At 40.8% G+C, this 56934-nt stretch overlaps 2 protein-coding genes across 2 annotated transcripts; both read right to left on the bottom strand.

Moving 5' to 3' along the window:
* Positions 1 to 3364: 3364 nt before the first annotated feature.
* On the bottom strand, positions 3365 to 38719 carry DDX58 (DExD/H-box helicase 58). Its single transcript, XM_029201818.1, is given in 20 exon segments — positions 3365 to 5526; positions 7103 to 7244; positions 18432 to 18583; positions 20281 to 20451; positions 23256 to 23346; positions 25888 to 26036; positions 26779 to 26917; positions 27853 to 27908; positions 27911 to 28006; positions 30106 to 30155; positions 30157 to 30223; positions 31659 to 31709; positions 31712 to 31817; positions 34099 to 34207; positions 34209 to 34352; positions 34930 to 34997; positions 34999 to 35086; positions 35847 to 35927; positions 37374 to 37539; positions 38578 to 38719. Coding segments are annotated over 20 exon segments (2376 nt in total). The 5' UTR covers positions 38687 to 38719; the 3' UTR covers positions 3365 to 5185.
* On the bottom strand, positions 13273 to 16767 carry LOC114883792 (phosphatidylinositide phosphatase SAC1-like). Its single transcript, XM_029201815.1, is given in 3 exon segments — positions 13273 to 15107; positions 15110 to 16047; positions 16049 to 16767. Coding segments are annotated over 3 exon segments (1758 nt in total). The 3' UTR covers positions 13273 to 15006.
* Positions 38720 to 56934: the final 18215 nt, after the last annotated feature.

The raw sequence follows: 56934 nt of genomic DNA, 5'->3' as shown, positions 1-56934 counted from the left end.
ACATCAAAAATTTATTTTCTCACAGTTCTGGCGTCTAGAAGTCCAAGATTGAGGTTCCAGCAAATTCATTTTCTGGTGAGAACTCTCTCTCTTCCTGGCTTACAGCCAGCTACCTTCTCACTGTGTCCTCACATGGCCTTCCCTTAGTGCGTATGCACGGAGAGAAAGCACGAATGAATGAGCTCTCTGGTGTCTTCGTCTTACAAGGGCCCTACTCTTGTGACCTTTTTAAACCTTAATTACTTCCCTAGAGGTTCCATCTCCAGAGTCACAGTGTCTGGGAGGGCTTCGACATATGAATTTTGGGGGACAACATTCAGTCCATAACAGGGCACCTTAACAGCTTACAAATTAATCTTCTTGTAATGAATTTTAAGTCTCAACTTTAGCACTCAGGGTTTGTGTGCTGGTCAGTAGAACACCTAGGATCAAATCCTGTCTCCACCTCTTCCCAGATGACAGACAAGGCAGGTTATTGAGCGTCCTTGCCTCTGACGTCCTGGGATCTAGCTTCTGTTCATGAATAAAAATTACAAACAGAACCCTGTTGCACAAGAAAAGGCTGTGACCTTCAAATTAAGAGCAGTCCTAGGATAAAAACACTAAGAAGGGCTGAGAAAACAGACGTCCACCCCTCAGCCCTCCGTGGCGGAGCGTGGGAGCAGCCTGGTTCCCCACAATCAGTGCTTATGAGGAAACAGATTCCTGCAGCTATGACTTCTGGAATGGGGTCCCTTCACTTCTGGACTCCCCTCCTCTACCTCCAAACACACTATCTTGTTCATTGATAAAATGTCTCAGCCAGTGTCCCATCCTTGCTCTCCACAAGGCTTAACAAATAGACCCCTTTTACCTGGTTTCTCAAGAAGGCACTGGGCTGCTTACTCTCCAGATTAGAAGTGTGCTGCTCTATGCTAGACCCAGCCCCTCCTTCCTCTCTATGGGGTTCCCATCTCCTTTGTTCTTAGTTTTCTAAATCCATTCCTGCCTGATCCTTCCTAGGGAAACAAGCGCTCCTTGGTGTGCACAGTGAGTTCACTGACCAACTTTTTTAATGCAGCAAATAAGCACATGTGTCTTTGGCTATGGGACAGCCTTCGTGTAAGTGGAGAATAATCTAGGAGAAGGATATATTAGTCATGACTCTTAGTTGTAGTGTTAGAAGCACAATTCAAACTGCCTAAAGCAAAAAAAAAAAAATCGGCTCAAAGAACTTGAAGAACACGGGTGGCCATGGCGGCAGGTTTGATTGGATCTATGACTCAAAACAGGTTCCTTCCCTATCGTTTCCCCTCTCGCCCTTCATCTGTGACAGCCTCTTTCTGGGGCGGGCCGTGTGCGGGGGGATATGGCCACTGGCAGCTCTGGGGTCACAGTTAATAATTTGTGGTTGTAGAGATCTGTCTCCCAGTATTCCCTAGGCTAAACATACTGGAAGTTTGCTAGTCACCTAAATGAAGAACCTTATTTTTGGCACAGTTGGCCTTTCAGGGTTGAGTTAGGACAGTGTGGCGCACCCTGCAGGTTATGAGGAGCAACGGAGAGCTGCTTCTGAAAAACAGGAGCCAAGGTTCCACTGGCTACCTTCTTTGGAAGTTGTTAAATGTCATGACCACAAACAGAATTTAACATCCAAGTAGTTTTTGTTCACCCAGACAGCCTAATCATTGTGCACAAAGATTATAGAATTACAGCTCATTATTTTTAACAGGTTTAATAATTTGCATCCCCAAAACTGAGATCTACTTTTTAAATACAGATTTGTTGAGTGGAATTTAGTTTTATTACATAATATAATAAAACAGAGTTACTGGTATGATCCTGAAATTAATACTCCAGTTTGGTTCTGGTTGTCTAGTCAGCATCAGGGCTGAGTATCTGCTACTGTGCTTCTACAGGATGTTAACAACGTCCCATGAATAAAAGGGGTCCAGGGTCGGGGTATCTGGGAACCACTGGGTTAAACGGGCCTTATTACCACAGAATTGACATAAGGACACACAATGGCAGTGTGTACTGGAAATCACTCATTTGAGGGGAGAGGGGGCAGCAGACAATACAGAATCCTATCTGCCCACAGAACTGCTTTCTTCAGAGCATCTCACAGCACTTGGGTTTCAAACGACACACTTGAGGAAACACTGACCTGATGGCTTGTTTTTAAATTCAAATAATAATGTCAGTTTTAAGGGTGGGAATCAGTTTACTGGCCTTGTGACACAATCAGGCATTTGACTGAAGGTGACTTTTCATTTCAGGTGAAAATATCACAAGGTGAGCACTGGTGGGGACCACAGAGTTAACAATATCGAGTGGTTGTTATCAGATTATATCAGAACCACCTGAGGAACTTCAAAACTTACACGTGGCTAGACACACCCTGGCAGGATGTTCTAAGGGGGCTGGGCATGTGCCATGAAAAAGACTCCCCAGTTGGTTCTGAAATGCAGCCTTTGACCTAGAAATCCAACGACCAGCATTTGGACAACAGTTAAGAGTGCGCAATTCTTAAAACCCTACCTACTGGTTTCTTTCATTCAATAAATATTAACCAAATGCCTACTCTGTTCCATGCTCTATGCCTGCAATGGCTTGACTCCAGGCTAAAGTCAAACAAGGAAATTATTTTTCTTGTTTCAGCTTTAGACTGCATTCTTCTGTTGGCTGTACTATTCACCTTCATCCAAATTGAATTATTTAGATACTTGCAAGAACTTTTCTCAAATAGATTTCCAGTGGATGTTGTATACATCCTATTGGAGTCCTTAAATAGCAGCATCCAAAAAGGGCACTCACATATACAAAGAGATACTTGTTAGATTGGGATTTATAAGAAATATATATTTGGTCTTTGTCCCTAGTTTCTGGCACAGAGCTCCTAAAACCCTTGGAATTTCGTGATAAGAGCAACAAAGGTGTCTCTTGTTATGTTAACGAGCGACTCTTGGACCACCCCTAAGGATGGGGGCTGGTTACCGGAAAAACAACCACGTGATTAGAGGGTTAGACCTTTCAGTCCCATCCCCTGACCTCAGGGGAGGGGAGAGGGGCTGGAGGTTGAATAAATTACCAATGGCCAATGATTTAATCAATCATGCTTACGTAATGAAACCTCCATTAAACCCAAAGGACAAGGTTCAAAGAGCTTCCAGGTTTGTGAACACGTAGAGATTCAGAGAAGACACAGAAACTCTGAGCCCCTTCCCCAAACCTTACCCTATGCATCTCTTTCATCTGGCTGCTCCTGAGTTACTTCCTTTTATAATAAACCGATGATCTAGTAAGTAAAAGGTTTCTCTGAGTTCTGTGAGCCTCTCTAGCAAATTAAGCCCACAGAGGAGGTTGCTGTAACCTCTCATCTGTATTCAATTGGTCAGAGGCACAGGTAATAACAATTTGGCTTCTGAAGTAGGGAAGAGGTGGGGCAGTTTTGTAGGACTGAGCTCTTAACTTGTAGGGATCTGACGCCATCTCCAGGCAGATACTGGCAGAATTGAGTTGAATGGTAGGACACCCCATTGGTGAATTGGTTGGTGGTGTGGGAACAAAGCCCATATTAAAACTGGTGACCAGAACGTTAATACTCTAATAAAATATAAATGGAAAATGAATAAAAATTAGCAAGCAAGTTGGCTTAAATAACCCATTTTATTGTGTCTTACTAAGAATACTATTAATAACCATTATCAAACAACTACTATATATATCAAATACTTTGTGTTATTTCAGTTAAAAACTCTCTACTAACTCTTACAGATATGTATTATCCTTGTTTCACAGATGAAGAAAATTAAGCCTAGGAGAAGTTATGTAACTGGCAAGTTCTCTGACTCTCATCAGATCAAAAGGAGGAAGAGGTGGCTGCAGCAGGTCACCCCACTGATCTCCAGGACTGATCTGGGGGTCTGGGTGGCCTCCTGGACACCAATAAGCCTTCAGATATAAGTGCTATCTGAAAAGAGTTATGCGACCCCTTATGCTGAGCATATTAACATTTTATGATGTTTGGAGGTTTGTTAAAGCCATTGATGGTCCTAGTGAATTACAAACAACTAATCTGAATCTGTTTTAAGAAGATGCTTAAATTACTATAGAGGCTATCCTGAGCGGAACATAAAATACCTTGGCCTGGATGGAGACAGTAAAACTCAGGTAGTTGTCTCCATGTCTGGAAAACCCCAAACTAAGCTCTGGAGCATCAGCCTTGTTAAATGACACAGGAATGCCATTTGGATATGTATTCTAAGTTTTTAAATAGAAAGGACAGCCAAATTAAACTGCCTCTTCAGTATCATCCAAGGGACCTACCTGAGAACAGAGTCCGAATGTTGACCATCAACTATTACTGGAAAATGGCTTGAAATGACCATTCGAAGGGAACAATGGCACAGGTTAAGAAAACAAATTAATCAGTCAAGATGTACAGTAAACCAAAAGAACAGAAATCAACTTCTCAATGAGTACTGTATTATTTAAATGCCCCCATTACTAAAAATTGTCCACTGTAGAATTTTAAGATCAGATGCCACACATAGAGAACACAAGTGTATGTGACTATTATGCCTATGTATGTGTATATATATTGAACCTTTGGACTTACCAACGTGTAAAGGATCAGCAAAAAGGAGCCAATAGAAAAGACTGGGGTAGAGTTAGAAGCGCTAGTGGCCAAGAGGGAGTTCCAAGAAAGGAGTATTCAACAGGGCCAAAAGCAGCAAAGAGGTCAAACAGAGGGAAGGACTAAGACGTGCCCAGTGGATTGGGCCACCAGAGACTCTGGTGACCTTGACAAAAACAATTTCAGTAGATTATTAAGGGCAAAAGCCAGTTTACAGTAGGTTAAGGAAAGAAAAGGAAGCATGGAAAACCTTTCAACATTCCATTCACTCATTCATTTATCTCAATGTGTACTGAGTGGCTAGCGGTGCACACTGGCAGTGGGTTGTGAAGGGAAGAATGGCAATAAGTTAAGCCTTTTTCATTTTTCCCAAGCTCTACTGACATACAAAGTGATTCACTGAGTGCTGTGATTCATTCACTCGTGTTTTACGTAAGTGATACAGTACAAACTGCTGAAAACAACAGAAGTTAAGTGATATATACTCAGTACAGTACAAGCCTTGGGGAAAATATCCTGACAGTGGTACAAGTGATCTGTGATTCACCCACTGGTCTAATTTCTTCCTCACTCAAGGTCACCCATTCCCTGCAGACTGAGGTCCTGAGCTCAAGTGGACATTTCTGCAGCATCAAATGGGATCTTCTCAAAATGAAAGTCCTTCCACTTTGCATACAGTGTCTGAGCTCCAGTTGCAACATCTTCCACCACAAAACTTTCAGTCTTTATAACTGGAATCTCAAATACCTTATACTTCACATGGATTCCCCAGTCATAGCTGCAGTCCTCCCTGGCACAGAAGATCTTTGCTCTCTTCTCAAAACTCCCAAAGCTCTTTGGTCTGGGGTGTAACTTACTCACAAAATGCTCCCTGAAAGCAACTCCAACCATAGTGAAATGGCATTCCTACGGATGAATGGATCGAGTAGCATACAAAACAGAACGTTAGAACCAGAACATAACTGTGATTTAAAAAAAAGAAAACTCCACAATAATCAGAGATGATGAGAAGGAGGGATCCCAATTCTTTTACAGATGGAGTAAGAAGGAAATGTGGATTTGCCTCAAGGCCACAGTAGAATCCACACAGCCTGACCACCAGTGACACAGGTGGAGGTTAGGGTGGAGGTGGAGGTGCAAGTGAGGGGGCAGGGGACACCTCATGAAGAGGAGGACTAAGAAGTTTCCAGGCAACCTGGCTCCCCAAAATAGATACTCCTTATTAATTCAGAGACAAAGGGGTATTTATTGAAGATCTGTGAAGCCTGAGTTCACCAGTGGCCCTGACAGGAAAAATCCAAAGGATACAGAGAACAACAACAAAGGGTCAATGTGTATCTGAAGAGGCTCAGGGACTAATGTGTCCACTGGCCCCGCCCCCAGTCAACGTTAGAATAAACTGAACAAACACCACAGTGCACAGAACAAACCCAGATCCTACATATCCAGTCCCTCGGGAAAACATAGTCTAAAAGGGCCATTTCAACAGAAGATCACCCAAATTGGAGCTGAAAGGACCTTCCTTTTACTGCTAAAGAAAAAGACTCAGAAAGGTATGGGAACTTGCCAGTATTACCCCTAATACACTTCTTGCTCCAATGTTGGACTGATTAAAGACTCAGCTTTCTGAAGACTAAGCAGAACCCTAAAGTAATAACTCCTCATCTGACCCAGCCCAGGCCCTCCACTCTCCCCAATCGGCAGCAATAGTTACATCCAATTTTTGTCTTTGGAGATTTTTCTAACCCTTATCTAAGAGTTTTAGAAAGCTAACCTGCAGATGTCATGTTTTTAAAATAAGGAGATTTTGCTTCCATTGTAAAAGTGATCCATATCCCCAGAAGAAAGTTTAGAAAACACAAAATAGTAGAAAGAGAAAAAATCATGGTGTCTCACTGCAGAGTATTAATACATTTTAGTATACTTCCTCTAGCCTTTTTTGTACAAACATAAGTGTTTTTTTGGTGGTGGTGATGGTGGTATTGCTGCTATTATTTTGCACTGCTATGATCATAGCATATTTACTACTTTCTATCCTCATTAATTTTCCCACTGTACCATTAGTTTGTAAGAAGTTTTTCATTATACTATATAAGCTTCCTAATCACTTTGTTTAATAAACTTTATTTTCGAGTAATTTCAGATTTACACTGAACTACAGGTTTTACCACTTTTTCTAATAATATCCTTCATCTGTTCTAGGATCTAATCCAGGATACCATGGTGCATTTAGCATAACCATTATTTGTAATGGCTACGTAATATATAATTAAGTAGCTGTGCAGCAATTTTTAGGCTATTTCTTTATTGTTGAACATCAAGGGTTTCTTTTAAACTTTTTAGCCTTTTAAAAATACATGGACCATGGCCATGATAACAACAGAATAATAGTATTCTTACTATAAATATCTCACTGATAGATAATAAGCTTTAATGAGTGCTAAAAAATGACCCAGTGCTATTTGTTAAAAAGACTGCCTATCTCCATCACTCTTATATCAGCTGTATAACATGCAAAGGTTTTGCACTTTCTGCAGAGCAGTTTTTTATTTTCCTTATCAAGCACAGGTTTTACTTTTCCTTGATTATCCCTGATGAATTTTTCATGAATCTGTATCTGGCAAACCTAGATGCAAAAGAACAAAACAAACAAACAAAAGAACCTCCTCAAATATGTAATTAGAGTATAACTAGGATATATAGACACACACATATCTATGTACATAATCATTCATTCTTATACAACTTCCATGAACATACAGTCCCTGGCTTTGTTCATAAAAATCTCATAGGTAATTTTATTGATTCTCCTAATAGGAGAATTCTTTGTTAGTTAATGTTTAATTGTGGCCTCCAATTAGCCTTTTAATATCTTCATCAAAGATGCCCATAAAAGCACTAAAGATGTCCGTAAAATAGTGATGTGAACCATGCTTTCCACTTTAGTAGTTGGTAAAACTTTAAAAATCCTTCACAGGGACTTCCCTGGTGGCACAGTGGGTAAGAATCTGCCTGCAATGCAGGGGACATGGGTTCGATTCCTGGTCCGGGAAGATCCCACATGCAGCGGAGCAACTAAGCCCATGTACCACAACTACTGAGCCCACGTGCCACAACTACTGAAGCCCGTGTGCCACAACTACTGAAGCCCACACGCCTAGAGCCCACGCTCCACAACAAGAGAAGCCACCGCAATGAGAAGCCCGCGCACTGCAACAGAGTAGCCCCCACTCGCCACAACTAGAGAAAGCCCATGCATAGCAGCGAAGACCCAACACAGCCAAAAATAAAATTAAATCTTTAAAAAAAAAAATCCTTCACAAACAGATATATGATATGCATTAACTGTTTCAGGAATAATTACACCCACTCTCAAGGCATAAACCCACTGAATGGAACAGTAGGCAGAAGAGTCCCTCACCACCTAAAATCTTTTTTCTCTCTTCCTTTCCAACCACAGAGAGTATTGTTGAATTACAGTAAAATTAAATGTCTGTATAGGATGACCACATTCTATCTCAAAATTTAGGCCTTGGCTAAGTACAACTAAGAACCCTGGACATTATATATAAAATAACCATAAGGTTCTGTAGGGTGAAGAGAGGAAGGCAGACCAGCTAGGAACCTTGGGACCCTAGAAACAACATGGTAGTGAGTTTCCTGGGTTTTCGTTTTGCCTCTTATATCCCAGACATGGAGCTGAAGAAGCTGGCAACCAGAACTGACTATGGGGACAGACAAAGAAATCTCAACAAAACCCTATCTCTCTAGCTACTGGTCAAAAGACCAGGACAGGGGCAGCCACCAGAACAGGGGCAGCCAGCAAGACAGAAAACTTTCAGACAACAGCTGTTCTACCAAACGCCACAGGAAAAAACAGCAACAACAATAACAATAACAACAACAAAAAACCCTGAACCCTGAGGCTAAGTGTGGAACCTAGACTTCCACTCTGCAGGTCTGTTAACAAAGCACCTCAACACTCCCACCTGCTGGTGTCAGAGAAAGCCAGGATTTTCAGTCCTGCCAAATGGTAGCCCCCCTCACCTGTGGCGTCCATGGAGACCACATGAGGGGCCAGAACTCCCATCCCCACACAGCAGTAACAAGGAGCCTCCCCTTGCTGGTATCAACAGAGGCTGAGTAGGAAACCAAGACTTCTACCTTTACCTGACAGTGATGAAACAATGTCCCCCATCTCCCCTGCCAGAATGATATCAGAAAGGAGCCAGCTGACACAGAAGGTTAAATAAGATCCCAAGTCTCATCATATAGTATGAAAATCTCTGGGTTTTGATTAAAAATCACTCTTCATAGCAGAAACCAGAAAGATCTCAAACTGAGTGAAAAAAAAAGACAACCAATTGATGCCAACATGGAGATGACAGAGATGTGAGAATATCTGACAAAGATTTTAAAGTAGCAATAATAAAAATGCTTCAATGAGTCATCATAAACACTCTTGAAACATGAACAAATATAGAGGCTTAACAAAGAAACGGAAGACATAAAGAAGAACAAAATGGAAATTTTAGAACTAAAAGATACAATAACCAAAATAAAAAACTTAGTGGATGGGCTCAACAGCAGAATGGAGAGGAAAAAGGAAAGAATCAGTGAACTGGAAGACAGAACAATAGAAATGACCCAATGCAAACAACAGAAAGAAAACAGACCAAAATAAATGAATAAATAAATAAACAGAGACTCAGGGACCTTTAGGACCATTTAAAAATATCTAACATTTATGACACTAGGGTCCTGGAAGGAGAGGGGAAAAAGCAGAGCTTAAAAAGTACTGGAAGAAATAATGATGGAACATTTCCCAAATTTAACATAATGTAACATAAACCTACAGATACAAGATGCTGGACAAATCCAAATAGGATAAACCCAAAGAAACCACACCAAGACACATTATAATTAAACTTCAGAAAACTAAAGACATAGGAAAGAATCTTGAAAGCAGCCAGAAAAAAACTGACACCTGACCTATAGGGGAAAAACAATCTGGATGACACCAGATTTCTCAGCAGACACTATGGGAGAGCAGAAGAAAGTGACACAGTATTTTTCAAATGCTGAAAGAAAAACCTGTCAATGCAGACGCCTATATCCAGCAACATATCCTTCAAAAATGAAGAGGAAATCAAGACATTCTCAGATGAAGGGAAACTAAAAGAATTTGTTCACCAGTAGACCTTCCCTAAAAGAAGAGCAAAAGGAAGTTCTCTAAACAGAAGGACATGATAAAAGAAGAAAACTTGAAACATCATAAAGGAAGAAGGAACATGGTGATTTCCACAGTATCAGCTGTAGAAGGATCCGCTCTGTCCCAGTGGTTTGTGGTGCTGCCTCTCTTTTATCAAGTGTTCCAGGTGGAACCAGATAGCCTAGGTGCAAATCCTGTTCCTACCACTTGGCAGCTGTGTGATTTGGGGCAAGTGCCTCAGTTTCCTCAATTATTATACAAAATGGGAATAGTAATAGCATTTACTTTGTGGGCTGTTGGGAGGTAAGATGAGTTAATAATTGCTCAGGGCTGCCTGGCGTAGCTTTAATGCTGCTTGTTGTTAGCCTCGGTCTGTTAGGCTAGTCTTTTGGTAAGAACCATGAAAATGTTAATGATGGTGATCTGTACTTTAGTATTGGGTAGGGCAATACCCATTCATGAGTTATTTTTTCAGAAATGTCATAGCTGTTTTCATTTATTTATTCTTCTGTATAAACTCAGGAACCATTTTACCAAATTAAAGTATCATTTAGGGCTTCCCTGGTGGTGCAGTGGTTAAGAATACGCCTGCCAATGCAGGGGACACGGGTTTGAGCCCTGGTCCAGGAAGATCCCACATGCCGCGGAGCAACTAAGCCCATGCGCCACAACCACTGAGCCTGCGCTCTAAAGCCCGCGAGCCACAACTACTGAGCCCGCGTGCCACAACTACTGAAGTCCGCACACCTAGAACCCATGCTCTGCAACAAGAGAAGCCACTGCAGTAAGAAGCCCGCGCACTGCAATGAAGAGTAGCCCCCACTTGCCACAACTAGAGAAAGCCTGCGTGCAGCAACAAAGACCCAATGCAGCCAAAAAGAAATAAAGAAATAAATTTTAAAAAATCATTTATACTTTGATTATGGGTTATGATAAACCTATAAGAGAATTTGCGGCAAATGCACATCTTTAAAATATTCAGTCGTTCCATTCAAGAGCATGGCATTTCTTTTGTCTTAATCTACCTTCTATCTCTAAGTAAAATTTTTTTAGTTGTCCGTATTTACACTTCAAACATTTCTGGTTAGGCCAATAGATGTAGTAGTTAAACAGAGGGGCCCTGCCAGCTCCACCCCTAACTAGCTGTGTGGTCTACTGACACTGAAAACTTCCATGCCTCAGTTTCCCTCCTGGAGCATGACATAATAAGAGGCTCTACCACATGGAACTCTGTGAGGCCCGTTGATATAAATAAACAAGCATTTGCAGGGCTTGGTGGAGAGCCCATGTTCTGCATGTATGAGTCACAGTTATTGTTGTCACTGTGAATGGAAATGTCCCACCCCCGTATATCTTGTATTGGTTACTGATCATCCATAGAGAATCCATTGATCTCTAAAGCACTTCAAATTCAAATAAAATTTGATTTATATTTAAAAATTTAGGCCTGGAATATAGGTTAGGAAAACAATCAAAATATGATTTTCTGTCCCCCAACTCCCCACCCCATCCCACTTGAAATTATCTTCATTGTTTTTGTAAGAATAAAGGATGCTTAATGCTTCCTATTTTCAATTCAAGTTTTCACTGCCGTAAAACTGTTGCATTATGTATATTTAATCCCGTTATTTCCTTTGGGTAAATTTCTAGAAGTGAAATTACTGGGTTACATGATATACATTTCCCTATGAGCAATTTTAATTGCTTTTTCTCAGACACGGTTCTGATCACTACCTAATGCAGGCTCACGGTGGGAGGGATTTGATAGGAAAGAGGGTAAAAATATAAACTTGCCCTTTGGGCATCCAATTAAAAAAATTCACTTATATCTAATGATATTCAATTATATACTAAAATTCATTAAATATTAATAACCTCAAATATTTTAAATGTCACTGAAGGCAATAAATATAAATCCTAATAAATTAAAACTAACTATTACTGCTATAATGAAAACTAAGTAAAACTCAGTAACTGGATAAAGAGGTTCAACCAAAGTCACAAATTAAGTCTAGAGCACACTGCTTCCCCATTGCCCACCTGTGGTTGAGAAGCAGCCTAACTCCCTGCACTGAGGTGGAAAGAGTGAAACTATGAAACCCCGATTGCGTGCAGTCATGGGTACACATCACGTTGGAAGTTATTCCATCAAATTGAACTTTCAACCCATAACTTATTCTCTACTCATAAGAAAGGAAAGTAGGCTTCCTCATTTTGATTTCAAATGACCCTCCACAACTAGAACTGTGAAAAATATCCTTTATACTTTATTCCTCCAGAATGAAATACTACCAGATCCTGAAGCTTCCATCATAGAAAAAAGTTCTTGGATGATTCTGGGCTCTCTACATGTTCAGATGGCTGGAGAGTAACCAGAGATTCCCCAAGGGCCACAGTGCTCTGGTGAAGGTCAGCCACACGTAGACAATGGACAATGCAGCTGTGGGTGCAGAGAAGAAAGTGTACAGTCTCCCTCCCCCCTACCCAGGGATTACCCTAGAGACCTCTGAACTGGTTCCCTCTCTTCTGCAGAGTTTCTTTGATATGAAGGGCCCAGGTGCTCAGATCCAATGCCCAACCCTTAACAAAACACCACATAAAGGGGGCTTACCCCAAGAACCATAATTCCTTTTAGTTTTAAGAGCATACGGTTTTCCCTAACTTATTATACTTCTCCTAAGCCTTTTGAAAGCAAGGTCTTCTTCTTTAAACAGAGCAGTGGAGGCTGGTCACCAGGATAGGACAGGGACAACACCAAGACTCTGAGCTCCCAGCTGCCATGGCATTGCCAGCTGCCAATGACTCGTGGCCGCACTTGTGCTGGGCCCTTGCTGATTCTTTACCACCTCTGCCCGTTTTTGATCTGTGGGTGTTAGGGGAATCCCAAATGCTATTAAATAGCCTAATTCAACAGATATTTAAACCATTTTCTCCTCACCTCACTCTATGGCCTGGTGTACTGCCTACAAAAGAATGTCTATGTATTTGTTCCAGCCTCCGTCTGCCTCCAGACTTTTACTCTATTGCTTCTGCCACATGTGAGTGTAAGCACCTTGTTACTCAGTGGGGGAGATAAAGAATTATGCCAAAGTTAACATGGTTTTAAAGCCTTTATTAGCAGTGTCCCTGTATTCTACAAAATGGAGAAGTGGCTCAGTGAAAAAACTCTATCCTAAGTAAAATTAAGGAGGGAAATTAAGAGGAACTAAAGAATTGCCCTTCAATTCTGTTCAGTGAAAGTGTGGAAGAGGTATTTTTAAATATATTGTTCTCTAAACTTTAGGAAGAAATGTTCTTTAAAATGAGTCAACGCTGACATAACACTGTAATTTTTTCCTAAAATAAGTATTAGTTTGCTTTAGATCATTCATTGCTTCTCAATACTTTTTTGAGCTACAAATTATGACTTTTCAAAATTATGAACCCTATGGAATCGGTCTACTAAATTGTAAGACTCATCTTCATGAAGTTTTTGTTTTTTTTTTTTTTAAGAAGAGAGTATGACATTTTATTTTCACTTATGGATGGACAGTACATGAATTTAGAAATATAATCATTGCAGGGTTCTGAAATATTGATACCTTAAGATCTAACACACCAACATTAGCCCATTCACTGCAAAACAGCCACATCAGCAGTTCAGATTTAGTCTTTGTTGTGGTCGCTGAAATAAGTTCTTAATGTGAAATGCCCAGTAGCATCTGAGTAATACATTACAGTAGACATGAACTAAGTTTCGATATTTCCTCTTTGGAACGAATTATGCTTATTTACAAGAGTAGGTAGTTCTAATTACTTACCCTATTGTGAGTTTTAATGACTGACTTTAAGCTACAGAGGGTTTTCCAGCTATTATTTCCTTTAAAGTTTCTAAAAGCAACAACTTTTATTAATGTTTATAAAAGATAATGTTGGAAAAAAGGTAATGTTAAAATCAAGGTGCTCTTTAGAGATATTTAAGGACAGGAAAAGGTATTACCATTGAAAAAACTGTACATATTTTCAAGCACAACACAAATACTGTAGCAGTATTTAATTGAACTATTTTAAAATAGTGGCAATTATACTTCCTTACATACTTTTCTAATTTTTAAACCTCATAATTACAATTTGAATATACAGTCTGACTTATAATTAGAACTATGCACAGCTTCTAGAGTGTATTTTTTCAGATTTATTTCTTCACATAATTTAAAGTTTAAGTTGGTCCTTGATTTGGAGAGCTGGAAGCACTAAATTTTAGACTTACTGACAGCTAACAAAAACCCTTAAATAGGGAAAAGCATCGACACTGCTGTGCGTGGAAAAGCAGCTTCTGCCTCCAAGTGCAACATCGGATTCAGCACAAGACCCGCTCAGAGGCCATGTCTCCATGAAAGACCCCCAAGAAACCGAAAGGTCCAGAATGAAGGAGCTGACCAACCAAGGACATTTTCCACACTGGGGCAATCCTGAAAACAGAGGAGGCTTGGACCTCTAGCATAAGAGAGAGACTTCATATTCTTTGATTTCATTTACACCTTTTAAAAAGATAAAATACACCTGAACCTTTTTCATCACACTTAAACTGCACAGCTCAAGCTGACTGAACTCATAAGGCAGCCCAACTGAAGCTCCAAAGGAACACCAGACCCTGGTCTCCTCTTTCCTACCATGTAGTCACAGACTATTTCGTCCAACTACTTGATGTATGGAAAAGACATTTTATAAACAGAGTAGAGTTAGCTTATTATCAAACTAAAGAAAAGTCCAAAGGTGTATGGAAAAGTATGCTTGCTAACAGAAACTGCTTCTACAGTGACAATAAACTGAGCTAGAAAAATAATTTCACTGTTTTAAATAAGGAAAGAAGCTAGATTTTTAAAAAATATGTTACTTATTCTGCAACAGCCGATTAAACTGACCATGAATAGATTCCTTCCATTCCGTGAGCTGAATTGAGGTTACATTTTAATTATAGAATAGCTTCAAATGATAACCGTCCCAATAGTAAAGAGATCATCAAGGCAGTAACATCAGATCAATTCTAAGTCATCACCCCCACACAAAGCGCAAGATGTGCTTTTGGATAAAGGATTTAAAAAGACCTTGGGCTGACGTGGAAAGCGGGTCAGTAAAGACTCCAGTTCTGCATAATGGAATCTTCCAAGCCAACCCGCTTTCCACAGACACAAATTCAGTCTATCTTTTCTTTCTGGACCAATCTGGGAGCATGAACAAAATCTTTGCCATTGTAAAGAATAATAAAAAATGTTCCAATGCTTGCAACTCCCCAGAGAGCACATATGCCAGTGTTTCTGTCCAGGTGTCACCAGCCATAAGCAAACAGATAATGCACATGGAAAAGGCGACAACCATGATAATAGGCAAAGCCAGGAATTTCAAATCCCCTGGAACACTTAAAGGACTATGAGATTCTAATTCATCCACTGAATAGTTCCCAAGAAATAAGTCTATGGAATCTTGTCTAAATCCATCAGAAAAGTTGTTCTTGTAATACCGTATCAGTGAGTTCCAGCCATCCATTATAAGTCCCAACTGAGTTCTCTTCCCAGTTCTGGTAAAGTCAGTCTTCAAGGCACCAGTTCCCGCATACTGTTTGGCACAAGCATTTGCATTGTCAGCCCAGGCGTTTTTGTAAATCTTCTCAAATTCATCTTGTTCTTCAAGCTTTTGTCCCACATGCAAAACTCCTAGTCTCTGAAGCTGGGCCTGAAGCGAACGACGAGCTAACAGACTCTGGACCACATTAGTTCTGTCCAGACAATCCATGCAATTGCTGCGGAACACGCCTTCCTGGTTAGTCACCACCTTGCTGTCAGAGTCCACTAGAAAATAACTTAATTCATCTTGCATTTCTGCTACTTGATCCAATAAAATACTTAGTCGATCCCATCTCATATTTTTACATTCCTTATGGAAGTCAAAGGCAATATATCTGATCATTCCATTTGCCAAGGAAGACGCCATTGTTGCAAACGCCTGTTCAAGTGGCTTCTCTGAGCTCTTCTGATTAACCAGATTGATTATGACTTGTTTTCCATAAATAATTATTTGTGAATCAAAATGCCTTTGGAAACCATCCATATGATTTGCTACTTTGTTGATCAGTAGCAGTGGTTTGTACTTGAGATTTGGTCTTTGAGACCAGTAAAGTGGTATTGATCCTCGAGTCTGTACAAATGAAGCTCTGCTCCCATTGTAGTGCACAATTTGTTGTTTCTACAAAGTTAGCTGCATGGCCTTCAGAATCAATTCCTCTTACATAATAGCGGACACCAGCTCTGAAACAACTCCTCCTCGAGATGAGAATCCAATCAAAGTATTTTCCATTAATAGAACATGAGTGCATAGTAAAAAAGCCATATAATACCGGAAGAGCAAACCGATGGACCTCTGGCTGAGCAGAAAGTTCTCTTAGAAGATGACCATTCCATACAAACCGCTGGTTTGCCCTTTCCAAGAGACTCATTTCCTGGAATTCTGGACTAGTGTTAGACAGCCGCTGCAAAGTATGGGTCAGATCATATGTCGTTGAAAAATAAAATCCATCCACACTCAAGACATGGTTTATCATTGCTAGGAAAGTTTTGTTATCTTGTAATTGAATATCAGTTAAGTGCAACATTGTCTTCTTATAAGAAAGGACATCAAAGTCTACTGCTTTCCAGATTACATGATTGAAAAATTCACCTATTTTTTTCTTTTTGGTAATGACAATTAGATAATTACCCGCCACCAGATGAATTGTGCCCAGTATACGAAATATTGGTCTTGTGACAGCTGAAGGAGGAATATCTTTCTTGACTGAGAGTGTAACTTCTGTGGACACACGGTCGATGATAAGTACATTATCTGCTCCATCATCACAAGCTTCCACATAACATTTTCAAGGTGAGATATGCAGCTTCAGCCGCTCGTAGGTTGTTGCCGCCATCCTGCACCACGGCCTCCTCCCTGCTCTTTCCATCCGCCCCGCCACCTCGAATACAGCGAAACCGGTCACCCTGGCACGGTGGCCGCAACGCCCCGCCTCGTCCCACCTCCTCTCCCTGCCCGGCCGGGCTGCTCCCGAACGGGAGGCGGCCTTCATGAAGTTTTAAAGTAGGCCTCATGCCTCTGTCCAGTAACAACTCCCATTTTTGAGCACTTATTTTATACCATGCACTGTAGGAAGCGATGCATATGTCTCACTTTATCCCCCAAACTACCCTGTGAGTCGAATACTGTTATTTTCCCAACTTTACAAACAAGGAGAATGATGATTTCAAAGAGGAACTACCTGAAGTCACACATTTTGTAAGTGGCAGAACTGGGACTGGAACCACTGATTCTAATGTTAAAGCTCCTGCCCCAGACCTGCAGAGTTCAATGCTTCCAAAGAGTCTGAGATAAAATCTCTGCAAATGGTCTGCAGAAAGCATGGGTGTATGTGTGTGTGTGTGTGTGTATGTGTGTGTTTCCCCAATCTGCCCCCCATTTTTCTGTGTTATAAAGGAAATTACAACCAAACTAAGGTCACTACCGAGATGCTGGACTGAATCAGTGCGCCACTCCAAAGTTCACACTATTATCCATACCTATGTACTTCCAACACTGGGCACACCTCCCAGGCACGGTGCACTGGAAGCTTTTCCCTGAGGACTCTGGATGTTAGAGAGAGAGAGATTTGAGGAAAAGACTAAGAAGAGCTCTGTCTTGCAGTGTTAGGTGTAGTGCTCATAATGAACTGTCAACTTAAGAGCAATTTTAGCTCAGTTTGCCTTTTAGATCTAAAAACATAGTTTCAGGTATTAGCACTAATACAATATATTTTAACTCACTGAGACTCAAAGCAGAATGAATCTGATGCTCACTACAGGGTGAAATTTTAAGCATAAACTTATGGTTCTAAAATAACACTCTGGGGACTTCCCTGGTGGCGCAGTGGTTAAGAATCTGCCTGCCAATGCAGGGGACGTGGGCTCGAGCCCTGGTCCGGAAGACTCCACATGCCGTGGAGCAACTAAGCCCGTGCACCACAACTACTGAGTCTGCACTCTAGAGCCCACAAGCCACAACTACTGAGCCCATGTGCCATAACTACTGAAACCTGTGCGCCACAACTATTGAAGCCTGTGTGCTGCAACTACTGAAGCCCATGTGCCTAGAGCCCATGCTCCACAACAAGAGAAGCCACTGCAATGAGAAGCCCGCACACCACAACAAAGAGTAGTCCCCGCTCGTTGCAACTAGGGAAAGCCCGCACACTTGCAACTAGGGAAAGCCCGCACGCAGCAATGAAGACCCAATGCAGCCTAAATAAATAAATAAATAAATAGAAATGTTAAAAAAATTTTTTAAAGTAAAATAAAATAACACTCAGGGAATTCCCTGGCAGTCCAGTGGTTAGGACTCCACTGCCAATGGCGCAGTTCAATCCCTGGTCAGGGAGCTAAGATCCCACAAGCCCCACAGTGCAGGGAATGGAATGGAATGGAATAGTAAAGTAAAATAACACTCAGAGCAATATGATAACAGGTACCAGCCATGCTCACAAACAGGGACTGTTTGTGACTTACAGTCAGATTCTGAAAGAGTAACACAGATACAAAGACTTACCTTTTCTTTAAATACTGCTTCATCTCACGTCTGCAGGCTTAAAATGGAGTCATTCATCATTTTTTCTTCGTATATGCTTATTTTTTCTTTTTCGATTACATCGGCATTACTAGTCAGAAGGAAACACTTGCTCCCTCTTGCTCTTCCTCTGCCTATTAGAAAATAAATATTTTATTTGGTGTCTTTGACTTAAAACTCTGATAAATCTGAGAATATGAGAGAAATAGGGGTATTCCTAAAATTCAACTTTGGTTCACTGAATCCCACTTTCTAGAAGAGCTGAGCTGGTAGGGTGTGAAGTCTAACTCAGGTGTGCACCTGCATATTAAACATTTGGATAAACAAGGAGCCCACCTTAGGCAGGCTTCCTCGGGGTCTCCATGGTACAGTGTGACTGGACAGGCACATTATTAGAAATACTGCTTAAAGACAATCTGGCATGAACCCTCAGGATGACATGGTGAGGGCCCCAAAGATGAATAATAAACAGATGGGGAAATGGGGAAATAAGATATGTTCACAACCACCGGAATATAGGTGGAAAATGATAACTGCTATAAGAAAGATGGATAGGGAGGGCTTCCCTGGTGGCACAGTGGTTAAGAATCTGCCTGCTAATGCAAGGGACACGGGTTCAAGCCCTGGCCCGGGAAGATCCCACATGCCGCAGAGCAACTAAGCCCATGTGCCACAACTACTGAGCCTGAGAGCCCGCAAGCCACAATTACTAAGCCCACATGCCACAACTACTGAAGCCTGCGCACCTAGAGCCCATGCTCTGCAACAAGAGAAGCCACGACAATGAGAAGCCCGCGCACCACAAGGAAGAGTAGCCCCCACTCACCACGACTAGAGAAAACCCATGCACAGCAACGAAGACCCAACACAGCCAAAAAATAAATAAATAAATTTATTAAAAAAAGAAAGATGGATAGGGACTTCCCTGGTGGTCCAGTGGGTAAGACTCCGTGCTCCCAATGCAGGCGGCCAGGGTTCGATCCCTGGTCAGGGAACTAGATCCTGCATGCCACAATTAAAACCTGGCACAGCTAAATAAATAAATAAATATTTTTTTTAAAAAAAAAGAAAGATGGATAAAAGGGTCATGGGCATTCAAATTAGAGATTATTGCCAGCTGGGAGAATTAGGGACAGGTGATGTGGAGGCAGGAGAAGAGGAAAAACAAAGGTCAGCAGAAGCAGTACTCGTACAATTTCTTCAAAAAGGAAGAAATGATAAAGTCAGGTAGGCTGAAGCGACTAATGAATAAAATGGAAGAATGCGGAATAAGGTTGGAAAGATAAGTGGGTGCTGGATTTTGAAAATGCTTTAACACCAAGAAAATTGGGGAAACACTGGAGTTTCTAAACAGGCAAGGGACATGCTCAGAGCTGTTTTTCTGGGAAAAAGATGTGGCAGCCGTTGTTATGGAAATTAGAAAAAGTAAGAGAGACCAGTTAGGAGACTGTCTAGTTCAAGTGGGATACAACTCCTTGGAGTGTCTCTTCTGGAATACAGGGAGCCCACCAGCACCTAAGCACAACCAGAAAAGGTCCACATGTGACTGCCAAAGCGTCAATCAAAGTTGGAATTATCCTTCAATAAATATGTCAGCCAATGTCGGTCCAGTAATCAGTATTCATTGTGAACAAGAACCAAAATGGACTATATGTTAGTGGACAAAACTGTAGCCACCCAGTCCTGACCAAGTAAGCCACCTTTAGGGCCAATGATACCAGGGTCCACTGTGCCATTGGTCACAGTAAAGGAGAAAGGCTGGAATGACAGACACATTCAAAAATCAGATAAAATGGCAGCCTTTTAGTAATGGTATGAAAGCTTTTCTTACTTCTGGTTTGGATCATTTTGGCAACATTGACCACATACTCAAATAGGAGGACCATATTGCACTGAGCAATGACAATGCCTTCATCAGCAACTGAGGTGGCAATCAGAATCTTGTTATCTCCGTCAGTTCTGAATGCATCCAATACACACTTCTGTACTGGGAGGGTCATTCCTGTGTCAGAGTCAGAAGGCAGGTATAACTCACCAAGAGGGAACTTTACCCTTGAAAAAATAGCTATTAATTATGGAATACTTAACGACATGCCAGGTACTGTGATAAGTGCTTTACATCCATGATCTTACAACAACCTTAGCGATAGGGCCTATCCTTGTCCTTGTTTTTGAGAGGATATTTAAGGTGGGGTCCAACAACTTGGACTCTGCCACAAGTCTGCCTGACCTAAAATCCCAGCTGTGGCAACTACTAGCTATGTGGCTTTGGTCATGGTATATCAAAACAAATATTGATTTTTTGCAAAAATATTAACAGCTAATTTTAGCACATTTGCACACGCACAGCAGTTTTCAGCTAACAAGACCGTTTTACATCTACTTACTCACTGGAATTTCACAAGGCCCTTTTAGGTTGATGTGGCAAACGTTATGATTCCCCTTTGTTATAGGTGAAGATCTTGACGTTTTGCAGGTATGGTAAACTGACAGCTAGCTAGCAGCAGAATCGGTCTTTGAATTTAAGTCTAGGATCCAGCAGTATGCAGTTCCCAGCCACTGATACACTGAGAAGGAAAGAATTTCAGTGGTCTCCACCTCAGAGTTAATAGAATTTATATATATATATATATTTTTTTATTTTTGGCTGCGTTGGGTCTTCGTTGCTGCCCGCGGGCTTTCTCTAGTTGTGGTGAGCGGGGGCTACTCTTCATTGTGGTGTACATCTTCTCATTGCGGGGACTTCTCTTATTGCAAAGCATGGGCTCCAGGCACGCGGGCTTCAGTAGTCGTGGCTCACAGGCTTAGTTGCTCCGCGGCACGTGGGACCTTCCCGGACCAGGGCTTGAACCCGTGTCCCCTGCACTAGCAGGCGTATTCTTAACCACTGCTCCACCAGGGAAGTCCTGAATTTATAAAAGTTCCATTTTTTCCCTAGTATATAGAAAGCCAAAATCTTGAGATATATTTTGTTGAGGCCAAAACAATTTTTTTCCACCATCATTTCTACTGAACAATGAACATGCCCAAGACAGACACCATACTTCACTAATTTCTGAACTTATCCATTTGTTCATCAAATATTCATTCAGCAGTTATGGTCTGTCAGATAAGGCTGGAATGGTGAAAAGGTTCATTTTTATCTACAAGGAGCTCCTAGTTTGTGGAAGAAGGATATAAACAGGAAACTACAATTCAATGTGATGAGCAATGAAATGGGGGTGGAACTGGGTGCTGCGGGGTCTGGAGGAGGGATACCCCTCCCTGGTGGTCTAGTCTTAGGAGGAGGGGAACGCTGCTTGGCAGATACACAGTGACTGGAACAGAGTAAGTTCTAAATGAGTGCGGGTGGATGGATGGACGGACGGACGGATGAATGGAGGGACGGATGAACAAACAAGTATGAAAATAGTTTCTGGGTGCTTATGTGTGGAGGAATAACACAGTTTGAAAATCAAATTAGACTCATGCTGGAGTCATATGGCAGAGAACTCTGAATTCCAACCACAGTAATGTGGTGTTGGACTTCATTTGGTAAGCCAACTTTTCAAAATCTGACTTTACTTTTTAGATTCATGAAGTTTAAATTTTGCATAAGGGGAAAGTGCAAGGGTGACGACCGAGGACTGGCAGCAAGGGGACTGCTTATTATAAATAACACTAAATAAGAGATACAGTAAGGACCTGTCATTGCTGGTCACTGAGGCATGGGGAGCATGGCTGTGAGAATGTCAGGATGAGGACCGGCCACCTAGAATCCTCCTGGGTGACAACAGAGGTAGCCTTCCATCCTTTCTTTTTTTTTTTTTGCGGTACGCGGGCCTCTCACTGTTGTGGCCTCTCTCGTTGCAGAGCACAGGCTCCGGACGCACAGGCACAGCGGCCATGGCTCACGGGCCCAGCCGCTCCTTGGCATGTGGGATCTTCCCGGACCGGGGCACGAACCCGTGTCCCCTGCATCGGCAGGCGGACTCTCAACCACTTCGCCACCAGGGAAGCCCAGCCTTTCATCCTTTAACCCCCTACCTAGATTTCAGGATTATCTCTAGGACTTTTTTAAAAATTACAAGATATATAATATTTTATAAAGTATCTATAGTTTAAAGGATAACAATAAAATAGAAAGAGAACATTTCTGTTTCCAGTTAATCTTAATCTATTGGCTGAGAATTTGAGCAAGAGAGTAACATACTCAAACAATATTAAAAGACAAACTTTGGTTTTGTCTATAGGACTTATGGAAGGAGGCAAAGTCTACAAATTTCTGGCATTTGAGCACTGTGATGGCTTTTTGATGTGTCCACTTAGTTAGGCTGAACTGCAGTCCCCAGATATTCACCTAGGTGCTTCTGTGAAGGGAATTTGCAGATGTAATTTAAGTTCTTAAATCAGTTGACATTGTTACTCAAAAGGGACTTCATCCTAGGTGGGCCTGACCTAATCAAGTCAGACCTTTAAAAGAGAGCTTAGGTGATCCCTGAGCTCAGAGACTCCAAATAGCTCATGCCTGTGGGGTTCCACCTGGTCCTGCACCTGCCCTATGGACTTCAGACTTGCTTTGCCAGTCCAAGTGTCTATGTCAATTCCTTGTAATAAATCCCTGTGTGTGTGTCTGTGTACAACATATATATGTTTCAATATATATATGTATGTACGTATATACGTATGTATGTATAATCTCCTACTGGTTTTGCTTCTCTGGTTGAACCCTGACTGATACAAGCAATAAGAAAGAATTCAAATATATTATATATGTTCTTATATATATATATAGTATACTAAATCTAATCCACTATATATAAATACCTATTTTCTGATTTGTTCTGCCACGTCCAGTCAATATGCCAGGTTTGAGAAAGCTGAGCTTAGGATTTTCTTCAATCCATTTCTTTAAAGCCTGAAAATACAAAGCAATTATCAGTTGGATACTATTTGTATACTATCTGTATTAATTCAATATTGAATATACGCAAAAAACTTAAAGTAAACCGTAATGGAAAAGAATATAAAAAAGAATGCATGTATATGTATAACTGAATCACTCTGTTGTACAGCAGAAATAAATTCAACATTGTAAATTAACTATACTTCAATTAAAAAAAAGTATACAGACAAGTATACTTAAGTAGTTTTCAGACTAATAAACCTGAGGGAAAAAAGCTTCTTGTAATTGAAGTCTATGCGATAATTAACTATAATGGTATAGATCTTTGTAATCTGATATGGTTTAATCTCTTAGATATTTTTTAAGTGAAAAAGGCAAGGTTCAGAATAGTGGGTATGTAGAGCTAATAAGTGAATTTAGCAAGATCTCAGGACACAAGATCCATATACAGACATCAGTTGTATTTCTATATACCAGCAACAAACAATTAGAAGTACGGTTTATAATAGCATTAATACTTAGGTATAAGTCTAACAAAATATGTGCAGAATCTGTATGCTGAAAACGACAAAACGCTGATAAAAGAAACCAAAGAATATGTGGCAGGTGGCCTCTAAGGTAGCCCTGAGTGATTTCCACCTGCTGGTATTCAGATCCTGTTTAATCCCCTCCCCTCAAGTGTGAACTGAACTTACTGACTTGCTTCTTTTTTTTAATTTTTATTTTATATTGGAGTATCATTGATTAACAATGTTGTCACTTTCAGGTATACAGCAAAGTGATCCAGTTATACATATACACGTATCTATTCTTTTTCAAATTCGTTTCCCATTTAGGTTATTACAGAATATTGAGCAGAGTTCCCTATGCTATACAGGGTCCTTGTTGGTTATCTATTTTAAATATAGCAGTGTGTCTTATTGACTTGCTTCTAATGAACAAAATATGGCAGACCTGAGGGGAATCACTTCCAAGTTGAAGCTATAAAATGACTGTGACCTCCATATTGACCTCATCCTCTCTTGATCACTCACTCTAGAGGAAGCCAGAGGCCATGTTGCGAGGCCAGCCTGTGGAGAGGTGCCCGTGAGTGAGCGAAACACATCTTCTGCCAAAAGCCACACAGTAAGGTTGGAAGCTGGTCCTCTGAGTCAAGCCTTGAGATAACTGCAGCCATGGCCAGTACCCTGACTGCAGCCTCATGAGACACCCTGAGACAGAAATACCCAGTTGTTTCCAGATTCCTGACCCATACATATTAAAAGATGACAGATGTCTGTTGTTTCCAGCTACTAAGTTTTGGGGTAATCTGTTATCAGCACTAGATAACTAATACAGAAGCCCTCTATAAATGAAGAGATATACTGTGGTCATGGACTGGAAGACTCAATATTGTTACAGTGTCATCTCTCCCCAATTTTATCTATAGATTCAATGTAATCCCAAATGAAATTCCAGCAGACTTTCTTGTAGATGTGGATGAGCTGATTCTAAAATAAAAATGCAAAGGTAAAGAAAGATAGCTAAAACAATTTTGAAAAGAATTAAAAAGTTGGAAGACTCATACTACTTGATTTAAAGACTTACTATAAAGTTACAGTAATCAAGACAGTGTAGGATGGGTGCAAGGATAGATGTATAAATGAATGAAACAGAATAGAGAATCTAGAAATAGACCCACATAAATACAGTCAACTGATTTTTTTTAAGTTAAGAAGGCAAGTCAATGGAGAAAGGATAGTCTTTTCACCATATATGCTGAAACAATTGGATGCCCACATGCTAAAAGAAAAAAAAATCTCAACCCATACCTCAAAATGGACTGTAGACTTAAATATAAAATGTAAATCTATAAAACTTCTAGAAGACAACATAGAAAAAAATCTTTGTGCTCTTGGGTAAGCAAAGATTTCTTAGACATAATAGCAAAAGCACAATCCACAAAAAGAAAAAAAATGATAAACTGGACTCTGTCAAAAGTTAAAGCTTTCAATCTGTAAGAGATAACTGTTAAGAGAATGAAAAGATCAGAAGAAAATATTTGCAAATCACATTTCTGACAGAGGACATTTTTGTCAGAAAAAAGAACTCTCAAAACCTCAACAATAATATGATAATTAAGGCAATAAAACCCCATTTTTAAATGGGCAAAAGATGTGAACAGATACTTCACCAAAGGAGATATATGAATGGCTAATAAGTGTATGAAGAAATGCTCAACCGTATTAGTCATTAGTGAAATGCAAATTAAAACCCTAGTGAGGTACCAGTAGGTACCCATACAATAGCTAAAATTTTTTAAATTGATGAAAATAATTAAAAAGTATGAAGTGCTTTCTCTATGGGTATTAAAACTTATTATAAATCAGAGTGATTGAGACAGTGAGGTATTAGTGTAAGGATAAACAAACAGAAAATCAGAATAGAATAAAGAGCCCAGAAACAGACCCACACATATATGGATGCTTGATTGCAAAGCAATGAGGAAAGGACAATCTTTTCAATAAAATGGTACTGGGCCAATTTGTTACCCACAAAGCGGAAGAAGCTTACATCCATGAGTGCTCTGGTTTTCACAAAGAGGATGATTCTGGTCTCTGGGCTTAAGTGGTACTCTTCTTGCAAGATCAAGCAGAGATCTTTGAGTTTAGGGTTCTCATTGCTGGGATCCATGGAAATACATTCTAGTTCCTGCAGCTTCTCTGCAGAAGGGGAACATCTTACAAAAGGTTTTTAAATTCTAGCAACGTAGAACACACTGTGACCTTTAGCTATAGTTCAAACAGTTTATCTCCCAATCTCTGACCAGAATTTTATGAGGAATAACCATCAATTTAATGCATACATTAAATATACTGATAAATGCATACATTTTTCCCCCCAGAAATCTGGTTGTTCAGTGTTTAGCAGCACACATATGTATAGCTAATACTTTGGTAGGCAAAAAAAATTAACAGTAATTACCTTTGGGAAAAGCATTTGAGAGAGGAAGAAGAGAGATTTTTCAGTTAATATTTTCCTATATTTTTCTTAATATGAAGGCAGTGGGATTATGAGCCATGTTGGTTTTCTTCTTTATAAAGATATATATATAATTACAGTCTTAATATCATTAAAACACTTTTAAAAAAATTTTAAACCTTGATAAAATTACTAAAAGTTAAACCAAAAAATGCTACTATCAATTGACTATTTTGATGGGATGTATCCTTTGCAAATCCTATTATTTTTTCCTTCTTCAAAACAAGAAATAGTATAAGCAGCAGATTCTTTTCATAAGCGCCAGATTTCCCTGAAGCATCATAGTCCTGACATGTATAATACCTTCTTAAGCCCGGGACAAGTCCCTGAGCATAACCACGTGTCGCTAAGTGTGACACAATATGTGTAGGCTGCCCCTGGAGTCTCCAGGCTCCACTGGCCTTCCTCTCCTGGAAATGCCACCCATCTTCAAATCTCTGAGTGGCGCTTGCTCAATCTCATCAAATCCTTCTGCTTGGACATTTCTGAAGAAGTCTTTTAAGTAATCCAGAGCATCTTTCATTCGAGCATGCTCACTGATAATGAGGGCATCATTGTATCTCTGTTGAAAGTGAAAACAGTTTCAGTATGTTTCTAATGCCTAGTGCATTCGCTGTACTCAAGTTCAATTTGCTGTAATTAACACAGAATTATTTTAATAATAAACTTCTCAAATCTATTCCAACTTAGTTTTTTTTAAGATGAATGGTCTCTAACAGTACTATAATAAAACCTTAGAACCACACTATAAAAAAAAACCCTCAATTAGCTAGACTCATTAATTAATTAGGATCACTTTGGATTCTAGAAATCTACCTTAGAAGAGAAAGAAAATTCCAAGAAAAATGCATGTCAAAGATTAAATCACACAAAAATGTAATTCAGACATTCAACTTAACCTTTTTATACACTCAAAGCCATCACTGAATTGTAATGGCACCTGTTCAGAATGATGGTGCTGACCACTTACACCAGATAGTCAATTAAATTCATTAAAATTCTACAAATTCATACTGACTGAGTGCATTTTAAAATATTTTCAATGGCACGACAAGCAGAGGTGATGATGGTTGTTGTTGCTTACCTTCTTGATTAGCCAGCAAACAACCAGAGACTCTGGATTTCTCAGCATGTGGCTTGACCAAAAGCAGAAAGACATGTGCTTCAGGATATGGCAACACAACCCACCTACTGAACTTTAAAGATGGCTGTCACTGGTCACGTATCTACAATAATGTGCATCACCACCAAGTGTTTTCCAATTATGCCAATTATGGGAATGCTGAGGCACAACATACAACCTCGGCCTTTGTTTCTGTCCCGTTGCCTCTAGTGCTAGGTATCAGAGAGCAAAGAAGACGCTGAATGGGATAACTTTTGGAGTTTGCTTCATAAGAACCACCTGGCAAGTTCCTAAGTGATGCTCTCTCAGCTGCCACAGTGCAGCTCCCAGTAGGTGACACGACTGAAATATGCTTTTCCAAAGAAGCCACATACCCACAAATGCGATGTGTAGAAAAACAGTGCTTTACAAATCCTGCTCTCTTCATCTTTGGCATCTGAAACACCATGCACGCTTTCTGAACTGCGATAATCCACTGTTCATATCTCTGTGTTCCAAAATTCCTATTTTGAATTTGAGATAAGTTTTCTGAAAAAAAAAAAAGTTTTTCATTGTGCCATCTGGCCAGTCATTTAAGGTTCTAAGCATGCCTTGCCTTCTAATTTTCTTCCTTACTCTCTGTACACAGATATTCCTCTCAGTAGTGTGTCTGTGTACATATACGCTTGTTTACTGAATACCTACTATGTACCAAGAACCAACATGTCTTACATTTAAAATTTCACTTCAGTTCACAACCCCATGAGGTAGATATTACATTTTACAGATTAGGAAATGGAAGCTCAGAGAAGCAAAATCATTATGCCAAGTCACAGAGCTAGCATACAGGGGAAACCTGGCAAGAGAAGCAGAACCAGATTGCACGAGCAGGGCGCAAATGGGCAGGTTAGAGCTCGGCCTAGAAGAACAAGGATGCCAGCAGGACACTGACGAGATAAAACTGGTAATTTCAGGCAGACGAGCCAGGTAATGGGGGTTCAATGGGAAACAGAGGTGGACAAATGAGGTGTCAGAATAAGTCTGAAATCAAGCTGTGAAAGAAAAGGAAAGAGAAAAGCAAATTAAGTGTGAGAGAAGGCGAGACACCAGGAGTTACCTTGCAGACATCAAGAATTCAACATCTCCAAAACTCTGAACTCTGCCGAAGCTGCTCCTAGCGCTAGAACCAGTACCACCTGCTGGCGCACAAACAGGTGCCACGCCACCCCGCCCCCCCCCCCCACCTTCTCATTCCCACCCAAAGCCAGCTAGCCCTTAAAGCTGAACACTTCCTGTCTGCACAAGCCTCCTCCCTTCACCACCCCATCTCCACTGCCTCTGTTTGGCTCTCTTCATTCACTGGTGTCCTCATCTCAGGACTAATCAGTTTAAAATCGCCTGCTGCTTCCCATTGCTTTTAGGCTAAAATTCAAACTCAGCTTGGCCTACTGGGCCCTTCACTGGCCCTTGCCTCTCCCATTAGCCTCACTCCTTTCTACTGCTCACTTGTTAGAATTATCACGAAATCTTGCAGGTCCTAAAATTCACTGCACTCTCTCCTTCCTTCTGCGTCTGATGCCATTTCTTTTCTTTTCTTTTTCTTATAAATTTATTTATTTTAGTTATTTATTTTCGGCTGTGTTGGGTCCTTGTTGCTGCGTGAGGGCTTTCTCTAGTTGTGGTGAGCGGGGGCTACTCTTCGTTGCGGGTGCATGGGTTTCTCATTGTGGTAGCTTCTCTTGTTGCAGAGCAAGGGCTCTAGGTACACGGGCTTCAGTAGTTGTGGCTCGTGGGCTCAGTAGTTGTGGCGCACGGGCTTAGCTACTCTGCAGCATGTGGGATCTTCCCCGACCAGGGCTCAAACCCGTGTCCCCTGCATTGGCAGGCGGATTCTTAACCACTGCGCCACCAGGGAAGTCACTCTGATGCCTTTTTGACCTCACTTGATTACCTCTCCGTCTTAACTTGGCTGACTTCAAGATCTGTCTCAGGCATCACCTCCCCCCGGGAAGTCTTCCCTGCAGCCCAGTCGTCCATGCCTAAGCTCCCATATGCTCCCATGATGCCCAGTGTGTAACTCTGCCCGACGGCATGGCAACTATTCGCATCTGATTCTCATTGTTTGACTGTGAGTTCCTTGAGGGCAAGATTGTTTTTAATCTTGGTGTTTCCATTACCTAGCATAGTACCTGGCACAACACCTGGTGAATTAATTAATTAACTAATTAATTAATTTTAAAAAGGAGAACAGAACTTGGTGACTTCATGAGAGCCTCAAAAGAAGAAAGAATCAAAGATCACCCCTAGGTTTGAATCTGAGCCTTCACGGGAATGGTGGTTTCATTCATATAAATAGGGAGGTCAGGATGGAAAGCTAATTTGGAAGGCCACGAAAGCAATGAATTGATTTAAATACAGTATTTTTCAGGTGTGCATGTCCAGATGGATTTACTTTGGATTTAAAAAGAGAAAAAAAAAGCAAAAGAAAATAAAGGAGGACTAAGAAGGCTCCTGAATAACCTATAATCAAGAAAGTCAACCTCTAGATATGGTCTTGACATTGTCTGAACTAAGGAGAGTGTAAGACACCAGTGAACAATAGATGGCTGTTCCCATATGGAGAGAGTACAAAATGAGGTTATTCTCACCGAGAGTTATGGTACCAAGTTCTTCAAAGATACTCTTTACCAGACTCTGTCTCTATCATCAACTGAGATATGTTGCATTTAAATCTGTTGGTGGTCCGTGATTCCACTTTCCTGAAAACTAGAGCCATCAAAGGAAAATGAGTATTTTTCAGGAAGCACACTTCATAGTTCAAAGCATGCCTCTCCAAACCTTTCTCTGCCTTTGTTACTTCCTCTGTAAAACCCTAGGCCCCAAGCTCACAGGCAAGTCATCTGAATGATAAAACAAATACTCAGAAACCTTGCAGCGGCTCCCTAGTGTTTAATGCACTGATTCTAACATCTCTTTCACTGTCTGGGTCTAATTCAACTTCTTACTCAGGCTTTCCTGTTACTCAACACATAGGCCCTGCTCTGACAAGTCTGATAATCATCTTGTTCCTGAAAATGCCACATTTTAAACCCTGTCTCTGTTCTTTCATCTTCTCCCTTCCCACCCAACCCCCAGGAGTGTTCACAATGTTCCTAACATTCATTTTTGCATTGTATCCACAGAAACTTATTAATCACCTACCACATGCCGCGTTCTGGTGATAGCTGAAAAGAACAGGCTCTGTGCTCCAGAGAGGTCTGTCTTCTTAGGGGAGAGAAAGATACACAGCCAAATGACCACACAGAGTGCTGTGACACAGTATGTGCAAGGTGTCATGGAGCATGGGAAAGACTCTCTCATTCTTCCCGGGGAGGCAGTGTCGTGGGATAAAGAGGCAAGAAGGAGTGAGCACAGTCATGTGCAAATGCTCAGATGGACAAAGCTTAGAGACAGAACATAACACATGACCTGTTTGAGGAGCCCAAGGAATGAGACTTGGTTGGGCTTATGGGTCGTGAGAGGAGATGAAACTCAGGGGGCAGGGGGGACTGGACTATAAAGAAATTTGTATGTGATATTAAAAGGTGTAGACCGGGTACCTTCTCTACACTCCTTACAAGCAGCTCCCTGACTATTTCAGGTATGTATGTTCTGCCTTTTACTCATTCAGTCATATGCTATTCAGAGAGCAAGGGGATGAACTCATATGCATCTTCTGTACCCATCTCCCTTGCTGGGTTAATATAGCATTCATATTCAAGAATCATTTGTTAGTTGATCTTATTAATAAAATCATATTCTGATCTTTTGAGGGAAAATATGAGTTCAGATAATTTCACTTCAACCAAAATTACCAGATACATATTCAAATGATGAATGGGAACTCAGTGTCTGCCTCAGGCACGGAAAGCAGGGAAGGACTGAGCCATCTACATGATTTTCTAAGCACCCATCTCTCACTGCCAGTACATTTATAAGGGTTTTGCAGAAATGAAGAGTAAGAATGTTTGCTGTCTACAGGCCACTCCTGAACTTCATTGGGGAAAGAAGCTGGAAATGTGATTACTTCCCAAGTTTGGGGTTAAATATTTTCCACTAAACAGAGGAAGGGTAAAAATTCAGGGTTCATCTAAATGGCCCTGAACTAAGAATAGCAGAGAGTAACAAAGTCCCAAAGGGCTTGTTACTGGATCCCACTTACACTTCTGGGGCTTATAAACAATCTCCTCCAGTTCCTCCAAGTTGTCTTTGTTGCTACCACTGATGTGTCGAGAGAAGCACACAATTTGCAGATATATTCTGTGGCTTCAGCTGTATTTCTGGCATCCCCAGTGCCAACCGAGGCAGTCAGCCCAATGACCTGTGAGGAGCACTCCAAACCGTTAGATGTCTGGGAAATAGCATGATGTTTCCACAACCCTTCATGTAACTCTTTCCTGCTAAAGTAGGTTTTGTTCTGTTTTTTAAACTAACTTCAGATAAAGAGCAAGAACGTTATTTTTTTTTCTGACATTCTCCATGACATCAAAAATGGAAAGGTCCCCATTAGGCAAAGCACTGAATAAATGCAGGAATAGTTACTCAGCACTGAATAGTTACTCAGCAGCTAAACACAAATCAGCATAGAAGCCAAGAGAAGAAACCCTTTCAAGGCAGGACTTTTGTTTACCCTTGTTTCCCCCATGATGTGTAGAACAACATACTGAAAAGGAAAAGGACTAAAATCAGACACGCTTGCATTCCAGTCTCAGCCATGTCACACTGTCTGTGTGTCCTTGGACAAGTATCTTCAGCTGTCTCTAAAGTTGGGAAACAACAGCCATTTAAAATGGTAGCTGTGGGACTTCCCTGGCGGTCCAGTGGTTACAACTCCTTGCTTCCAGTGCAGCGGGCATGGGTTCGATCCCTGGTCGGGGAACTAAGATTCCACATGCTGTGTGGTGCAGCCAAAAAATAAAAAACTTAAAAAAAAAAAAAAGGTAGCTGTGTGACATAGAGAATCGACTTGTGGTTGCCAAGGGGGAGCGGGGTGGGAAAGGGATGGATTGGGAGTTTGGGATTAGCAGATGCAAACTATTATATATAGAATGGATAAACAACAAGGTCCTACTATATAGCACAGGGAACTATATTCAATATCCTGTGATAAACCATAATGGAAAATATTATTAAAAAGGATGTATATCTATGGATAACTGAATCACTTTGCTGTACAGCAGAAATTAACACAACATTGTAAATCAACTATACTTCAATTTTTAAAAAACGGTAGCTGTGTGAATTCAGTAAGATAACATTTGTAAAGAATTTAGTTTAATGGTCTCCTAATAAGTATTTATTCCTTCCTCTCATAGCCACTCAAATATTGAATGACTGAATCGTTCAATCAAGCAAGGAATCTAGTTAACTACCAATTTTATTCCAGAAGAAAAATCTGTAAGAAATGTGATTTCTACTGAATTTTGTCTATGGGCACCATACTGAATTTCTTTTAAACTGTGCTTCCTAAACGGGTAATTATTAAGGTTAGAGAACATAACTCAAATGTGAGATCAGTAAACCATAGTCATGGTTTCCAACCTCATTTGGCCCCAGTATGACCAGGTGATTCTTCTGTGTTCCTCTCAGTTCTGTCTCGACCATTTCAAATCCTCTCCATACATCCTGAGCTCCCTCCTCCATTCCCATCTTAATTATCCTCAGTGAACGATCTCTCTCTCCTACATTCAGGAGAAAAGAGAGGTTATATGCCAGGGATTCCCTACCCTTCCTGCCTCCATCTATTCTCTGTCTTGACTCTTCTCAGCCACTCCTCTCTGATGACACCAAAAATGGTGTTTCATCTGCTCTCCCGTACTAATGCATCTACTTGCCTACCTGTCCCATACCCTCTGGTCTCTCCTGGAATCTTGTTCTGTCAGTCATTCCCTCTCTCCCATCCTGCCTCACCAGCTGCTATTCACTACTTCACGCTCTGCACTCAGGAAATATCAAGAACCTCAATATTCTTGGGAATTCCCTGGCAGTCCAGTGGTTAGGACTCAGCACTTTCACTGCTGTGGCCCAGGTTCAATCCCCAGTCAGGGAACTAAGATCCTGCAAGCCATGCAGTGCGGCCAAAGAAAAAAAAAAGAACTTCAAGCTTCTCGAGCACCCCATGCTCTTTCATAACTCTCTGCCTCTGGACATACAGTAGCCTTTACTGAAAACCATCTAGCTGTCTACCTTGTAAACTCTTGTTAGTTTTTGCCTATCCTAACTTCTGTTAGGTCTTGCCTTACTTTACAGCACATTTAGGATCTCTGTCGTTTCTGTTCTGTACCACTCCATCATGTGCCATCACCATAAATTATAACATAATTCTCACATATTTTGCTCCCCACAAAACTTAAGCTGTTTGTGGGCAAGTACTATGTCTTTTTATATTTATACCCTAGTGCCTAGCACAGTGCGTGACACATGGAGGCACCTAATACATATTTAAGTGAATAAATGAATGAATCGATCAAAATTAATGAATGAGTTGTACAATGTGCACTCAGGATCTCAGAAGGACATCCTCAGTATGGCCACAAGGGTAAATAAACAGGATTTAGGAAGGTTAGAACTCTTCTGAGAAATCCATCTGACTTTAGAGATACCTGGGGCAGTGAGTCTGAAGACCCTCCAAGTTTCTGAACTAGATAATTAAACATGATCATATTATAAGGATGATGTTTACTAGTGTTGTAGCATTCATCAAATATCATCAAAGACAGAGAGTGAGGGAATAGTCCCATTTTTAAGGTTGTTTACAAGAATCTGTGGAGTTAAAATGATGATGCCATTGTTCTCAACAGTCTGTTCCACTGAGACATTGTCACATGTTACTCCAGAAATGCCTACAACTTTGTACCTGGAAAATGACAGAAATTTCCTATTACCAACCACGATGTGAATGACGAACCACAAAGATATGAAATACCAGGTCAGAACATCGAGGGATTAAATTCTCCCTAAATTCAAAAGGAACAGATCTGGAGAAAGGTTAAGTGCCAGCACAAAGCCTGACACATAGTAAGTGATCAATAAATGTAAGCTAGGAAGAATTGCTAGTAGAATATATTCCATGTGGCACCTGCAGATACAGAGGGCTGACTGTAATTCTTGTAAGCCACTGAGAAAGAAAATAGTAAGGAAAAGAGTAATATTAAATAAATTATAAAATCATTAAAAAGTTAAATGTGCCATTTAAATATAAAAGTTATCGTAAGTCATTTACTCATTCGACAAGAGCTAATCAAAGGAATTTAGGATTTCAGGTCTATCTAACAAAAAAGACTTGAATCCATGAAGGAACTACATCTAGATTATATAAAAGCTTAATCTACTATAAATTTTTTGAATCATGGTTTTCCAAAAGCAACACAAAGCAGAAAACACATCAGTTACATGAAACTAGAGAAAAAGAAGTTGGACCAACTTATACCTACCCACGTCTTCTAAAATGCTTTGAGAACACAGACTTCTGCTGCCCATACACTGGGAGTTGCATAGCAAAAGAAGACAACATTCCCCTTTTGTCCTTGTGGAAATTTTTTAAGATGATGTTCACATATAAGAAGTGAAACAAAAGTTTTTCCACAACCTTTTAACATATAAAGAGAAAGACAACATGTAACTAATAGTATACTAAAATACTTCTGTAGAAAGGTCATTATTTTAGGCTCCCCTAAACCCACTGAACTGACTAGTAAATTGGTGATGTGGGCAGGTTAACAACTGCAGAATTTACACTATGACTGAAAAATCAAGCTGCATCCTAGTTAACATGCATTCAGACAGTCAGGGCCTGCAGGAAGCTAAAAAAGGGCATTTTTCAGGGGATTCCCTGGTGGCGCAGAGAATCCGCCTGCCAATGAGGGGGACATGGGTTCGAGCCCTGGTCTGGGAAGATCCCACATGCCGCGGAGCAACTAAGCCCGTGCGTCACAACTACTGAGCCTGTGCTCTACAGCCCGTGAGCCACAACTACTGAAGCCCACACACCTAGAGCCCGTGCTCTGCAACAAGAGAAGCCACAACAATGAGAAGCCCGCACACCACAATGAAGAGTAGCCCCCACTCACCTCAACTAGAGAAAGCTCACACAGTAACAAAGACTCAACACAGCCAAAAATAAATAAATAAATAAATAAATTTTTAAAAATAAATAAAAGAGGGCATTTTTCTTTCCTTCCTCATGTTCCTTAAATACCTTGAGACTATATTAATAGAATGGTTGTCTCAAAAGACAAATGGAACAATCAAAAAACTGAAACTTGCCCATTGTGTTCCAGTGTTCAATAAAGGGGAAAAAAGGAAGCAAATAGAGAAACAAACTATATCAGTAATGGCAATTGGCTTATCAGTAGGAGCACATATTATTGTGTTTTTTCCTTTCTGAGCAGGTAAAGCAAGCTCTAGTTGGTAATTTCTTGGCTTCAATGGGCTGTTAAGTATGAGGCACTTCTGTAAAACAAAAGAAACTAAGTTACCAAACAGTGACTGCTCTGAGGAATCAAGGCAACAGGTATTGTCCAACAGACAAGAATTCTGTCTCTAGAAAGAAAGGCCTCATTCAAGAAAGTTTAGAATCCTTGTCTCTAATTAAGCATTCCAGCTTCTGCACTGACTTGAAGTACAGAATTCTCCCCCAATGACAAAGTACCAATGGCAAAAAGGAAAAAAAAAAAAAACCCACAAAGATTTCTTTCTGAAACAATCATGGAAGCCTAATAAGGAGAAACTAAAGCAAGAATGGCCTAATCCAGGGCAAGACAGATGGCCACCAGTTAAAGGAAATGCTGTATGAGACAAAACAACCACAAACCCCTCCTAGATCTTTGAAAAACACCTAACTGTGAATAATGAACTCCCAAAGTAATCTCTTACTGACGAACAACCATGCTTTGTAATTCTGCAGGCTCTCACATGGTATTCTCTCTTCATAGAATCAGAAGTTTTAAAAAATAATCAGAGGCTTTTCTCACTAACAGATAAGCATACAGAATATTAAGAGCTAGAAAAGACCTTGGAAATCATCTACTGAGTCCAACCTACCCATTTTAAAGAAAATGGGAATTTCTTAAAGGTTAAGTGAGTTCACTAAGGACCTTTACATGTCAGAAAAAATGAAAGCAATTTACATTCGTTGATTTTATTCTGGAATAACAAAAAATATGTATCATTCGGTTGCAGAAGCAATCTATAAATTTTCACCTTATGTTGTTATCCCCAAATCACATCTTTCTTCTAACACTATTCATTATCGATCCTAATTGTTTCCCTGATGCCCTTTTATAAATAACTCTTTACTATGGCTTATTATGCAACTTTCTGGTCTCCTCATGAAAATATGCTTCAAGAAACATAAAGTGGGCCTTATAGGGCCATAGCTAACTTATGTGAGAATTAGAGAAAGGAGCTCCTTTTGGAGGACACAGCCCCTCAGTGTATTGTTTGACAAACAAGACAGGCTGGATCTCAGCCCCACTCAACCTCTCAGCTCCACATGTCTGTGCAGGGCACACATTTCATCAACATACGCTGCAGCCCTGAGATCTTGAGAGGAAACTGAGCAAGTGACTCACAGAGTAGAAGTATTTATTTAGAAAGCAGGGCTGATTTTGGATTTCATAGACATTGAGTTTCTGGGAGGACTCTATTTGCATTTTCAATGTATACATGCAAATACTTAGTGATAAAAGAAGACAAAAAAGAAGAAAAAAAAAGGGAGAAGCTAGCAATAGCTATGGAAGGGAGAGAATGACATTTCTAATTACAGAGAAAGTATCCATTTTAATATAAATTCTCTTTTCTTTCTTACTTTTCCTTAAATAACTTTTCATTAAGCTATGACTTTTGGTACTGCAAAACATGACCCCACACAAAATACCTAAAGAGCATCATTATGGATAAGAACAAACGATGCTGAGTACCTGAAGAAGGGCATGAATTCTGACTAAGATTCTGGTTTTCTGGTTCTTCCCTGTAGAAAATCTGTACATCCAAAGTTTTCATTTCATCATCCTCAAGATCTTTCATTTTGACATCTTTTGCACCTTTATGAGACCAAAACACATCTTAGAATCTTTACATTATTTGATTACGATCTTGATGGTGAAAGCCCTACAAAGAGATCATAATACTAAAATTTTAAACTTCCATTAAGATTTCTCAGAACTACTCCCTCCACCTTTTAAAACAACCAAAGGAATCTTTTTTATTTCAAATTGAAATCTCAATTTGGAGTTTGAACTCCAGTGTCATTTAGAACTTTATTATTCAAAGCGTGAAACATGGACCAGCAACTTCTTTAGGCGCATGTTAGAAATGCAGACTCTTGAGCCCCGAATGAATCAGAATCTGCATTTTAGCAAGCTCCCCCGTGATTTACAATCAAACCAAAGAGAAGCACGATTTAGCAGAAACTCATGTCTTCCATTCCTGACCTGACCCAAGAAATCAGATGTATATTTAGACAGATAATTTCTGGAACAATTTGTGATCTTAAAGAAGCCTACAAAAAGGCTAAGACCAGATGCTCAGATGGTTTACCAAGCTCAGCCTTTAAAATAATGCTCTGAGAAGATGTTATTAGCTTCAGGAAGCCAAATGATGGCTCAGATACTTAATCACAACAGATTCTTTTTTCCAATCCTGTTCTAGTTCAGTTCCAGATGGCTTCCAGGCAAGAGAACCAGGCAATGTCCATCATAATTCTACTCTGAAAAGGGGGTGAGTCCTGGAGTTTGAACCTTTAACTCTAGAATTTTCAAGCTATTTCTCTGATAATCTAAACCCAGACGGCGAGCTCAGACTCTGCCTTACCCAAATGCTTTGGGCAGGATGGGCTAATTCTGGATGAGAGTGGTTTGTTAGGGGTTATATACAACCTAACTAATTCTGTAGATTAAAAAACCACCTGCTTTCCAGAACTCAATTTCATGCTGGTCTCTCACTAGAGATGTAACCATGAGTATTTGCAGGGGAAATGCCTCTGACAGTGAGAGAAAAACAGGCAGGACTGACGGAAGCCCTAAGTAGAACTATGAGGAAGGGCATGTTTTCAGACCCTCCCACCCTTCCAAATACCCTACCTTTCTCTACCATCCACAGTTCACTGAACTTGCTCTCTTCTTTCTCCAATGCAAGTTTCAAAGTTTTCGGCCAGTTCTCCTTGTCTGATCTGAGAAGGCATTCAACCATTTACTCTGCACCTGCCATCAGCCCGTTGTTGGAACAAATCTAAGCAAGACAAATGCAGTTGATTAATCAAGTTCAAAAGTTTTCATTTTATGAGTTTTTACTGAAGAAATATCAATTCAACTACTATCTGATTTAAAATCATTGTGTACTTTGGTTCACTAGGTCTCCTTCATGACCGTTCTTGCCCCATCCAACTCAACCATTTAAGATACGCTTTCCTTCATCCTTGTCTTCTACATGTGATATCAACATGTCAAGCCATGTGTTCTTCCCTCCTCTGAGATGTTATATGTATCATCATCAGCTATATTAGGAAGACAACGAACCTATTTGACACCCATTCAAAATATGGGTACATTGGCATAGGTATATTTGGAAGGATATGACAAAATATTAACAAATGCTTTTTTCTGGGTAGTGGGACTTACATGACTTTTATTATTAATCACAATAATTAAAATTTATTGAGCACTTATTATGTGCCAGGGATATGTAAGCACTTTACATATATTATCTCATTCAATTCCTATAAAAATACCATTTTAATAAGGCACTATTATTATTATTAATTTTATTTTTATTTTATTATTCTTTTTTTTGCGGTACACGGGCCTCTCACTGTTGTGGCCTCTTCCGATGCGGAGCACAGGCTCTGGACGCGCAGGCTCAGTGGCCATGGCTCACGGGCCCAGCCACTCCGCGGCATGTGGGATATTCTCGGACCGGGGCACGAACCCGTGTCCCCTGCATCGGCAGGCAGACTCTCAACCACTGCGCCACCAGGGAAGCCCTGTGGTTATAGTCTTTATAGCCTAATGAAAAGAGTGTGGGCCTTATAGTCAGACAAGCCTGGTTATTCTGCTAAGAATCTTAGGGCCAAGCATTCTTGGATTATTACAGTAGAAAATAATTTTTTCTCCTCAAATTTCCCATTATACTTACTATTCTTTTCTTGGAATAATGTAGGAGGTAAGCCCCTGAGGGGCAGGAATTAAAATTTCTATTTCTTTTTGCCTTTTTTACTAATTTGCACTGAGGAGATACTTAATAGCATGACAGTTTGACTCATTTGAAAGGCAAATCAGAGGCTGAGGTGAAGTCCATGGGGTACCTTGGAAGGAAGATTTCATACTAAGACCAAATGTAAGACTTCAAATTTAACCTTAGTACTTTCTCCTAAGAGATGGTAAACGTTGTTAGAGGACCTGAAATGTGGGGTGCCTAAAATGAATACTGAATTTTCTTTTTGAAAGATCATAAATAATGGAGGTGATTTACAGATATGTTTTCAGTCTCTTTCATATCATGATTTTGAGATATTAATCTCAAAGTAATTTTTAGTTGGCGTTCTAAAAGCCCCATTTTCTTCCTACTTTTCAGGTTATTCTGGACTTTATGATGCCATTGAAAGTTGGGATTTCCAAAAAATTGAAAGGTTGGAGGAGTATAGATTACTTTTAAAGTGTTTACAACTAGAATTTAAAACCATGATCAATCCAAAAGGTATCCTTCCTGAAATATCTGAACGCTTAATTAATCAGGAATGTGAAGAAATTATTCAGGTATTTTAATTAATATTAAATATTGAATTTGGGGGAAAAATTTGAACATGGGGAATGTCTTCTATTTTCTATGCTATTTTAGACCTGAGCAAGATCATTGAAATCTACAAAAGTCCTCAAATCTAAGGCATAATTACCTAGAAGAGTACTTTTCTGATCTGAGTAATTTTTGTGTCACAAGTCTTTTTCAGGTTTGCCCTATTTTCAGATAAAATTATTTTATTACTTTTGAGAATAATATTTTATGCAAACTTACATACAACCAAACAGTTTAGCAAATAAAAAGAAAAAAGGGGGCTTCCCTGGTGGCGCAGTGGTTAAGAATCCGCCTGCCAATGCAGGGGACATGGGTTCGAGCCCTGGTCCAGGAAGATCCCACATGCCATGGAGCAACTAAGTCCGTGTGCCACAACTACTGAGCCTGTGCTCTAGAGCCCACGAACCACAACTACTGAGCCCGTGTGCCACAACTACTGAAGCCCGCACGCCTAGAGCCCATGTTCCACAAGAGAAGCCACCGCAGTGAGAAGCCCGTGCACGGCAACAAAGAGTAGCCCCCGCTCACCGCAACTAGAGAAAAGCCCACTTGCTGCAACGAAGACCCAACACAGCCAATAAATAAATTAATTAATTAAAAAAGGAAAAAAAGAAAAAAGGCTATGGACTCCAGTGGTTAAGTGTTCAGGCTCTGGACACAAATACATTTTGTTAATCCAAGCTCAACCACTTAATAGTGGTGTGATCTTAGGCAAGTTATATAGTTTCTCTAAGCCTCTGTTTCTTCCTGTATAAAACAGAAATAATAATAGTACCTTATTGGGCTTCCCTGGTGGCACAGTGGTTGAGAGTCCGCCTGCCGATGCAGGGGACACGGGTTCGTGCCCCGGTCCGGGAAGATCCCACATGCCGCGGAGCGGCTGGGCCCGTGAGCCATGGCCGCTGAGCCTGCACGTCCAGAGCCTGTGCTCCGCAACGGGAGAGGCCACAACAGTGAGAGGCCCGCATACCGCAAAAAAAAAAAAAAAAAAAAAAAACTGCAGAAACTAATCATTGGATGTAAAACCATTAATCATTGGAAGGGTTGGTTGTCAGACCAACCTTCTCAATCATTGGAAGGGTTGGTTGTCAGACCAACCTTCTCAAATGGTACTGGGGAGTATAACAAATCACAGCGATGAAAGGAACTGCAGGAAGGCAGCAAGTTCTCTGCCCAGGCCAATTACGCCCATTCTTGACCAAATCCCCCTCTTACCCTCTCTGGAAACTTCTCAATAGTTTGGTGTGGAAGTCTGGGAACACGCTGGAGGGCAGTCCTTAAGAAAAGGAGTTTCTTAAAGATGTTTGCAAGAGTCTCCCCATAACAAGAGAGAAGCTAGGGTAGCACCGGGTTAGGTGGAAGAACAAAGCCTTCTTCTAACATTTTGATAGCTTCTTGTTCAAAAGTCTAAATTAATTACAGGACTAAAAGAGTGTGAGGATAGGACCACTCATGTCATCCGTAACAGTTACAGTGGACACAGCAAGCAGAGTTAGGATAAACAGAGATACTTTCATGGTCCTTTTTCCAGGCTTTTGCTAAGACGTGTAAAAAAATTAATAAACAGAAATCTCAATTAAATAGAGTCAGGAGACCAGAAGGGGTCGCTCTCATGCCCTGTGAACATAGCAGAGCCCAAGAGGAAGAAGACAGATTCTTCTTTCCCGGTAATGACTCGGCCAATGAAAAGCCAGGGACTCTTTGTTTACTACAGCCCTCCCAGCCTCCTTTCCTCTCTAAAAAAGTGTTCTCCTCCCTTTGCCCTGCAGGGACTTGCACACGGCTGCCATGGTTGCAGACTCCAGATTGCAATTCTCTGCTGACCCTGAAAAAACCCACCTTTGCTGGAGAAATATCTGGCAGTCTATTCATTTCAGGTCAACAGACAGTAGGAAATATAGCAGAAAAGAGAAAGCAAAAGAAGCTAAAGAGAAACACAGTGAGGTCAGGTAACAGAAAACTATCCACCAACCAGCTGGTAGTCATACTGATTTTGTACACTAACTCCACATCTGGGCTGGTGACCAAAACTTTGCCTTTGCATGACCTGACATTTGATAATTTTCCATTTTTTTTCCCCATTGTCAATGGAATGTAAATTCCAATGGAGTAAGCCAGTTGTCTGGCTGGTTAATCTCTGTATTTTCAGAGTTTAGAAGAAGATCTAGTACTTAATATACACTTAACAAAGGTATGCTGAATGAATGAAAGAAGAAAGGAAAGAATGCATTCCTCCTCTGCAACACTAAAACAAACCCTTTTAAAGTGTAAAATTCAATAGTTTTTAGAGTTTTAAATCTAATTTTAGTGCCTTTTCCTTACTGTAAAAATAGATCTCGTACCCATTAGCAGTCAGCCCCATTTCCCCTCCCCCTAGCCCCAGGTAACCACTAATCTTCTTGGGTCTCTCTGGATTTGCCGGTTTGGGACATTTCATATGAATGGAATCAGATAATATGTGGTCCTTGTGGTCCTTCACTTAGCATAATGTTTTCAAGATTCATCTATTGTGTATCATTTATCATTCAATCCTTTTCCTTGCTAAATAATATGTCATTGTATGGATATACCACATTTTGTCTATCCATTCATCAGTTAATGGGCATTTAGGTTGTTTCTACATTTTGTCCTTTATGAATAGTAATGCTATGAACATCCATGTACAAGTTTTTGTGTGGACATATGTATTCATTTCTCTTGAGTATACACCTAGGCATGAGATTGCTGGGTCCTATGGTAACTCCATGTTTAACGCTGTAAGGAATTGCCAACCTGTTATCTAAAAGAGCTGCACCATTTTACAGTCCTACCAGCAATTTATGAGGATTCCAATTTCTATACATCCTTGCCAACACTTTTTACTATCTTTTTAATTTTAGCGTCTATATTAGTTTCCCGTGTCTGCAGTAACAAATTACCACAAACTGGGTGGCTTAAAACAATAGAAACTTATTCTCTCACAGTTCTGGAGGCCAGAGTCTGAAACCAAGGTGCTGGCAGGGCCACACTCTCCCTGAAGGCTGTAAGGGACAAGGCATTCCTTGCCTCTTCCAGCTTCTGGTGGCTGTTGGCATTCCTTGGCTTGCAGCCACATCACTCCACTCTTTGCCTCTTTCTTCACATTACCTTCCCCTCTGTTTGTCTGGCAGCCACATCACTACAGTCTCTGCCTCTGCCTTCACATGCCATTCTCTTTGTTCCTCTGTCTTCACATGGCTGTCTTCTTAGGAGGACACCAGTCATATTTGATCAGGAGCCCAACCTACTCCAGGATGACCTCATCTTAACTACCTACCTATGTAAAGATCCTATTTCCAAATAAGGTCACATTCTGAAGCCTGGGGTTAGGACCTCAATAAATCTTTTGGGGGAGATAATTCAATCCAAAACAGTAACCTATCTTGTCACCTATCCCAGCATCCTTGGGCACACAACCCTTTGCAATAGTTAATCCTTTTCCTAAACCTAGTCCTTACAGCTGGGTTCTTGCTCCCAGGCTTCGCTGCTGTTTGTTCTTCTGCTAGATGTGCTACCTATGAGCCATTACGGATAGTCCACATGGAGGTCCAGATTCGTCTAGTCACAACTGAGACCTTCCCAGGTAAACTGCCTCGCCATATCCTGGGCAGTTTAGTTTACTCTGCACATGGTTGGGCCCACTGTGATGCTGCCTGGCCCCAATATCTGCTGCTACTAGGTAGTGTTACTTTCCTCAAAAGCACTGGGAGTTCAATGCATGGAAACTCACATTTTTGGCAGGCAGTATCTCTCACTCCTTTTGCCATCCTGGCCACTCTGTGATGCTATCCTCAGCTCCCCAAGGCAGAATTTCTTGGTCTTTCCCTGTGCTTTCAGTTAATTTACATGCCTCTGACTGGAGCACTGACACTGCATAGTATATAGTAATCATTTGGGGGCCTGTCTTCTCCCTTAGACCATGACCATGAGCATGTTGTACTCATTTTATCTGCATCTTTGTCTTCTAATCATCAACAGAGTGCCCGGCTCATGATGTGTCCAGAATATGTTACTGAAGGAATGGAGAAATGCTTAGAATATTGCCCACCAGCACCCTTCCAGGATAAGTGTTAGTCTTGACTCCAAAGGCATATTGCAAAAAATCTGTAGCCCACACCCAGGTATACATTGAAACATCGTGGATAACTTGTGAATAAGCAAAGCCCTGAGGTACCCCAGTTACCAAGCAAGCTCTCCAGAAGAAACATGGCTGCAGTGCTCCTGTTGCAAGAGGCACCTCATGCACAATATCCAACATGTGGAGAGAAGGATTATAGTAAGAGATAGTGGATGTTGCTAGTGTAATTTAAATATATTGGTGTATTTGTGTGTGTGTGTATGGGGAATGTATGGGCATAAGGAGAGTATGGATAAGCTCCCACTGCCTTCTAATGAGGGCAAAAAAAAATGAGTCAAAAAGCTTCTATCCAGCCATAATGCTCTTTAGTGTCTGTGCTCCTTCACTGAATCCTGATGATAAAATATATTTGTCACAGTTAAGGTTAACCAATAGAATCCAGAGCTTCCAAAGCAGCCACGAAAAAAACAAACAAACAGGGGATAGAGAACTTTATCAATATAACAGAAAACAGAAAGAGATGGGGAGAAAGCAAAGAGTTTATGTGATAAAATATAAAGAAATGAACAGGAAAGATGTAAACCAACTAAATGAAAACAGCTGCCTCCAGGAAAGGGCTCGAACTAAAAACTCTATGGTATCGTTAACAGTCAAAAATAAGAAAATATTATACAGTGTTCTTCAGCTTGCTTTTCTAACTTACCTTTTGGTATTTTTGTTGTGATTGTATTGTAACTATAAATTACAACTAATATATATTAAAAGCTATCCCACTTATGTGCTCCCTTAGCACACTACGGTTTTCCATCAGAGCACTCGGCACACTTTATTACCATTACTCTGTTACTTGCCTTCACATGTGCACTCTAATCCCTTAGAGCAGGAACCATTTCTATCCAGCTCACCAGTGAACCCTCAGTTCCTAACAGGATGCTTCCTATTAAATAATATATGTAGTAATATGTGTTAATTGTCTCCAATGCTAGCCTAATGCCTAACACACACCTTAACTGGGGTTAAGCTGCTGGTAATTGAATCAATACATGAGTGCATGAAAGAATGGGATTCCTAGCATTGTTAGGGTTTCACTCATTCCAAGGATTTCTAGAAAAGACAGAGATGTCTTGCATGGCTTACATTCTCCAAGGGGCCAAGCTACTCTTTTGTTACTTTTCTTTGGGTACAACTAGAAAGTAGGGGTCTATTTGTGTTGGTGGCATTCTTTCACTCCTCACTCCACAACCTGTGCTTTGCTTTTGCACAGCAATTAGCACTCAAGTTACCTGTCTGCTTTAATGCAATTTCCAAAAACCGCCTCACATCAGGAAAGCTACATAGGCACTTAGAGCAGATTCCTTCTCTCATCTCAACCCTTCCAGGCACCACCTCCCTTCTCTTCTCCCCAAGCCTCTGCTCGCCTCTGCCACAAAGCACTTCAATACAAATTTGTAAAATGGCCATTATCCATCATCAAAGGACTTATAAACCACATGGAAACACCTGAATTGAAGCCTAAAGCCATTCACTCCAGGGAGTCTTGCTCCTCTCATAATTCAAAAAGATTCATGCACCCCAGTGTTCACAGTAGCACTATTTACAATAGCCAAGACATGGAAGAAACATAAACGTCCACTGACAGAGGAATGGATAAAGAAGATGTGGTATGGGCTTCCTTGGTGGCACGGTGGTTGAGAGTCTGCCTGCCGATGCAGGGGACACGGGTTCGTGCCCCGGTCCGGGAATATCCCACATGCCGCGGAGCGGCTGGGCCCGTGAGCCATGGCCGCTGGGCCTGCGCATCCAGAAGAGGCCACAGCAGTGAGAGGCCCGCGTATCAAAAAAAAAAAAAGATGTGGTACATATATACAATGGAATATTACTCAGCCATAAAAAAGAATGAAATAATGCCATTTGCAGCAACATGGATGGACCTAGAGATTATTACACTAAGTGAAGTAAATCAGATAGAGACAAATACCATATGATATCACTTATATGTGGAACCTAAAGTAGTGATACAAATGAACTTATTGACAAAACAGAAACAGACTCACAGACTTCGAAAAGAAACTTGTGGTTACCAAAGGGGAACCCTAGGGGAGAGGGATAAATTAGGAGTCTGGGATTAACGTATACACACTACTATATGTAAAATAGATAATCAACAAGCACCTACTGTATAGCACAGGGAACTCTACTCAATATTCTGTAATAACATATATGGGAAAAGAATCTGAAAAAAAATGGATATATGTATAACTGAATCACTTTGCTGTACAACCTGAAACTAATACAACACTGTAAATCAACTATACCCCAATATAAAATAAAAATTAAATAAAAAAAAATTTCCAGTTATTTGGTAGTGCAAATAAGATCGAGATCCAGCAGAGTAAGCCTCAACTTCCTTTGAGTTCTGACAGCACTTTGCAATCATTTGTGTACTTCTGTCCTCAACCGTCTTCCATCTCCAAGCCCTTGGACTTTAAAGTATTTTAAGGAAGGGCTTGTATCTTATTCTGAATCTCTGATGTCAGCCCAAAGACAAATACAGGAGACGCTAAGTATTAGTACAAATAAATGAAATGGACAGCGACTTGTTTCCCCAGCTTTAAATCTAAATAGATGTGTCCCCCTAAGCAAGTCGTTTCACCTCGCTGGGACCCAGTTTCCCCATCTGGGCCTCCAAGTGCTCCTCAAACTCTGACAATCTCTAGTCTAAAACGCTGTGGCGATCTTGCCACAAACCCGGTGTTCCCAGCAGGCTACCTGTATTGATTGAAAGACCGGGGAAAAGCAAGGCGGAAATAAGTCCTGAACTGTTTTCTTGCCCCAAGGGGCAAGCGCCGCTGGGAACCACTCACCGTCCCTAAACCAGGGGGTCACGTAGCTCAGGATGTAGGTAGAGTCCACTGTGTTCCTGACATGGTCCCGGAAGGCGTGCAGATTCTGCCGCTCCTCGCTCCCCGCGAGGTCCTCGCATCACCTGCGCTCCGCTCCCTGCGCTCAGCTCCCAAGAAAGCCCAGCGAGACGAGAGGGATTGTCCAAGAAAAGCACCCAGCGCCGAGAGGCGGAGCTGCAGGGAAACCAGGACTGCCAAGGAAAAATCAAAACTGCAATCAGGGGTGGGAGGCGGCGGCCGCCCAGTCTCCGCTCGCGCAGGTCTCCTGCGCGGTTTCGTTTCCTCTCTGGCTGCCGGGTCCGCCCACCCGCGGGCGCAGGCTGATCCAGAGGGACCCAAGAGGAACCCTGCTAATTGCTTTCTGATGTTCATTTTATTCATCTTACTTTCTATTTTGCTTTTACATAGGTAAAATTTAGTTAAAATAAAATGCACAGATTTTAATTTACAATTCTGAGTTTTGCAAAATGTGTGCGGGTGTAACCACCTTCCCCAGGTTGTGTGGGTCCTGTGGCCAAGTGTCTTTTAACTTTACAGGGAACTGTCACCTGTCTTCCAAAATGGCCATCCCATGGTCCCTTCCCTCCTGGAGTGTGAGACAGCTCCAGGTGATGCACATCCAGGAAATACACGCGTCGGTCAGTTTTTTTGTTCGCCTGCATGGTTTGGTTTGGTTTTGTTTCTTGCCAGGTGTGAAATGGTGCATTATTGTCAAATATATGTACTCCAGATATCTTCTCCCAGTCTGTGACTTATCATTTCATTTTCTTCAAGGTGTCTTTTCAGCACAAATCTATTTTGGTGCAATCTAATTTATAGGGTTTTTTAAATTTTTGTTTACTGCCTTTTGTGTCCTCTTTAGTAAATCTTTGCCTACTCCAAGGTCATAAATATATTCTGTGTTTTCTTTAAGAGTCTTTGTGCTTTTAGCTTTTACGTTTAGGTTGTGACCATCTCAAATTAATTTTGTTGTGGTGTGAGGCAGAAGTCAAGGTTTCATTTTATTCCTGCACTTCCAATTGTTCGGCACAAACTGTTTCATTTGTTGAAAACTCTTCCTTCTCCCATTGAATGGCCTCTGGCAACTTTGTCAAAAAAAAACAGTTGACTGTATGTGTGCAGGTCTATTTCTAACTCTATTCTGATCCACTTGTCTAGTTGCTGATACTGCTTTATTCTTCTTTGTAAAGATTATATTGACTATTCTGGGATTTTGACTATATTGGGATTTTGATCAGAATTACATTGAACCTACAGATGAACTTGAGAAGTGACATTTTTAACAATGTCAAGCCTTTGAACCCATGAACATAAATTTTCATTTATTTAGGTCTTTAATTTCCCTCAGCAATATTTTATAGTTTTAAGAGTACAGATCTTCTACATATCTGTTAAATTTATTCTTAACTATTTTATGTTCTTTGATGCTACTGTAAATTGAATTGTTTTTAAAGTTTCATTTTCAAATTGTTTGTTGCTAGTATATAGAATTCACTAATTCACTTATTAGTTGTAGTGATTATTCTATAGATTTCTTAAAAATCTCTAGGTAAACAATCATGTCATTTTTGAATACATGTTTTTTACTTCTTCTTTTCCAATCCTTATGCCTTTCATTCTGCTTCCTTTCCTTATAGCACCTCCTATGGCTTCCAACAGAAAGTTGAATAAAACTGCTGAGAATTGACACCCTTATTACTTGTCTCAGCAGGGAAACAATGTTTCACTTTAATTACAAAGTTTGTAACAGAGAAGAACAAACCTGACTCCATATTGAATCTATTCCTTTAGCTCTAACCTTTGCGCTCTGTTGCCTGTGGTTAGTCATGCTGGCTCTGCACCAAGGGCTCCTCAAACTCAAAAGAATATTGCCTCCAGCCTGAAGTACACAGGATAGCCCATTCTCAAGGCTCTGACCTTTAAAGGTATACCACTTTTCCATTCATATAGAGATTAAAAGTTGCAGAACAGAGAATAACATTTGTCTTGTTGGAGGTTTATAGGAACATGTGACCAGACCTACCTTGACAGCTGCAAGAAGAAAGGATTCCTACACCAAGAAGTCTGCAGCAGCCAGTCACACCCCCTCCCATTTTAGTATAAAAGAAGCCTGAATTGTGACTCAGGCAAGATGGTTCTTTGGTACACTAGTCCACCATCTTCACAGTCCACTGGCTTTCCGAATAAAGTCGCTATTCCTTGCCCCAACACCTCACCGCTTGATTTATTGGCCTATCGTTTGGTAAGCAGTACAAGCTTGCACTTGGTAAACAAGTTGGCTGTTGTTTTTTCTTAGATGCCCTTTATCAGATTAATGTTTTCTTGTATTCCTAGTTTGCTCAGAGTTTTTATCATGAATCGGTGTTGAATTTCTCAAATGTTTTTTTCTGTATCTATTGAGGTGATCATATATTGTTAACATACTAAACATTGATATTTATTTATTTATTTATTTATTTTGGTTGTGTTGGGTCATTGTTGCTATGTGCCAGCTTTCTTCCTAGTTGTGGCGAGCGGGGGCTACTGTTTGTGGTGGTCCGTGGGCTTCTCATTGCAGTGGCCTCTCTTGTTGCGGAGCACGGGCTCTAGGCGCGCGGGCTTCAGTAGTTGTGGCACGCGGGCTCTAGAGCACAGGCTCAGTAGTTGTGGCGCACGGGCTTAGTTGCTACGCAGCATGTGGTTTCTTCCCATAGCAGGGCTCGAACCCGTGTCCCCTGCATTGGCATGTGGATTCTTAACCACTGCGCCACCGGGAAAGCCCCATTGATTGATTTTTTTTTTTTTTTTTTTTTTTGTGGTACGCGGGCCTCTCACTGTTGGGGCCTCTCCCGTTGCGGAGCACAGGCTCCGGACGCACAGGCTCAGCGGCCATGGCTCACGGGACCAGCCGCTCCGCGGCATGTGGGATCTTCCCGGACCGGGGCACGAACCCGTGTCCCCTGCATCAGCAGGCGGACTCTCAACCACTGCGCCACCCGGGAAGCCCTGATTGATTTTTGAATATTAAACCAACCTAGAACTCTTGGGATAAATCCCATCTGGTCATGATGTAACGCCCTTTTTAAAATTATTCTTTTCTCCTACTTCCTTTGGGTTTAATTTGCTCTTCTTTTACTAGCTTGTTAAGGTAGAAGTTTAGATCACTAATTTTATACATCTTTCTTTCCTAATATAAGTATTTAAGGTTATAAATTTCCCTTTTCTCATCTAAGTTCTAACATCCCATCAGTTTTGATACATTGTATTTTCAATGTCATTCCATTTGAAATAGTTTCTAATATCCCTGTGATTTCTTCTTTAACCTATGAGTTAATTAGAAGTGTGCTGTTTATTTTTCAAATATTGGGAATTTCCTAAACAGCTTGACGTTATTGACTTCTGATTTTAAACTGTTGTGATCCAAAAGCATACGTTGTAAGATTTCAGTCTTTTGAAATGTACTGAAACTTGCCTTATGGCCCAGCATATAATGACTATCTTGATATATCAAGTAGCTTCTAGATACACTTAAGAAGAATGTGTATTCTGCAGTTCTTGAGTATAATGTTTGATAAATTTCAGTTATGTCAGGTTGGTTTATTAGTGTGGTTCTAGTATTCTATACCCTTACTAATTTTGTCTACTTGTTATATCAAGTAGTGAGAGGGGGTGTTAAAATCTCCAACTATGATTATTGATTTGTCCATGTGTCCCTTTTGTTCTATCAGTTTTTCCTTCATAAATTTTGTAGCTCTGTTATTAGATGCATACACATTTAGGATTGTTGTTTTCCTGATAAATTATGTCTTTATCATTATGAAATGTCTTTTTGATACTTGTTATATCAAAGTCTACATCATGTGTTATTACAAAACTCGTAACAGCTTTCTTAAGCTTACTGTTTGCATGGTATATCTTTTTCCATCCTATTGCTTTCAACCTCTCTGTTAATATTTAAAGTGCACCTCTAGTATATAGCTTATAGTTAGGTGTTCCTTTTTTATCCAGTCTGACAATCTCTGCCTTTTAACTGGAGCATTAAATTATTTCCATTTAATTATTATATGGGTTTAAAACTGCAATTTTGCTGTTCCTTGCATCTGATTTTGTTCCTCTGCTCTATTCCTTTGGGTTAATCAAATATATATTTTACTTTTATCTTTCTTAGCTATAAATTCTTTGTTTTCTTTTAGCTTTCTCTTCCTCCCCCCACCCATATATGTGTACACATAGTAGTTGCTCTGTTGTTTACAACATGCATCTTTAATTTATATCAGTCTACTTATTTTTTTTAATAAATTTATTTATTTTATTTTTGCGTTGGGTCTTCGTTGCTGTGCACACGCTTCCTCTAGTTGCGGCGAGCGGGGGCCACTCTTGGTTGCGGTGCGCGGGCTTCTCATTGCGGTGGCTTCTCTTGTTGCGGAGCACAGGCTCTAAGCGTGCGGGTTTCAGTAGTTGTGGCTCGCGGGCTCTAGAGTGCAGGCTCAGTAGTTGTGGCACACGGGCTTAGTTGCTCCGTGGCATGTGGGATCTTCCCGGACCAGGGCTTGAACCTGTGTCCCCTGCATTGGCAAGCAGATTCTTAACCCCTGCGGCACCAGGAAAGCCCCTATATCAGTCTACTTATAATCAATATGATAAGATCAAGTAAATATAAAGTAAAAGATCCTTGCAACCATGTCATTCCATCCACCCCAGGCCATCATTTGTGCTATTGTCCTAACTCTTACTCTTCTGTATATTATAAACCACATAATACAACGTTATAAGCTTTATTGTAAAAAGTCAGTTGTCTTTTAAATAAAATAAGAAAATGAGAGTCTTTTCTATTTTCCTGTGCTTTTTACCATTTCTGATGCTATTCATTCCCACTTGTAGATACTGGTTTCTTTCCATCTGATGTCACTTCCCTTCTGGCTCCTCCAATATGTTGTTTAGGCTTCCAGTGAATTTTTCATTTCAATATTATTTTGAAAAGTTCTAAGAGTTCTACTGGCTTTTTCTACTTTCAGTTTCTCAGCTGAGAAACTCTGTGTTCATTATAGCTATCTTCTCTTTAAGTTCATGTATATATTTCTAATAGTGTCTTGAAAGTCTTTGTCTGCTAATTCCATCATGTGGATTATCTCACAGCATGTTTTTGTAACTGTTTTTTCTCTTGCCTATGGATTTCTTCACATGTCTAATAATTTTTTATTTTACACTGGACATTTACAGATATGCTGTAGAATCTCTGGATTCTATTATTTTCTCTGGAGAGTGTTGCTTTTTGTTCTAGCATGCTAACTTACCAGCTATTCATTTTGAAATTACAGAGGCCTTGTTTCACACATTCTGGTGGGTTTCACACATCTGTTAAAGTTTTGCCTTTAATGAAAGGTGACTCCCTTATTCAGGGGTATAGTCTTTTCTGCTAAGGCAGGGTCCTGAGGGGTTTCAAGTGAAAAGCCCTACATGTTTCCACTGCCTTTCCAAGTTGGTGGGACTCAGACTCCAAATTCTGCCTTCCCTTCCCAGCTGAGATATCTGTTGAGCTTTTCCAGCCTTCCAGCTATTGCTTACCTGGGCCCCTTGGATTCTCCCCTGCATGTATACATTGCAAGGACAGCTAAGGATTTAAGTGAAGGTTATATACAAATTCTAGGGGTCCCCCGTGTGTTTCCTTTCTTTCAGAATTTTCCCCTTCAGTATCGTCACTTTGGCAGCCCCAGGGTTCATCTTCTAATTCAATGCCTGTGATTTTCTGCTTGTCTGCAAACCTCCATGTGGACTGGGCGGGGGAACCCTTAGAAGAAAAGCCAAATAAATGCAGTTCTCATGCAGTACAGTTCCTGTCTTTCAGTAGTCGAATTCCCTCTAGTTTCTGCCTTTTGATTTTTTTTTCAGTGCCTTCAAGTATTTGTTCTTTATATTTCGTCCATTTTTATCACTTATACAAGCTATTCTGCCACTAGTTGGGTTTAGATTTTTAACTGAGAAAAAGAAATCAGATCCAAAATTCCTTAAAAAAAAAAAAAAAAAAGACACGCTTCCTTTTATGCTACCAGTAGGAAACAACAGAGCTTTGAATAACAGTGGATTTATTAAACATCAACAATTATAGTGTAGAATCTCAAAGAACTGAAGTCCCAGAGATACAGTCATGTGATAGATCTGTACGTAAAATCTGACCAAGGTCGGGGAAGAAGGGAAGTGTCACAGAATGGTGAGAAGAAAGGATTCAGCAGACTCTCTACCTCACCTGGGCATTACTTCATCCAATGCATTTACAGAGTATCTACTGTATGTCAGGTATTGTGAAAAGAACTGGGTATCTGGAGATATGTGAAAAACAGTCTCCCTCAGAAGCTTGGAGTCTGATTGGAGGAGGGAGCAGACAATAAAGATGTAAAAGTGTAAACAATTAAGAAATTACCAAATGTGAAGTAATACAAAGAAAGCAAGCAGAGTCATGAGATGGAAAATAATGGACATTGGAAAAAACTATTTTAATACAATGGTAGGAGAATATTTTTCTGAGTAGGTCACATTTCAGCTGAATCTTTAAGAATGAGAAGGAATCAACTATTCAAAAAAAGCCGGGACGGGGGATTCCATGCAGGAGGACAGAAACAGAAATAGGTCAAAAAGAAAAAGTGAAAGACACTTGTAGCTGGAACTTCAAGAACAAGGGGTAAATGGTAGGCAGTGCTGCTGAAGACGTAAACAGGGCCTTGTAATACAAGGAATGAAGTGCACTGGGAAAACCTTGCAGGGTTTTAAGCAAAAAATAACATAGTCTCATCACATTTTTTGAAAGAACTCTCTGGCTCCTACACAGAACGAGTAGTTCGGTTGGGAGGTGACTCAAGTAGGAGACGATGAGGGCTTAGATAAGGACAGTGGCAGTGGGAGTAGAAGAAGAGATATATTTTAGTGATAGGATTGCGTGAACGGCAGCAGAAAAGAAGAGGAAAAAGAATCAAGGCTACAGTCCAGGTACTGGTTTGAATGACTGTGAAAATGGTGGCACCATGACTAAAATGGAGAAGTTAAGTTTAGAGCTTATGACATTCTAGTGTGGGAGTCGGATAAGAAAGTATTGGTAGATGCCAGGTAGTAGTAAGGGCAATGAGGAGAAATAAAGCAGAATAAGGGAATAAAGATTAACGGGGGCTACTTACACTACATGAGTTGATCAGGGAAGACACAAACGAAGTGAGGGCATGCCAACTGGGTGAAGAGCATTCCACTCAAAAAATAGAGAAGGTGCCAAGGCGGGAAGGCAGTAGTGAACTGGGTCCGCAAAAGAAAAGGTGTGCAGGGTTGTGGGGTGGAATGGGTTGGGGAGAGGGAAGACAGAGGTGGCCAAGGCCGTTCACGTAAAGCCTGACAGACTTATCAAGATAAGGACAACGGTTTTGATCCTAAATATGCTGGGGTACCACCGCAGGATTTTGAGAGGGAGAACAGAAAACTGCAAGGGGGAAGGGGGAAGCAGTGACCTGGTAAGAAGCTACAGCAGTAGTCCCAGTGCGAGACATGGCATATCGGACTAGGATCAAAGCAGTGGAAGTGGTGAAGTTGCTGGATATATAACCTTAAAATCCCACAAAACTTGCTGTTGAACTGGATGAAGGATATGCGAGAGAGGAGTCAAGGAGAGCTCCCATTTGTTTAACCTGAGGCGCTGCACGAATGGTGGTGCCAACTATTAATAGGGACACTGGAAGAGAGGCAAGCTTGGAGGAGGAAATCAAGAACATGCTCGCTTGCTTGCTGATGAGAACTATCCACAGGCGGTGCTTCTCAAACATTAATGCGCACACGAATGACCCACAGGTCTTGTTAAAGTGCAGATTCTGATCCAGTAGACCTGAGACTCTGCATTCCTACCAAGCTCTCAGGTGATGCTGACGTTGCTGGTCCACAGACCTCACTCTGAGTAGCAAAGTCACTGAAAAACAAGAGATAAAGGAGGAAGGAGGATAACTGAGACATCAAAATTGTGATTAAAGTGACGGTAAGGGAAATCCAGAGGACATAGGGAGGATTAGCCTCCATCAGTGGTTCTCAAACTGGTTTGCAGGGCAGCAGCAACAGAACCACCTGGAAACTTGTTAGAAAAACACATTCTTGGCATCCCATACCTTCTGAATCAGAAACTGTGGGGCTGGCGCCCAGCAATCCATGTTTTAACAAACTCTCCAGATGCTTCTGATGTGTGTGAAAGTTTGAGAACAGAGGCCTAGAGCAAGAAGGCTTCATCCACTGAGTGGAGAGATGAACGTCATGGTAGGTCAAGAGCGAAAATTACAAGTCACTTTTCCCAATATTTACACCTTTTACAGTGTAACTCTGCAGTTCCTCTCATCAACAGTGGAGTCTCTTTTCCCTCCCCTTGCATCTGCCTGGAATTATGACTGCCATAGGCAACACAATGAGGGAATGACAGTGTGTTGATACTGAGCCCAGGTTTCAAAAGACTTTGCACACTTCCGCTCTCTCTTGGACCCCTGTGACCACGATAGAAACAAGCTCAGGCTAATGTGCTAGAAGATAAATGACCACATGGAAAGAGCCCCATAATCCCAGCTGAGGCCATCCTAGGTCAGCAGGCCCACCAGTTGACTGAACACATGAGAAAGCCAGTCGAGACCAAGTAAGCAGGCAGTGTCCCTAATAATGTGCTAGAGGTACTGTTTTTGATAAACAGGCTGAGTTTGTGTTTGCCTGACCTTGACACTGACCAGAACTGCCCAGCCAATATGGAAAGTTGTGTGGTAGAGAGAAATGGGAGATTTGAGGAGGAAAAGGTGTGAAATATTCATTATGTCAATGGGGAAGAATAATAAACTTGTACAGTAATGTATATCATAGGAAGCTGAGGCTGGTGATTGTGTTTTCACGGTGACACCAATCTATACAGTTACTGATTCCTTCAGGAACACTTAACAGGACGCATGTAGGGACAAGAGCTGGGTTCATCCAGATTGAGGTCTTGCTAGGTAATGGGTTAGCAAACTATTGCTTGCAGGGAAATCTAGTATGTGGCTTGTTTTTTACAGGCTGCAAGCTAAAAAATGCTTTAACATTTCTGAAGTGTTATAGAAAAAAAAACAGACTATATACAACAGATTGCATATGGCCCATCAAAGTTGAAAATACTTACTATTCGGCCCTTTATAGGAAAAGGTTGCCAACCCCTAAACTAGGTGAATGAGGACAGAAAGGCAAGAGAGTTGGAGGGTATTGCAAGGAAGTGATTTAAACCTAATCCAGAAAATCATAGCTGGGCGTGAAGGAAAAGTGTTAACGAAAGAGGGTGATCATTGAGTAAGGTCAAAAGACTGTCATTCCTAGTGCTGTACTCTGTCTAGATCATATTAGATATCCTCGGAGGTGGCCTCACCTGCTCTACACAGAGCAACGTTTCCTGATACAATGATCACATGAGGCTAACAGTGAGGTACTCTCAAGAACTTAAGTTCTTGGAAAATCCTCTTACGCCCTACTGTGCGCAGGACACTGCATTTAGCACAGGAGATACAAGACAAAATTGGAGGCCAAAAAAAAAAGTACATGGCATTAGAAGAAACACTTTTCAGTCTCTTTTGAAAGCATCTCTTCATCAGCCTCCTTAAGGTTGTGTTCCCTAGAATTCTCACCTATGTCTGCTTCTCTTCTTG

This window comes from Monodon monoceros, unplaced genomic scaffold (genome assembly GCF_005190385.1).
Source record: "Monodon monoceros isolate NGI ecotype Baffin Bay Population unplaced genomic scaffold, NGI_Narwhal_1 Super_Scaffold_5, whole genome shotgun sequence".
Classification (NCBI taxonomy): Eukaryota; Metazoa; Chordata; class Mammalia; order Artiodactyla; family Monodontidae; genus Monodon; species Monodon monoceros.
Note: the sequence above shows the minus strand (reverse complement) of the source record. Positions and strands in the feature narration are given on the sequence as shown.